The 72,089-nt window shown below is 44.6% G+C and overlaps 2 protein-coding genes and 2 pseudogenes across 3 annotated transcripts; 3 read left to right on the forward strand and 1 right to left on the reverse strand.

The window, feature by feature from the left end:
• Nucleotides 1-12,140: 12,140 nt before the first annotated feature.
• Nucleotides 12,141-13,440, reverse strand: LOC147961073 (F-box protein At5g07610-like). 2 transcript variants are annotated; one of them, XM_087536059.1, is made up of 2 exons: nt 13,360-13,440; nt 12,141-13,266 (listed from the first exon to the last, which is right to left on the reverse strand). In XM_087536059.1, the coding sequence occupies exons 1-2, from the start codon at nt 13,419-13,421 to the stop codon at nt 12,141-12,143; spliced, it is 1,188 nt and encodes a 395-aa protein (XP_087392185.1). In that variant the 5' UTR covers nt 13,422-13,440. The 2 variants fall into 2 exon arrangements, with proteins under 2 accessions (XP_087392185.1, XP_087392186.1); XM_087536060.1 differs by having other exon boundaries at nt 12,141-13,267; nt 13,373-13,421.
• Nucleotides 13,441-13,899: 459 nt separating this feature from the next.
• LOC125519249 (histone-lysine N-methyltransferase ASHH3-like) lies at nt 13,900-50,332 on the forward strand (annotated as a pseudogene).
• On the forward strand, nt 15,230-16,056 carry LOC147961074 (uncharacterized). The gene has a single exon (XM_087537160.1). It carries the CDS (start codon nt 15,316-15,318, stop codon nt 15,988-15,990), a length of 675 nt encoding a protein of 224 aa, XP_087393286.1. The 5' UTR covers nt 15,230-15,315; the 3' UTR covers nt 15,991-16,056.
• LOC147961075 (uncharacterized) lies at nt 16,430-20,459 on the forward strand (annotated as a pseudogene).
• Nucleotides 50,333-72,089: the final 21,757 nt, after the last annotated feature.

Consider the following 72,089-nt stretch of genomic DNA (forward strand, 5'->3'; position numbering starts at 1 on the left):
TTATTACCCAACCGCGTAAGGAACGCAAAATCCGGAAACATTACACCGATATGACGGAAACTAGGGCGGCAAGAGTGGAACAAAACACTAGGCAAAAAGGCCAAGCCTTCCACCATTTACCAAGTATATAGATGCATTAAGATAACAAGATAATATAATGATATCCCAACAAGATAATAATGTTCCAACAAGGAACGGTCTCCAATCTTCACCTGCAACTAGCAACGGTATAAGAGGGGCTGAGCTAAGCGGTAACATAGCCAATCAACGGTTTGCTAGGACATGGTAGGTTAGAGGTTTGACATGGAAATTTGGGAGGCATGATAAGCAAGTGGTAGGCATCGTAGCATAGGCATAGCAAAAGAGCGAGCATCTAGCAAAGCAAAGATAGAAGTGATTTCGAGGGTATGATCATCTTGCCTGCAAAGTTGTCAGAGTTGACTGGATCCTCGAAAGCAAACTCAACGGGCTCCTCGTTAGCGAACTCGTCTCCCAGCTCTACCCAAACAAGACAAACAAGCAAACGGAACACAATCAACCACGTGCAAAGCTCAAACAACATGATGCAAACATGGTATACTATGCGGGATGCGATATGTGATGCATATGCAAGATTTGACAAGGAATGAAAGAACCTGGCCTCAACTTGGAAATCCAAGAGTGCCACTGGAAATATGAGGTGATTTCGGTTGAAATAGATATAAAGAAAACCGGAATCGGATGCACGGTTTGGAAATGGCAAGCAATTCAAATATGGCACCGGTCTGCGATAAACAGCAAGTAGCCATTTAAATGCAACAAGTTATACATGCTACAACACTCAAACATGGCAACAAAATACATGGCAGGGATCCATTCATGATGCTTAACAAAAGATGAACACTGAGCTACGGCCAATTCATCCATTAACAGGTTCAAACGAGCATGGAAAAAGTGCAATTGGTAAACAGGTTTCAGACTTTGTGAAATTAACACTTGTCTGGAATTTCAGATCACGTAGCACACTTTGGAGCAAGAAAACTTTATGCTACAAGAACTTAACATGGCAAAGCAAGGCATGGCATGTAGCTACTCAAAGAGATTAACAAAAGTTCCTTAGTGAACTTGAGCCAAAAGGGATCATAAAATACAATTGCAAGCATGTGAACATGGCAAAAACAAATCAGATCACAGACTTAGTGAAAAACAGGAACATGCAAATCAAATATCAAGTAGGCATGTTTACGAGCTCGATGCACTCACTACAGAGCAAGGCATGACAAACTAAGCATACACCCATCCAGAATACACATTATACAAGCTAGACATGGCAAGAATAACAACATAGCATCAACGGATCAACTACAACATCCTCAGCAAAATCGCTAACAAGTAGACAATCTGCCCAGATTCACGAAATAGCAAAAGTAGAGCTCGATTGACTCAAGCTAGGGTGCTCCATAATTGCAAACAAGGACACGGATGGATAGAGTACTACAAGATTAACAAATCATCCTTACTGATCATCCTCAAAAGAGGCACGGATCACTAGGAAACAACATGAACATATGACATATTGATAGAAACAGTCCAAGGACTTAGTGGAATTGCTAAGTCCCTGAAATCAGCATTAACGAATGCACCACTTTGCAAGCTTGTGCTAGTCACCACACATATCAAAAAAATACATGGATGGCACCCCTGTAAAGATGGCAAAGCATATGACAAAACCCATGTAGAACTCAGGAGCATATGATGCACACAATAATCATGGCAAAAATGACAAAAAGCTAATTGGTGCAGCAGATCTGACAATTATCTCAAATAGCACTCTTCCAACAGCATTTCGGGCATCAAGATCAACTCAAATGAAAATGATGCAATGAGATGAAATGATGTGCTCTCTGAGACGAACATTTTGATATGCTACATGTCCAAAACGGATCTACGGATAAGGAGATATAGCATGATGAAATATGCAAAAAAGTACTGGAAACGGGGCAAAAGTCAACCCTAGGGTTTGGATCCGGATCTGGATCCGGGGCACGTCTCCCGAGGCGGCGGCGGATCTCGCCGGAGACTCGCCGGAATCCCTATAGACGACGGTGGCGGGCGAGGAAGGAGTGGCCGGAGCGGGGACTTCCACCGGCGACGAGGTGGACGGCGGAGGCGGGGTTCGGCCGCGGCGGAAGACGGCGATGTGGCGGCGGGCGGCGAGGTGCGCGGGGCGGGGCGGCACACCGGAGTAGAGGAACCGCGGCGGAGCGGCGAAGGACGCGGCGGCGTCGGGCGGCCGGCGCCGAAGGAGGCGGCGACGCTAGCGAGCGCGGGGCACGGCCCGGTTTGCGCGGGGAGATGGCCGGCTTCGGGCCGGCGGGCCTCGGCGGCGGCAGAGGCTGGAGCCGGCACGTGGCATGCCCTGATACGTCGCGGGCGGCAGCGGCGACTTGTCCGGCCGGCACGGACGTGTCCGGCGCGGCGCGGTAGATTTTTTTTAGGGTAGGAGACGAGGGGAATCCAGGATTTCGGAGGAGGGGCTATTTATAGGCATAGATGGGGCTAGGAGTGTCCAACTGAGGTGTGGTTTTTGGCCACGCGATCGTGATCGAACGTTCTAGATGATGGAGAGGGTTTTGGTGGGTTTTGGGCCAAATTGGAGGGGTGTTGGACTGCAACACACACGAGGCCTTCTTGGTCCCTCGGTTAACCGTTGGAGCATCAAACGAAGTCCAAATGGTACGAAACTTGACAGGCGGTCTACCGGTAGTAAACCAAGGCCGCTTGGCAAGTCTCGGTACAATCCGGAAATGTTTAACCCCCACACACGAAAGAAAGGTAGAAATGACCACCGGAGGAGAACGGAGCGCCGGAATGCAAAACGGACAACGGGGAAAATGCTCAGATGCATGAGACGAACACGTATGCAAATGCAATGCACATGATGACATGATATGAGATGCATGACAACGACAACAACACACGGAGACAAAAAACCCGAACCCGAGGAAATAAAATAACTTAACGCCGGAAACGGTAAGAGTTGGATTACATATTAGGTAAATCATATCCGGGGTGTTACACATGGCCACTAGGGGGTGGCACCTGCGGGGGCGATTGCGAGGGCTACATCACCGCCACCATCGCCAGCACCCGCTTTTCTGACTCGTCGGGGAGTGATCTTCTCCCCGGTCGTTCGAGCTGACCAGGAGTCGGCCATGGAGCAACTACGAGCGCTGTCATCTACTCCTCTGTCACCGAGGGGGGGCGTCAGCATCCGGACTCGAGGATGTTGAGGAGCAGCCCATACGATATTCTTCTTCATCGCCACAGCAGTCTACTCCGCCTATCGGGGTCGCCGGGATGTCTTCTTCATCGCCGCAGCAGACTACTCCGCCTCTCGGAGGCGCCGAGATGGGCTTGGTGGCCCATGTTTCTCCTTCTCCGCTGAGGCGCAGCGGGCGTCATTACGTCGGGACTGACGGTTCTGCAGCAACAGATGAGGACTCTATGGTGAAGGCCATGCGTAGGATGGCTATCCGCAACCTCGACTTCGAAGGTACCCCTTCTCGCAAATAGTTTATGTCTTTTGATAAATCCAAAGTTTCTTCAAATATCACTAGACTTGGAGTGTCACTAGGACATAATGAGAAAGAGGTAGATTTTTCGGTTAAGGCTCTTAAACAAGTGGAGTTCGACCGATTTACGGTTGCTCCTAAATTGTCGACTTTTGTTGACCCTCTCGTGTCAGATGAGGTGGATGAGGATGTTGATGCCAATCACGAAGGCAAGCTTCTCTCTCATTTATTTAAAGACACGACTGAAGTAGACCTTGACGATACTGTATGCGACACTACGCTTTGTGAGCTTGTCGCGTCAGTGCGCAAGAACAAGTATAACTCATCAAAGAAAAGAGGGCGCTCTTCTAAGAAGGCAAAGGTCTCTAAACAAAAAAAAATGGTTCAGCATGAGAGGCATGTTTTGGAATAGCAGAGGTCTTGGTGACTTGACTAAACACAAACACATTGCCGATTGTGTAAAGGATCATGCGTTGGACTCTGAAGCTACCACTGAGTCGGGCAAACGTGATTTTCCAACACGTACTCTCGACCACTTTTCAAGTGGTTTTGATTACGAATGGCACGTATTGCCGCCAACCGGGAGGTCCGGTGGAATATTGCTCTACTTACTTGCAACTATTGTCCACGTCAAAGGGGGATTATCATATCAAATTCGACATTCGAAACAAGTCCGACAACTTCCTTTGGAATTTGGTGGCTATATATGGCGCTGCTCAAGAGGAGGTTTAAGTCTGCATTTCTAAAAGAACTTGTTAATACCTATCGAGACAATCCCCACCCCATGTTAATTGGGGGGGATTTTAATATACATCGATATCAGCAGGAAAAAAACAATGACCGGTTAGATACTAGGTGACCTTTCCTCTTTAATGCTGTTATTGATAGCCTGGATCTGAGGGAGATCACGATGTCTTGTCGTCAGTATACCTGGGCCAATAACCGATCAGTGCCAACATTTGAAAAAAAATTGACCGAGTGCTAGTTACCACCGACTGGGAATATAAATATCCCCTAGCATCGGTTCGGGCTCTAGAACGTATTGAGGCCATATCGGATCACGCTCCTTTGCTAACCAATTTTGCACAACCAATCCCAAGTTCTAACCGTCACCAGTTTAAATTTGAACTGGGATGGCTCACTAGAGAGGGATTTCATGACCTTGTTAAGAAAGTGTGGGCACGTCAACCTTGTGGTAACACACCCATTCAACGATGGAACAATCGAATTAGCGCCTTGCACCGCCACGCCCGCCCCCGACCTCCGCGCGCTCGCTCCCGACCCTGGCGCGCTCGCCTCCGACCCTGCCGCCCCCGACCCCGCCGCGCCCAACCCCGGCGCGCTCGCCCCCGACCCCGCCGCCCCCGACCCAGGCGCGCTCGCCCCCGGCGCCGGCGCTCGCCCCCGACCCGTCGGCCCTCGCCTCCCTCCTCTGCTTCCTCCCCTCCCAACCTCGGCCGTCGTCGGGCCTGCCTCCTCGCCTTGCACCCTCTGTAAACCACCCCCTCTCTCTCTCTGCTAGCTAGGGTTAATTTACTTAGGTTTAGTTTATGTTAATTAGGTTATCTATTTAGTTATGAATTTAGATAGGTTTCAAAATTTGCTGAATTTATATGCAAATTTGAACTGGACATGTGATATGTGGATATGTCATGTTTTGGACATGTCATGTTTTGGTAAATGATCCGAGTTGCCTATGTTACGCCAGAATGTTGATTCATTTCCGTTCCAGTGAATTTCAGGCGCTCGATATGTCCATTTTTTTAGCAAAGGTCATGCCGAAATTGTCCTCGTGCCTTATCATCCAAAGTAAGTCAGTTTCGAACAACCCTTTCATACATTTCAATCATTCCTTCTCTCTCTATGGGGAATAATTTGAGGTGTCTTTTCCCCGCAGCAACGGGTGCGCCGTCCTTATCGTTCTTTATCCGCAAGTCTCCCACGCCGTGTATTTTGACCCTTCCAGAGACTACGAGAAAAAAGACTACACCCACATAATGAATATTCTAGATGATGCTCTCCAAGGCTTCAGCTTTAGAGGTGGCCACATGCAGATCAGGAAACAAAGGAACAAGAAGATGGGTTTCGCGCATAAAACTAACTTCTCCTGCATCCAAGTCCCAAAATCAAGCAAGAAGGATGGATTCTACATCCTCCATCTCATGATTCAGTTCAACACGGATCACCAAAAGCTTCGCATGAGAAGCAGAAATGATGATCATATCCACAAGTGGCTAGAATCTCATGGAGAAGCGGATTATAAACTTAGAGATGACTTCTTTTGCATCCAAAGCGACATTGCGACGATCATCATGAAAGAAGTCGTCGATGAGAAGGGGATGTTCCACCACGGCCCTATATCGCGAGCTGACGTCCGAACTCGCATAGGCATGCAACGTCTAGACCTCACGCCGTTCAAGAAGCTAGGGTCCATCCTCGATGATATGGAAGGATGGAACTTCTAGTGATTTATGATGCCGATGATGATGATATGTGTCGGTTGAAAATGTATACTATTTGTAGCGATGCAACTTTGTGATGTCCACGATCCCTAGTTTCATCTAGTTGCTAACCCTTTCTTTTTCGGTGTTCTCTAGTATATTTTGTTGCATATATATGATTGTACATCCTCTTCATGAACATGCATCTCTAACAGGTACCTAGTTTCTTGATGGCGAGATGGAACTGCTATGTCGTGTACAAAGGGAAGGTTCCGGGGGTGTACAACGAGTGGCATGAGTGTCAGGCGCAAGTGAATGGGTTCTCGGACGCCAGCCATAAAGGCTTCAAAAGCAGACAAGAAGGAGAAGCTAGTTACTTGAGGTTCACGCTAGCGCGAGAGAGGACTTGTGACCGCCATCTCATGTACTGCATAGTTCCGCTCTCACTCATAGTGATAGCTCTTCTCGCGTATACCTTTGTTTAGATGGATGACGTTGTAGTTGCAAGTATTCGAGACTTGCATGTATCGCTATTTTCAAGATGATACCACTTTGTGTTGGATGATGATTATGACGAGACTATTTGTATGTATATGCTATGATTACATTTGTGGTCTCGCAGGCATTTGGATGTGTATCATGATGACATTTGTATGTGCTAAAGATTCTTCTATAAAGCCTGTTCAAATACAAAACAAATATGCCGAAAAAACAAAAAAAATACTAAAATTAGCAGTAGCGAGTGGAGAAAAGTTAGCAGCAGCGCGGTTGTAGCAGTAGCGCGCGCAGGGGAAGCGCGCTATAGCTATTAGCAGCAGCGAGGTTCCTTTAAGCGCGCTGCTGCAACACTTGTGTAGTAGTAGCGCGGGTGGACCAGCGCTACTGCTATACGTTAGCTGTAGTGCCTTATTAGTAGTGCCGGCCCCCGCGCTACTAAAAGGCCGAAAACCTGCGCTGCTGCTAGGCTTTTCCCTAGTAGTGCTCCCTCGTCTGTTGAAGGCCTAGGCATGCCACAAGGACATCACAGAGGATTTGCCATGCCGCTACCGGGCATGATTGCATGTGTCGCCTTGCTGGTCTGCAATTTCCGGCAATGAAACCCTAGCAGAGCAATAAATTTCTCGAATATTGCACACGTGCCCGAAAAATGCGGGGGCATGGCACGTGTCATCCAGTTGCCCCCTTTTAGAGCATGAGAATATTCAAGGCCAACGGAGCAACAGGACCCGCACTTCCTGCACAAACTGGACACGTTCCCTCTCGATACCCAGAGACTAGTTCGGAGATGGTGCAGTTTACTCGGAGATGGTGAGGTTTACAAGCGGCCTCAAGGGAGACTTACTCGAAATGCGACCAAACTTTTACCACCCCCTACAGGGGCCATGTGATGACATCGTGCCAGATCCTGAGCAATCCTACCATCGTACGATTTTCCGAGGATTCCAACGGTTGCATCAGGAATGACACCGAGGTAATTTCGGTAACCCGATGGCAGGGCATGCCCATCCCTCATTTGTGCTAGGCCTAGACATGACACAAGGACATCTCAAAGGATTTCCTATGCCACTACCGGGCATGATTTTCTTGTGCCGCCTTGCTGATCCGCAATTTCCGGCGATGAAACACTAGCAGAGCAATAAAATTCTCCAATATTGCACGAGTGCCTGAAAAATGCAGGGGCGTGGCACGTGTCATGCAGTTGCCCCCTTTTAGAGCACGAGAAGTTTCGAGGCCAATGGAGCAATATGATCCACACTTCCTGCACAAACCAGACATGTTCCCTCTCGATACCCTGAGACTAGCTTGGAGACGGTGCGGTTTACAAGCGGCCTCAGAGGAAAATAATAGTTGAATTAACAAAAAACACCCGCATCCACCATTAAGAAGGTGACCTATCACTTTGAATCTTCTCTGCCCGAAATAGGTGAACATTCATAGTGATAGTTCATCTCCTTAATAAGAGTGTAATGAATACTGAAGCTTACTGCATCTGGACTATCCCACTATTTAAACATGTTATGTTGCTTGTCTCTAGGCGAGGTGGGACTAAACTTTGATGGTAGCCTTATCTTTACCGAGAGCTACTCTCAGCAATTGTTCCTTTCCCAGGAGGAGCTCTCGGTACAGGTACTGTTGGATCATAAAATTAATACATATTCATAATTGTATACCACCGAGGTACTTTCGCCTAATTAAATAGGTCATGTTGCTGCATCTGGATTATCCGACTATTTAAAGAGGTCATGTTGCTTGTCTTTACCGAGAGCTCCTCTCGCTAACTCTTACTCTGCCGAGAGCTGCTCTCGGTAAAGGTGTGGTTCAATCATAAATTTATAAAAAACACCAGCATCCATTCTTTAGAATACAAACTATCAATATGAATTTCCTCTGTCCGGAACATGAAGATTTATAGTGACAATACATATTCTTAATACTGAGGACCGAAGCTTAGTGCGATTGGACTATTGAACTATTTAAACAGATCTTTCTGCTTGTCGGTAGGCGAGGTGGGACTAAATCTTTGCCGAGAGCCACCCTCGGCAAAGAGTTGCAACCGTGAACGTGCCGTTATTTGCCGCCGTATGTGCCACGTGGCAGAACTTTGCCGCGTGGTGGCCACTTTGCCCTCGGCATTAACACGTGTTTGCCGAGATGCTCCCTTTGCCGAGAGTCACACTCGGCGTCTCTTACTTTGCCGAGTGTCCGTGGTTTGGCTCTCAGCGAAGACCATGACACCCGGCGTATACGAAATTTCCAGTAGTGCATGAACAATCCATTCCTATAATAGACCCACTTCTTATAAAGACAACAACAGTTTCATATTGAGATCATGTGTGCGGTGAAAAGTGATAAATCTGCATACAATGGCACATATGGGAGACGCGGCTGAAATATTAGCATACCAAGGCGCATACGGCAGACCACTTTGACTTGTCGATGATCCATACCATATCGTAGCACATTAATGTGGAAGGTGACCCCACAGTGAAGAAGATCAAGTTACATTCCGGATGAAATGCAATCCAACGGGAATCAACCGGATGGATAGCAATCTGATAGGAATCAGTAACATTTGTCCCTCCAAGTAAGTATGAAGTTTCAGCACGATGCTTCAATATCCATTGTTTGCTGTCATAGTCCTTGAGAACATAGACAACTAGTCGAACCACATCACAATGTTGGTCTTTCTCAAAATTGGCATAATGCAGGCGACCCTATGACTGCCGAATAAAACCATCATATAGATGACCAGGGATACCGATATTCACTCATGTTTCCTCCTCCGTGTCAAAACCCAGACGCACTATGCCCACCTTGCTAACATAGCTACGATCGGGCAACAAAATCCACTCCTTTGTGACAGGGTTGCACACGGTGTAACAGAACTCATCACCCAGAGCGGAGACATCACAACAGTGACATAGAAGGAGGTCATTGCAGCAGTCGAGTAGATCGATGCGCCCGTGGCTGGGAAGAAAGGTGAAAGAGGTGTCGATCGGAGGGCAGCTTTCCGCGAGACACTAGCGAAGCAAACTTCTATTTCTAGAGACAACTCCCCTTTGTCGCTCCTAGTGTAGAAGAAGCCAGCTAGACTTTTGAGGGCGCTTCCTGTGGTTATTGGGGTTGTCGATAAGGCTGAGCCAGTGCTTGGAGACGCACTTGAAGCGGTACACCGACCTCACAGGGACGCGTGAGAGTATCTCAACAAGCAGGTCGTCGGCGAGTCACTCTGCCGTCATGCCCCCATGGGGAGGAGAGGAAGATATGCACAAACAAAGAGGAGAGGTCAGGCCAAGGGATCAGTGAAGGAGTTGGCGATGGTTTATACTGCTGCTCTGCGTACTGGATACGACTTGAAACACGTGTTGGTTTTCACCCTCAGGAAAGATCACATCAAAGTAGCAGAACACACGCGCATGAAAAACTTTGCCAAAGGCACGTGGCGCGCCCTTCTTTTCATTTATTTCTTCTCAAATCCACGGGTTCTATACATAGAAAATTGCAGCACTTATGTACTTTATATATACACCTGGGAGCAGACCAAACGCCACTTGACAAAGGACTTCATCATCTACTCGGATGACATAACCTAGACGAGCTGATTAGTGATTACAACTTGTGCTACCAGGACAGGACACGGCTAATAGCTATACTACTCCTAATTCACTGCTGTAGCATACTAGTACGCGACTAGGTTTGGTTTATTTCCAACAGTGGACTTACTCCCGCGGGCGAGAGTGATCCGCCGGCATGGACATGGCGGCGGAAGATGGCGCCTGTGGTGCCGTCGAGCGAGGAGGAACGGGATTGAAGCCTACAACTATGGCGGGCTCGGGACTTTGGTTTTGTTGCTAGCAGGCCCTCAGTGGGTCGTCGAATGGGCTGAACAATGAAGCTCTCTCGACAATTCATCACTCTGGTCTGCATTAGCAGCTTGTTGCCTTACTTTTTCACACACAGACACACGCAAAAATGAGCTAACACAGGTAAAAAAAACCTTCTAAGTTCTCTTGATAATTCCAAGAAAAATTCTTGTTGTCAATCTCCCTTGTGGCCGCGGAATAAAAGTCCTGAACAAAAATGCATTATGCCATGAGATGAGCTATAGCAATGGGTTTATGATGAAACAAGAACAAATTTAATTTTCTTTTCCGTCTCGCAAGACGATTAGGGCAAAACCTTCTGTCCCTTGCCTCCGCCGACAAGCCTATGGCTACGTCTCCACTTTGGCTGCCACACTGGCGGTCGATGGCGAGGAGGGGAATCCTGGTGGCCTTGGCTCTGGCTAGTAGATAGGTTATGGTTTTAGTCCCCGGCGATGCTTAGACGAATGGTCGCGCTTTTTCTTCCGGTCAGTTTTCCGGGCTTCGGCATGTCTTACGTTCGTTTGCCGGGACGGATTGGCAGAGATCATTGTCCGGTGGCCTAGCCGAAGGCCAGCACCACGACCCAATACCTTGTGGCTGGATTGCATTCACACACGAGGCACAGTTTTTGAATAATTAGTCTCAGAGAAATCAGCGACAATACCCGTGGAATGGCCATTGTCCGGTGGCCTAGCCGAAGGCCAGCACCACAACCCAATACCTTGTGGCTGGATTGCATTCACACACGAGGCACAGATTTTGAATAACTAGTCTCAGGGAAATCAGCGACAATACCCCCGGAATGGCCATTTTCCGGTGGCCTAGCCGAAGGCCAGCACCACGACCCAATACCTTGTGGCTGGATTGCATTCACACACGAGGCACATATTTTGAATAATTAGTCTCAGGGAAATCAGCGACAGTCCCCGCGGAATGAACCACCATTGCTCCAAACTTAAAAGCATGAAGGCATCAGGGCACTCCAGTCAGAGAGAGGACGAGATTCATCATTCAAGCAGGCACACTCTACTAAGCTGCTAAATTTGCATAAGAACAGGTAAGATAGCAGCACCTAGTTTTCCAAAGGTTTTCCAGCTCAAGGCAATCAATTCCCATGATGACCTTCTCAGCACGAATGTCCTGGAAGATGAACATCATCCCGGTACGCAAATTCCACAGCAGTAAGTTGAATTACCTCTCTTATTTAACACATCAGAATTCTGGACTGGAGTTTATGTGGACCATTATAGTATGACTGACATGGGAAGTGCACTGTGGCGATATCGCTTACTTTAAACTCTTTAAACCTACCTACGTGAACAAAATCCACAAACACAAAGACCATGACTTCCTAGTTTTCTGGAGCAGTTTTATGTTAAAAGTTGTCTACCAAGAGGATGAATGTTATGATCCACAATATTTCCTATTTGATAAACAACAGCATTGTGCCTGTGATGTTATGCTAACAGCATAACCTATTTGAATCAGCCAAGTTAATAGCACCAAAAGAAGTGACAATGTAATCAGCCAAAGTGTATCATATCGTCTGGTGTCTAGAACCATTGGTATAACAAATAAGCACATACAATAGAAAGTACATTGAACATTTGAATAAGCCATCTGAGAGAAATCAGCCACAATGCGCCCAGAACGAATCACCATTGCTCCAAACTTACAAGCATATAAAACATCAGAACATTCAATCACAGACCAAACCAAATGCAAGCAGACGTACCAAACCCGATGCTCCATAGGCAATATAGCACGAATAATTGACATCACTTGTGTAACGATTGTAACTCTTCATACAGCGGCACATATGGCAGATATGGTGGATTGACATTTTCAAGATTGCATATCACTTTGAGTTGCCGACGATCCATATCATAGAACATGAACGTTCTATCCCAGCCCAACGTGAAGAAGATCAAGTTACATTCCGGATGAATTGCAATCCAACAAAAGTCCTCCTCAATGTCTACATCATGTCGCCCTCCAAATAGAAGTGAACTTTCAATGCTATGCTTCATTATCCATTCTTTACTATTATAGTCTTTGAGAATATAAACTAGCAGTCGAACAACCTGATCATCATTTTCATCTCTTTCAAAACCAGCATAATACAAGCAGCCCTGTGACTGCTGCATAAAACCATCATTCAGAGTAGGAACACGAGAGTATATCATTGTTCCCGCCTCCTTGTCGGCAGCTAGACACAGGGTAGAGTGATTGACATCGGCGAAAAAATGCAGACTACCATTAAGATATGCAGCTGAGTGAACACGAACGAGATCAATATCCCAGTACCATTTCTTCTCCTTATGAACCCACCTCCCGGTTTCTGATGAATAGACATATGAACAGACGTCCACTCCCGGGAGACCAAATCCATTTAGTTCGTCCGTCAACAAAAACACATGGAAGTGGGGGGACACGGCTGGATCAAAACCTAAGTGCACAATACCCACCCAGCCAGCATGGTCGCAATGCGGCAACTCAGTCCATTCCTCCGTGGCAGGATTGCACACGACGTAATGGCGCTTGCCACCATAGGCAGATACGCCGTAGAGAAGGAGGCCATTGCAGCAGTCCAAAAGAAAGGCGTTCCGGCCGTAGGGCAGGAAGGTGAGACTGGTGCGACCACGGCTCCCGGATAACTTAGTGAAATGAAGAGCTGGATGTACCAATTGCTCCTCCGTGGTGCCCCTGAAGAAGAAGCCGGTCAGGGTCCGGGGGAGCTTCCGGCGGTAGGTGCGGTCGTTGATGAGGCCGAGCCAGTGCTTGGAGACGCACTTGAAGCGGCAGAGCGACCTGGCGGGCACGCGCGAGAGTATCTCGACTAGGAGGTCGTCGGTGAGTCTCTCGGCCGCCGTCTCGCTGCCGCTGGGAGGAGAAGAGGATGACCTGCACACAGAGATGGAGAAGTGGTCTCAGGGGATCGTGTGAAGAAGGGAGAGGAAGGTCGCAACGATTCATGGCGATGTCTGTTCTGCGTACCTGATCCGAGTTGATTTGCGTCCGTCCTCCCACTGGCGAGCTCGATCCACCGGTGTGGACATGGCGGCGGCAGCACCGTCAAACGCGGAGCAGGGGTGATGAAACCTAGGGGGGCGGGGGAGGGGATTTAAACCTACAGGGACGGGGGAGGCTAATGGGCCGTCATTAGTATATTGGGCTAAACCGTACATGTCCCATTTCCACTAGACCCCTTTAAAAATCAACCCAAAAAGAACATAAAAGTAGGAATCTTTATTATATACACCCTCCGTCCTAAAATAAGTGACTCAACTTTGCACTAATTTTGTACTAAATCTTGTACAAAGTTGAGTCACTTATTTTGGGACGGAGAAAGTACTAGTAAAATGCCCGTGCGTTGCTATGGGTCTAGCACAGGTAAATAAATACGTTGTTAGCATGAAAAGGAAGCATAAGTAACATACAAGTTTTGTCAGGATCATCTGGGAAAATCCTCCCTGCTACAGCCATCATCGACGATGAAGCCCCTCTTGTCGACATTTCGTGGAGTTGGGCAATGGCATGGCGTGCAACGCCAGCGTCGAGGAAGCAGCTAAGCGGCATGGTCAACTAAAGCAGAGCTGCAGTACGAGTGACGTGGTCATGACTCATGAGCAGCTAGCCACCAAGTACAATCAATTGGTCGAGAGTCGAGACCGAAGCCGGATAAACCCAAACGGTGGTGGAAGTCTCCCATGGTGGGCCGGCTCACGACAGCATTGTGCTAACATCTCCCTGGGGGACAGCGCGCTCTCCTCTGTATGAATCTAGCGAAGGAGAGAAGGAATATACACAAAGAGATTTTTTTTTTCTTTTCTTGTGTATGCATGTGTTGTTTCATGTAGGAAGATTGTAGTTGTGCTGGCCTAATTAACTAGATCATCAGCGACCAGCGCCTTCCACAACATATGGCTAGTTCTTTTCAGATTCCTCGGCTGGTTCTAGGTCCGTATGCGACCTAATTTGTGTTTAGGAACACCTTAGCGGATACAAACAGAGGAAAATGTTCTTGACCTATCATATTTGGCTACATCCTATACATGCATGCCGAATCTGTCTGGAACTATATATAATTCAGAGATATCTTAGGAACACCATTACTTATCTCTGTACTTCATATTTGAGCTGGCCCTTAAATTAATCTGCATGTTAGCAAAATATCCAACCTATAGTCACGTTTTGTGCGCAATATCCTGTACCTTAAACCATCGCAAATCCTTTATCTTGTGAGCCAGTATCTTCATTCTTCATGCACAATACAAGCAATACTTCAACATTGAATACTTCACAATTGGAAAAAATAAATGCAAGGAGGAAAGTTTGCTTTTATGTGTTAATAAGTCCACATAGAATCTAAGCAAGTTGTTTCATGTTTGATGTTTTTTGTCGTATAGCCAAACATTATTATTTAATGACCGTTCTCTAGATTTCATGTGAAGTGGTGTATATATTTAATTGTTTAATAAAACCTTTTAATTGGAATGTATTTTTTCACTTGCCAACAATTCCCTAAAAGACTGTTATATTATTCTAGACAGTGAAATGTGGCTTTGGATTGATAGCCGAGGACGAAATAAAGAAAGGAGAATTTGTTATAGAATATGTAGGAGAAGGTATGGGTTTGTTGAAATCTATTTTGAGCAATTAAATGAAATGCAGACAAATGCAAGTATTATTATTTTTTACTCATATTGGGCGATCAAACTAATATCCATATATCCTGCATCAATATTGTAGTTATTGATGACATAACTTGTGAGGAAAGACTATGGAAAATGAAGAGACAACGTTACACTAACTTCTATCTTTGTGAGGTCAGCAGCAATATGGTCATTGATGCGACAAACAAGGGGAACAAGTCCAAGTTTATACAATCTTGGGCTCGGGTGTGCGCTGCTTTGTACAATCGAAAAAGGAGTGTGCTTTGTACACTGAGCCATGCAGCTCGCCTCTGGACGATGGCTCACGCTGGCGCCGTGCTGGTCGCCGACGCCGCCGGCGGATTCCGGATCTCGGTTCTCTTGCCTAGGTTCTACCGATGCGGAGGAGGTGGTGCATGCGGTTCAAGACTCCTCCATCGAAGCCTCTACTCTGCAGTCTTCGGTTGTTCGTCGGAGGAAGACGGACGAGGAACTAGTGGCTGAGTTCTGGGCGCACATTGGTTACCCTACACCGGCGTCTAGTTTGTGGGAGAGACCGTCGTCTCGACGGACAGGTGAGGTTTCTCGTGTTTGCAGGTCTGACAAGAACGGAGAACCGTTGCTGGACTCGACGGAGATCGCGGTGGCCTCTACGTCGGGTGCTATCGTGGATGTGCTAGGATCGAAGGTGTCACCGATGATACTTGCCGCGGCCGCCCGCGGCGTCTCCGGGGTGCCCATCCGGTCAAGACCGCTGATCAAGCCTTGGATCGGCCCGATCCCGCCTCCTCGGGCATCGCCGCCAAGAACTCTCAGCGATCTCTTGCCGCAGGTGTGTCTCGGAGATGGGGAGGCCTCACCGGAATTCTGTTCGTCGGTGCTTTCTTCGGGTCAGGCAGGGCGGGGTGCTAAAAGCGATAATAGTTCGAAATCTCAATCCGTCATCTGTGGCTGTTTCAGGTCTGACATGTGATCAGACGAATCCTGGACGTCGGCTCCAGATGGTCAATCTCATCCGTTGGCTTAGACACTTGTGGAACCGGGCAGAGCAGGAAGCCAACCCTAGGTTCAATCCTTCCTTCGTGGTTGTCGTCCGCTCCCCAGCAATGACGCGCGCCGACCCATCCGCGCCGCCGGGCACCTCCACCAGCCACCAGTCTAATCCATCTTCAAGCTCCTCTCAGCCAAATGCTTCACCGTCGGGAGGCGCTCTTGGCTTCACACCGGGGGTTTACCAGCCGGTGCAGGTCGCGCAACCCTATGCGCCGCCGGGAACTTTCGCGCCGGTGCAGCAGCCGCCGGAGCATCCGCAACCGGTGCAGCAGTCCACTGTGTATTAGGCGCTGTTCCAGCAGCAGTTTTTTGGGACCTTAGGTCAGCTCGTGCCGCAGCCGCTGTATCTTCTTCAACAAATGACTGGCTTCGCGCAGCAACATCAGCAGCCTGTAGCTTTTGAACCAGCGATGAATGCTTATGTGCAGCATCATGGTGCTCCCGCCAGGGTGCAGATGGCACCCAGCTTCAACGCCAGGCCGCCACACAACTCTGCTACCACCGAAGGCCCTACTGCTGCACGACCTCGCAAGCCGAAGGGAAGCAAGGGTGGTTGTCAGAAGACGCACTAGGGAGTAGCTCTGTCATCCACCATTCCCCCACCTGCGGACCCTATGATGCCATCACTAGTGCAGGTGCCTACCATGACCCCTTCGTCTATGATGGTTGCAGGTCACGGCCAGTACATGCATATGCAGCTGGGACCAATGCAACAGCAGCCTACACCTACGATTCAACCTTCAGGGGCATCCGAGGGTGCAGCAATTCCTAAGAAGGTGTGATGCTCTAAGTGCCAGTCTGCAGGGCACACAAATGATGACTGCGAGACACAACAGTTTTGTTTCTTTTGCAACAAGACTAATCACTCGATGACTTTGCGGCGCTGCCCTGCTTTCAAGATGCCGAAGCCGGTGGCGATGCTGTGTGGTTATGGAACTGAAAGTATGGCCTTTTTTCAGATGCCCGACAATGTCTGCAGGGAGGATCTTGCACCACAGGATTCACTGACGGCGTTGGTATCTATTTCTGGTGGCTCTATAACTCCCAGTATCGTGGAGGCAGAGGTTGATAAGATTGCTCTGTACCAACTGCAGTGGACGTGGGAGGCCATGTCGCACGGCCAGGACTCTTTTCGCATGTCCTTTCCGAGTGAGGAAGTTCTACACAGGGTCACTGGGTTTGTAGTTTTCATCAAGTCTCACAATGTCACTATCGAGTTTAAGCCTTGGAAGCCAGAGGAGATACCACACCGTTTCGAGCTGATACCTATTTGGGTCCATGTGCATGGGGTGCCTCATGCTCTCCAACACTTCTTGGGTGTGTGGGCGGTTGGCTCGGTGATTGGCGCTACTCTTGACGTCGATCTTCTCTGTTTACGTCGGAGAGGAATTGTTCGTATCCAGGTAGTGGTGCCGAACCTTGATGCTTTCGAAAGCAGCACAATTGACTCTCTCTCTACCGATGTGGTGGTTCAAAAAAAGTTTATGAGTTCTGTTACAGTCTGGAAAAATCAGACTTCCGGGTTGATAGTGACTTTGTGCCTCGAGTCTGGGAGCACGGCGATAATCCAGGGGGTGACAAGGGGCATGACAGGGAGGACACATTGAAGAGCAACAATCCAAGCAAGAGGTCCAAACCCACTCCATCTCCCAACAACCCTTTGGCCCTTCCTACCACGGGCGGAGTGGTGCCCATGCAGATGACCAATGCCGTCACACCACCGAACCCTCATCGAGGTCTTCCTCCCACGGCTGCTTCTTCGTCATTAAAGGGGTATTCTTTGACGGTGCCGGATACTTCGTCTAAGGCTGTCCCTCAGACGACGTCGGCTCCCCTGTCTTTGGCCCCGCCGACTCCGACTCACTAGTGGGCACCGCCTATCGATGAGGGGAGCCACACGTGGCCCATACCTGAGGGGGAGGCACCTGCGGGGGTAATTGCGAGCACTACATCCCCGCCAGCGTCGCCAGCACCTGCTTCTCCGACTCGTCGGGGAGTGATCTTCTCCCCGGCCGTCCGAGCTGGCCAGGAGTCGGCCATGGCACAACTACGAGCACTGTCATCTACTCCTCCGTCACCGAGGGGGGGCATCGGCATCCGGACTCGAGGATGTTGGGGAGCAGCCCATACGATCTTCTTCTTCATCGCCACAGCAGTCTACTCGGCCTCTCGGGGTCGCCGGGATGTCTTCTTCATTGCCGTAGCAGACTACTCCGCCTCTCGGAGGCGCCAGGATGGGCTCGGCGGCCGATGTTTCTCCTTCTCCGCTGTGGGGCAGCAGGCGTCATTATGTCGGGACTGTCGGTTCTGCAGCAACCGATGATGATTCTATGGTGAAGGCCATGCGTAGGACGGCTGTCCGCAACCTCGACTTCGGAGGTACCCCTTCTCGCAAATCGTTTATGTCTTTTGATAAATCCAAAGTTTCTTCAAATATCACTAGACTTGGAGTGTTACTGGGACGTAATGAGAAAGAGGTAGATTTTTCGGTTAAGGCTCTTAAACAAGTGGAGTTCGACCAGCTTACGGTTGCTCCTAAATTGTCGAGTTTTGTTGACCCTCTCGTGTCTGTTGAGCTGGATGAGGATGCTGATGCCAATCACGAAGGCAAGCTTCTCTCTCATTTAGTTAAAGACACGACTGAAGTAGACCTTGATGATACTGTACGCGACACTACGCTTTATGAGCTTGTCACGTCAGCGCAAGAACAAGTATAACTCAGCAAAGAAAAGAGGGCGCTCTTCTAAGAAGGCAAAGGTCTCTAAAAAAATTGGTTCAGCATGAGAGGCATGTTTTGGAATAGCGGAGGTATTGGTGACTTGGCTAAACACAAACACATTGACGATTGTGTAAAGGATCATGCATTGGACTTTGTAGCTATCACTGAGTCGGGCAAACGTGATTTTCCAACACGTACTCTCGACCACTTTTCAAGTGGTTTGGACTACGAATGGCACGTATTGCCGCCGACCGGCAGGTCCGGTGGAATATTTCTCTACTTACTTACTTGCAACTATTGTCCACGTCAAAGGGGGATTATCATATCAAATTCCACCTTCGAAACAAGTCCGACAACTTCCTTTGGAGTCTGGTGGCTGTATATGGCACCGCTAAAGAGGAGTTTAAGTCTGCATTTCTAAAAGAACTTGTTAATACCTGTCAAGACAATCCCCACCCCATGTTAATTGGGGGGAGGGGATTTTAATATCCTTCGATATCAGCAAGAAAAAAACAATGACCGGTTAGATACTAGGTGGCCTTTCTTCTTTAATGCTGTTATTGACAGCCTAGATCTGAGGGAGATCCCGATGTCTGGTCGTCGGTATACCTGGGCCAATAACCGATCAGTGCCAACATTTGAAAAACTTGACCGAGTGCTAGTTACCACTGACTGGGAATATAAATATCCCCTGGCATCGGTTCGGGCTCTAGAACGTATTGAGGCCTTATCGGATCATGCTCCTTTGCTAACCAATTTTGGACAACCAATCCCAAGTTCTAACCGTCACCAGTTTAAATTTGAACTGGGATGGCTCACTAGAGATTGATTTCATGACCTTGTTAAGAAAGTGTGGGCGCGTCAACCTCGTGGTAACACACCCATTCAACGATGGAACAACCGAATTAGCGCCTTGCGCCGATTCCTTCGTAGATGGGCCAAGCATACTGCTGGCATTTACAAAAAAGAAAAACTGCAACTATCTACCTTAATCGACTCCCTTGATAAAATAGCGGAGGTCAGGCCTCTGTCTGCTGTTGAGATTGAGCAAAAAAGCAATCTAAATGAGCAGATTGCCCGCCTATTACGCAAGGAAGAGATTAAATGGTACCAACGTTGCAAGGTGGATTCGCTTGTGCAAGGTGCTGATAATACGAAGTACTTTCAAATGCTTGCCAATGGTAGACATAGAAAGAAACGCATATTCTCCCTTGACCAGGAGGAAGGCCGAATTGAGGGGGACGCACCACTTAGAACTTTCATTACTAAGTATTACAAGGAGCTTTTTGGACCTTCAGCTGAGACAAATTTTTAGTTGGATGAATCTGTTACTCATGACATCCCTCAAGTTACGGAAGCGGAAAATGAATTCCTAACCTCCTCGTTCTCTGAGGAGGAAATTCAAATCGCGGTGTTTCAAATGGAACACAACAAAGCTCCGGGTCTAGATGGCTTTCCCGCAGAGTTCTATCAATGTTTTTGGGACGTGATTAAGGCAGACTTGGTTCCGTTGTTTAACCAACCGCATACTGAAGACCTTGATATTTCTCATTTAAACTTTAGGGAAATTATCCTATTGCCCAAGATTAAGGAGTCTAATCGTATTCAACAATATCGACCGATTTTCCTTCTGAATGTATGTTTTAAATCTTTATGCAGGTCACAACTAATCGGTTGAACGGGATGGCTGACCATGTCGTAAAGCCCACTCAAACATCATTTATGCAAGGCCGCAACATATTAGATGGAGTGGTCGTCCTGCATGAAACTGTACATGAGCTTCACTAGAAAAAGTTGAATGGTGTCATTCTTAAAATAGATTTTGAAAAAGCCTACGATAAAGTTAAGTGGCCCTTTCTTTTGCAAACTTTGCGCATGAAGGGGTTTTCACCAAAATGATGTCGTTGGGTAGAGAGCTTTGTTTCAGGAGGCAGTGTGGCCATAAAAGTTAATGGTGACGTTGGCAACTATTTTCAGACAAGGAAGGGGCTTCGCCAAGGGGACCCCGCCTCTCCTATTTTGTTTAACATTGTGGCTGACATGCTAGCTACCCTTGTTGAGCGGGCTAAGCTAGACGGCCAAATCAGTGGTGTCATTCCACACTTGGTAGAAGATGGTCTATCTATTCTACGATATGCGGATGACACTATCCTTTTCTTGGATCATGATCTAGACAAGGCAAGGAATCTCAAGTTTCTCTTATGTGCTTTTGAGGAACTTTATGGTCTCAAAATCAATTTTCATAAGAGTGAACTCTTTTGCTTTGGCGATGCTGCAGAATCAGCACCTCAGTATGCTGAGATTTTTGGATGTCAGCTCGGGCAGTTTCTGATTCGATATCTGGGTATTCCCATACACTATCGGCATTTAACAATCGCTAAGTGGAAGCATGTGGAAGAGAGACTTGAGAAACGTCTAGCCAATTGGAAGGCCAAACTCTTGTCTTACGGGGGACATTTGATCTTGATCAATTCTCTCCTAAGCAACACGGTTCTATATATGTTGTCATTCTTCCACCTACCGAAAGGGGTTCTCTAGCGACTAGACTACTTTAGATCCAGATTTTGTTGATAGTGCGATAATGAATCCAAGAAATATCGACTGGCTAGGTGGAGCGTATTATGCAGACCTAAAAGTCAAGGGGGCTGGGAATTCAAGACCTTGAGATAAAAAATATTGCTCTTCTCAGCAAGTGGGTTTACAAACTACTCTCTGAGAATGGGGTATGGCAGGAAATCATTCGCAACAAGTATGTGGGATCCAATGCCATTTCTCAAGTTCATTGGAAACCCGGGGATTTGCATTTTTGGAGTGGCGTCATGAAGGCCAAGGAATTCTATTTCCAATTTGGGACCTTCTCGGTCAGGGATGGTGCTCTGGTTCGATTCTGGGAAGACACCTGGCTAGGGAACAACCCACTAATAGTGCAATATCCGAGCTTGTACAGGATTGTCAGACATAAATTTGTCATGATCAAACAAGTTTTAGGACAACAAAACCCTGATATTTCTTTCCGTACGACCTTCTTGGCCCTCACCTAGCAGCATGGAATGAATTACTCACTCGTCTGGAGGACATTCAACTATCAGGTGAGCCGGATGTCATTCGATGGAACTTGCATCAGAATGGCAAATTTTCTGTCAAATCCATGTATGATGCAATGGTTCATTGTGATTCCAGTTGATAACAGGAAATTGTGGAAGCTCAAAATTCCTCTCAGAGTGAAGATTTTCCTCTGGTTTCTACATAGAGGAGTCATCCTAACTAGAGATAATCTGGCACCACGAAACTGGCATGGTTCTAAGACATGTGTCTTTTGCCATCAGGACGAGACTATTAGACACTTATTCTTTGAGTACAAATTCGCTTGGGCAGTTTGGGCGATAGTTCAAGTAGCTTCTAATTCATACCCACCACGTAGTGCACGGAATATGTTTGGCAACTGGTTGCGGGTATTGATAAACAATTTCCTGCACATATTCTCGTGGGAGCGGCGTGTTGGGGATCGTAGCAGAAATTTAAAATTTTCTACGCATCACCAAGATCAATCTATGGAGTAATCTAGCAACGAGGGGAAGGGAGTGCATCTACATACCCTTGTAGATCGCTAAGCGGAAGCGTTACTAGAACGCGGATGAGGTAGTCGTACTCGTAGCGATTCAAATCGTGGTCGATTCCGATCTAAGCACCGAACAATGGCGCCTCCGCGTTCAACACACGTGCAGCCCGGTGACGTCTCCCATGCCTTGATCCAGCAAGGAGAGAGGGAGAGGTTGGGGAAGACTCTGTCCAGCAGCAGCACGACGGCGTGGTGGTGGTGGAGAAGCGCGGTACTCCAGCAGGGCTTCACCAAGCACTACGAGAGACGAGGAGGGAGAGAGGTAAGGCTGCGCCTTGGGAGAGAGAGACTCGTGTGTTGTGCAGCCCCAAAACCTCCATAATATATAGGGGCAAGGGCAAGGGGAGGCGCCCTAGGGTTTCCCCTAGGGGGGGGGCGGCCAAGGCAGATGGGATCTCCCCCTTGGGTGACTTGGCCCCCAAGCCAGGAGGTGGGAACCCTAGATGGGGCGCCCCAAACCCCTGGTCACGTGGCAATAGGTGAGGGGGGCGCACAGCTCCTTAGTGGGCTGGTTTGCCCCCTTCCCTTGGCCCATGAAGCCCCCCAACACTTGCCGGGGCTCCCGAAACACCTTTCGGTCATGCTGGTCATCACCCGGTACCTCCGGAACACTTCCAGACTCCAAAACCCTTCGTCCAATATATCAATCTTCACCTCCGGACCATTCTGGAACTCCTCGTGACATCCGGGATCTCATCCGAGACTCCGAACAACATTCGGTAACCACGTACATACTTTCCCTATAACCCTAGCATCATCGAACCTTAAGTGTGTAGACCCTACAGGCTCGGGAATAATGCAGACATGACCGAGACATCTCTCTGGTCAATAACCAACAGCGGGATCTGGATACCCATGTTGGCTCCCACATGTTCCACGATGATCTCATTGGATGAACCACGATGTCAAGGATTCAGTCAATCCCGTATACAATTCCCTTTGTCTACCGGTATAGTACTTGCCCGAGATTCGATCGTCGGTATCCCGATACCTTGTTCAATCTCATTACCGGCAAGTCTCTTTACTCGTTCCATAACACATCATCCCGTGATCAATTCCTTGGTCACATTGTGCACATTATGATGATGTCCTACCAAGTGGGCCCAGAGATACCTCTCCGTTTACACGGAGTGACAAATCCCAGTCTCGATTCGTGCCAACCCAATAGACACTTTTGGAGATACCCATAGTGCACCTTTATAGCCACCCAGTTACGTTGTGGCGTTTGGTACACCCAAAGCATTCCTACGGTATCCGGGAGTTGCACAATCTCATGGTCTAAGTAAATGATACTTGACATTAGAAAAGCTTTAGCAGATGAACTATACGATCTTGTGCTAGGCTTAGGATTGGGTCTTGTCCATCACATCATTCTCCTAATGATGTGATCCCGTTATCAATGACATCCAATGTCCATGGTCAGGAAACCATGACCATCTATTGATCAACGAGCTAGTCAACTAGAGGCTTACTAGGGACATGTTGTGGTCTATGTATTCACACATGTATTATGGTTTCCGGTTAATACAATTATAGCATGAACAATATACAATTATCATGAACAAGGAAATACAATAATAACCATTTTATTATTGCCTCTAGGGCATATTTCCAACAGTCTCCCACTTGCACTACAGTCAATAATCTAGTTCACATCACTATGTGATTGCAATGAATCCAACACCCATGGGGTTTGTTCATATCTTGCTTGTGAGAGAGGTTTATTAGTCAATGAGTCTGAACCTTTCAGATCCATGTGTGCTTTACAAATCTCTATGTCATCTTGTAGATGCAGCTACCACGCGCTACTTGGAGCTATTCCAAATAACTGTTCTACTATACGAATCCGGTTTACTACTCAGAGTCATCCGGATTAGTGTCAAAGTTTGCATTGACGTAACCCTTTATGAAGAACTCTTTTACCACCTCTATAATCGAGAAAATTCCTTAGTCCACTAGTTACTAAGGATAAGTTTGACCGTTGTCGTGTGATCCATTCCTGGATCACTCTTGTACCCCTTGACTGACTCATGGCAAGGCACACTTCAGGTGTGGTACACCGCATAGCATACTCTAGAGCCTACGTCTAAAGCATAGGGGACGACCTTCGTCCTTTCCCTCTCTTATGCCGTGGTCAGGTCTTGAGTCTTACTCAATATTCACACCTTGTAACACAGCTAAGAACTCCTTCTTTTGTGACATATTTTGAACTCCTTCAAAATCTTCTCACAGTATGTATTCAGTCGAAAGTACTATTAAGCGTTTTTGATCTATCCTTATAGATCTTGATGCTCAATGTTCAAGTAGCTTAATCCAGATTTTCCATTGAAAAACACTTTTCAAATAACTCTGCATGCTTTCCGGAAATTCTACATCATTTCTGATCAACAATATGTTAACAACATATACTCATCAAAAATTCTATAGTGCTCCCACTCACTTCTTTGGAAATACAAGTTTCTCATAAACTTTGTATAAACCCAAAATCTTTGATCATCTCATCAAAGCGTACATTCCAACTCCGAGATGCTTACTCCAGTCCTTAGAAGGATTGCTGGAGCTTTGTATACTTGTCAGCATCTTCCAGGATTGACAAAACCTTCTGGTTGTATCACATACAACCTTTCCTCAAGAAAAATGTCGTGGAAACAATGTTTTTACATCCTATCTGCAAGATTTCATAAATAATGCAGTAACTGCTAACATAATTCCAACAGACTCTTAGCATCGCTACGAGTGAGAAAGTCTCATCGTAGTCAACTCCTTGAACTTGTCGGGAAACATCTTAACGACAAGTCGAGCTTTCTTAATGGTGACACTTACCATCATTGTCTGTCTTCCTTTTAAAATTCATCTGCACCCAACAGCCTTACGACCATCAAGTGGTTCTTTCAAAGTCTATGCTTTCTTTTATATATGGATCCTCTCTCGGATTTTATGGCCTCGAGCCATTCTTCGGAATCTGGGCCCACCATCACTTCTCCATAGCTCGTACGTTCATTGTTGTCTAGCAACATGACTTCCAAGACAGGATTACATACCACTCTGAAGTAGTATGCATCCTTGTCTACCAATGAGGTTTGGTAGTGACTTGATCCAAAGTTTCATGATCACTATCATAAGCTTCCACTTCAATGGGTGTAGGTGCCACAGGAACAACTTCTTGTGCCCTGCTACACACTAGTTGAAGTGACGGTTCAATAACCTCATCAAGTCTCCACCATCCTCCCACTCAATTCTTTCGAGAGAAACTTTTCCTCGAGAAAGGACCCGTTTCTAGAAACAATCACTTTTGCTTCCGGATCTGAAATAGGAGGTATACCCAACTATTTTTTGGTATTCTATGAATATGCATTTATCCGCTTTGGGTTCGAGCTTATCAGCTTGAAACTTTTTCGCATAAGCATCGCAGCCCCAAACTTTTAAGAAACGACAGCTTAGGTTTCTCTAAACCATAGTTCATACGGTGTCGTCTCAACGGAATTGTGTGGTGCCCTATTTAAAGTGAGTGCGGTTGTCTCTAATGCCTAACCCATAAACGATAGTGGTCATTCAATAAGAGACATCATGGTATGCACCATATCCAATAGGGTGCAGTTGTGATGTTCGGACACACCATCACACTATGGTGGTCCAGGCGGTATTAGTTGTGAAACAATTTCCACAATGTCTTAATTGTGTGCCAAACTCGTAACTCAGATATTCATCTCTGTGATCATATCATAGACATTTTATCATCTTGTCACGACGATCTTCAACTTCACTTTGAAATTACTTAAACCTTTCAATAATTCAGACTTGTGTTTCATCAAGTAAATATACTCAGCATCTACTCAAATCATCTGTGAAGTAAGAACATAACGATATCCACTGTGTGCCTCAGCACTCATTGGACTACACATCAAAATGTATTACTTCCAACAAGTTGCTTTCTTGTTCCATCTTACTGAAAACGAGCCCTTTCAGTCATCTTGCCCATGTGGTATGATTTGCATGTCTCAAGTGATTCCAAATCAAGTGAGCCCAAACGATCCATCTGCATGGAGTTTCTTCATGCATATCTACCAATAGACATGGTTCACATGTCTCAATCTTTTCAAAATGAGTGAGTCCAAAGATCCATCAACATGGAGCTTCTTCATGCATTTTATACCAACATGACTCAAATGGCAGTGCCACAAGTACGTGGTACTATCATTACTATCTTATATCTTTTGGCATGAACATGTGTATCACTACGATCGAGATTCAACAAACCATTCATTTCAGGTGCAAGACCATTGAAGGTATTATTCAAATACATAGAGTAACCATTATTCTCCTTAAATGAATAACCGTGTGGCGATAAACATAATCCAATCATGTCTATGCTCAACGCAAACACCAAATAATAATTATTTTGGTTTAACACCAATCCCGATGGTAGAGGGAGCGTGCGATGTTTGATCACATCAACCTTGGAAACACTTCCAACACATATCGTCATCTCACCTTTAGCTAGTCTCCGCAGCCTTTTATTTCGAGTTACTAACGCTTAGCAACCGAACCGGTATTTATTACCCTGGTGCTACTAGGAGTACTAGTAAAGTACACAATAATATGGCGTATATCCAAAATACTTCTGTCGACCTTGCCAGCCTTCTCATCTACCAAGTATATAGGGTAGTTCTGCTTCAGTGACCGTTCCCCTCATTATAGAAGCACTTAGTCTCGGGTTTGGTTCAACCTTGGGTTTCTTCACTAGAGCAGCAACTGATTTGCCGTCTCATGAAGTATCCCTTCTTTCCCTTGCCCTTCTTGAAACTAGTGGTTTAACCATCAACAATTGATGCTCCTACTTGATTTCTACTTTCGCGGTGTCAAACATCGCGAGTTGCTCAAGGATCATCATGTCTATCCCTGATATGTTATAGTTCATCACGAAGCTCCAATAGCTTGGTGGCAGTGACTATGGAGAACCATCACTATCTCATCTGGAAGATTAACTCCCACTCGATTCAAGCGATTGCAGTACTCAGACAATCTGAGCACATGCTCAATGTTTGAGTTTTTCTCCCTTAGTTTGCAGGCTTAAGAAACTTGTCAGAGGTCTCATACCTCTTGACGTGGGCACTAGTCTGAAATTCCAATTTCAGTCTTTGGAACATGTCATATGTTCTGCGACGTTTCAAAAACGTCTTTGGTGCCACAATTCTAAACTGTTAGTATTACGTACTAAACTATCACGTAGTCATCAAAACATGTATGTCAGATGTTTCCCAACATCTACAGACGATGCTCGAGGTTCAACACACTGAGCGGTGCATTAAGGACATAACCCTTCTGTGCAGCAACGAGGACAATCCTCAGTTCACGGACCCAGTCCGCATAATTGCTACTGTCAACTCTCAACTAAATTTTCTCTAGGAACATATGTAAAACAGTAGAACCAAAGCGTGAGCTACGACATAATTTGCAAAGACCTTTTTACTATGCTCATGATAATTAAGTTCATCTAATCAAATTATTCAGTGAACTCCCACTTAGATAGACATCCCTCTAGTCATCTAAGTGATACATGATCCGAGTCAACTAGGCCGTGTCCGATCATCATGTGAGATGGAATAGTCATCATCGGTGAACATCTTCATGTTGATCGTATCCACTATACAACTCATGTTCGACCTTTTGGTCTTCCGTGTTCCGAGGCCATGTCTGTACATGCTAGGCTCGTCAAGTTAACCTAAGTGTATTGCGTGTGTAAATCTGGCTTACACCCGTTGTATGCGAACGTTAGAACCTATCACACCCGATCATCACGTGGTGCTTCGGAACAACGGACCTTAGCAACGGTGCACAGTTAGGGGGAACACTTTCTTGAAATTATTGCGAGGGATCATCTTATTTATGCTACCGTCGTTCTAAGCAAATAAGATGTAAACATGACAAACATCACATGCAAATCATAAAGTGACATGATATGGCCAATATCATCCTGCGCCTTTGATCTCCATCTTCGAGGCGCGGCATGAACACCATCGTCACCGGCATGACACCATGATCTCCATCATCATGTCTTCATGAAGTTGCCTCGACAACTATTACTTCTACTACTATGGCTAACGGTTAGCAATAAAGTAATGTAATTACATGGTGTTTTCATTGACACGCGGGTCATAAATAAATTAAGAGAACTCCTATGGCTCCTGCCGGTTGTCATACTCATCGACATGCAAGTCGTGATTCCTATTACAAGAACCTGATCAATCTCATACATCACATATATCATTCATCGCATCCTTTTGGCCATATCACATCACATAGAATACCCTGCAAAAACAAGTTAGACGTCCTCTAATTGTTGTTGCATGTTTTACGTGGCTGCTATGGGTTTCTAGCAAGAACGTTTCTTACCTACGCAAAACCACAGCGGTGATATGCCAATTGCTATTTACCCTTCATAAGGACCCTTTTCATCGAATCCGATCCGACTAAAGTGGGAGAGACAGACACCCGCCAGCCACCTTATGCATCAAGTGCATGTCAGTCAGTGGAACCTGTCTCACGTAAGTGTACATGTAAGGTCGGTCCGGGCCGCTTCATCCCACAATGCCGCCGAATCATGATAAGACTAGTAACGGCAAGCAAATTGAACAAATCATCGCCCACAACTACTTTGTGTTCTACTCGTGCATAGAATCTATGCATAGACCTAGCTCATGATGCCACTGTTGGGGATCGTAGCAGAAATTTAAAATTTTCTATGCATCACCAAGATCAATCTATGGAGTAATCTAGCAACGAGGGGAAGTGGAGTGCATCTACATACCCTTGTAGATCACTAAGCGAAAGCGTTACTAGAACGCGGATGAGGTAGTCGTATTCGTAGCGATTCAAATCGCGGTCGATTCCAATCTAGGCGCCGAACAATGGCGCCTCCGCGTTCAACACGCGTGCAGCCCGGTGACGTCTCCCATGCCTTGATCCAGCAAGGAGAGAGGGAGAGGTTGGGGAAGACTCCGTTCAGCAGCAGCACAACGGCGTGGTGGTGGTGGAGAAGCGTGGTACTCCAGCAGGGCTTCGCCAAGCACTACAAGAGACGAGGAGGGAGAGAGGTAGGGCTGCGCATTGGGAGAGAGAGACTCGTGTGTTGTGCAGCCCCAAAACCTCCATTATATATAGGGGCAAGGGCAAGGGGAGGCGCCCTAGGGTTTCCCCTAGGGGGGGGGCGGCCAGGGCAGATGGGATCTCCCCCTTGGGTGACTTGGCCCCCAAGCCAGGAGCTGGGAACCCTAGATGGGGCGCCCCAAACCCCCTGGTCACGTGGGAATAGGTTAGGGGGGCGCACAGCCCCTTAGTCGGCTGGTTTGCCCCCTTCCCTTGGCCCATGAAGCCCCCCAACACTTGCCGGGGCTCCCGAAACACCTTTCGGTCATGCTGGTCATCACCCGGTACCTCCGGAACACTTCCGGACTCCAAAACCCTTCGTCCAATATATCAATCTTCACCTTCGGACCATTCCGGAACTCGTCGTGACATCCGGGATCTCATCCGGGACTCCGATCAACATTCGGTAACCGCGTACATACTTTCCCTATAACCCTAGCGTCATCGAACCTTAAGTGTGTAGACCCTACAGGCTCGGGAATAATGCAGACATGACCGAGACATCTCTCTGGTCAATAACCAACAGCGGGATCTGGGTACCCATGTTGGCTCCCACATGTTCCATGATGATCTCATCGGATGAATCATGATGTCAAGGATTCAGTCAATCCCGTATATAATTCCCTTTGTCTATCGGTATAGTACTAGCCCCAGATTCGATCGGTGGTATCCCGATACCTTGTTCAATCTCATTACCGGCAAGTCTCTTTACTCGTTCCGTAACACATCATCCCGTGATCAAATCCTTGGTCACATTGTGCACATTATGATGATGTCCTACCAAGTGGGCCCAGAGATACCTCTCCGTTTACACGGAGTGACAAATCCCAGTCTCGATTCGTGCCAACCCAACAGACACTTTTGTAGATACCTGTAGTGCACCTTTATAGCCACCCAGTTACGTTGTGGCGTTTGGTACACCCAAAGCATTCCTACAGTATCCCGGAGTTGCACAATCTCATGGTCTAAGTAAATGATACTTGACATTAGAAAAGCTTTAGCAGACGAACTATATGATCTTGTGCTAGGCTTAGGATTGGGTCTTGTCCATCACATCATTCTCCTAATGATGTGATCCCGTTATCAATGACATCCAATGTCCATGGTCAGGAAACCATGACCATCTATTGATCAACGAGCTAGTCAACTAGAGGCTTACTAGGGACATGTTGTGGTCTATGTATTCACACATGTATTATGGTTTCCGGTTAATACAATTATAGCATGAACAATAGACAATTATCACGAACAAGGAAATACAATAATAACCATTTTATTATTGCCTCTAGGGCATATTTCCAACACGGCAGCCTTATGATGGGCACTGTGGCTTACCAGGAATGATGTGATCTTTAATAACAAATGTGTCTCATCTCCTATGCAGGTTATTCATATTTGTACATGATGGCTCCGTACTTGGTCTATCCTGCAGAGGCCGGAGGACAGGGACCTTTTTATGATGGCATCTACACGGCTGAAGCGATCGGCCAGGGAGGTTTTCTACCCCCATGGATGGTGGTGTGATCTACGGATAGGATGTACCACACCTTAGCCTCAACATGATTTATTTGCTTCGCTTTGTACCGAACTATTTTTATTCTTTGGGCACTCTCGACTTTTTGGTTGTGTGCATCTAGCTATGCAGAGGTCGGGCTTTTTGCGATGCGATTGTATCACCTCAATATATCTATCCAATGAAATGTGTTGACACCCGATTTTGGCATGGTCGAGAACTTATTTCAGATAGCCTCAAATGGAGAAGTGATCTACATGAAGGAGTTCCGTATTGTTGATATGAACATCTTTGAAGTTTGGGCCATCGCCGTCCAATTTCATCTCAAAGGCCCAAACTATGCTCAAAGTACCAAGATCTTATATTCAGAGTACAATTTGGCCGATTAAGCCCCCAAGGCGACCTCATATAAAAAATGATCTACACGAATTGTCTTCGTCTCGTCGAACCGATTGATTTTGATATAAAAATTGTCTCAAACCGAGTTCATATGCAAAAGTTAGAGGCAACACTTCGCGAAACGGTCTTGAGTGAAAAAAGTGATGCGAGGGACTATACACCCACCTAGGTGGTGTCTGATGGGTCACGTGAGTTATTCGGCCTTTGCCGGCTGAATGAAGCTTGCCGGGCTAGAAACCTTGCTAGGGTGGAAACCTTGCCGGGGTGAAAGCTTGTCGGGGTAGAAACCTTGCCGAGGTGTAAACCTTGCCGGGGTGAAAGCTTGTCGGGTTAGAAACTTTGCTGGTGTGGAAAGGTTGCCGGGGTGGAAAGCTTGCCGGGGTGGAGACTGTCAAAGTCAATCCGACCAGAAGTTGGAGATCGGCTCGAAAAGTTATTCAGATGGCCTCGTATGGAAAAGTGTTCTACACAGAAGTTGTGTGTATCATCGAAACGGTCAACTTTGCTTTCGGAGTCAACATCATGGGAGATAGTATACGGCCTGCAGAATTGTTACAAGACTCGGACAATTCAGAAAACTGCATAATTGAATCCGACCCACATTTAAAGATAGGCCCTGAAATTCATAAAGATGGCCTCAAAAGCATAAGTGGCCCATGTTTTCTTATGTAGATCATCGAGGCGGACAAGTTTGATGTTGAACTCGACTCCATCCGAGTTAGTATGCGATTTTTATGGCCCGTGCAAGAAGCAGGAAAGAAGTATGGGACATATTCGGGCTAAATCGGAGTTGGACTAAAACTAGAACTGTAGGACGTGAATTTATGTAATTTTCTTGTAAGGAAAGCCTAGATAAATCCTTTTCTTGTACGGGAAGTCCAGCCGCCTCTTATATATAGTGGAGGTGACGACCGATTGAAACAACACCAATCAAATAAACACATCTACTACATTTTCGTTGTTCATCTACTTTTTATCTCTCCCTTGTATCTTTCTTCTCGTTCTTCGCTAGTTCTTCATGCCGGAGGGCTGCGGATCCATGAGGCTCTAGCGAATCGACCTGGAGCAGCCCATAGCCGCAGCGAGCCCTTACGGGGTCCCTCCCGGGTAAGCGGGGCTTTGGGTATACAAAAGCTCTGCCGGCTGTCCTGCGTATCGCGCTGCCGGTCAGATCTCCTTCGACGCGAGCTGCGGTGCATCACCCCCGGCATTGATGGTACACGGTGACGTGTTCGTGTGCGAACAGACTTTTTGGCAACTCCGTTGAGGACGAAGCTTTGAACGGTCTCCAGCCCATTCTTGCTACGAAGAGATCGTCATCAAGTTGCTGCAATCTACAAAGGTAATATGAATACCCAATTCTCCTTTGTAGATGCAAATAATCCATATGTTGTTGCTGGATCACCTAATGAGCATAATGTATCGGCTAGCCCTAGTTTTATCAATCATGCATCTAATTATGTTCAAGGGCCGATGCAAAACTATTATCATGCTTCAAATTCTTATGATTTTAGCAACGTACAACATATGTATCCAAACTCTCATGCATCGGCAACCCCACAAATCCATATGCCAATGAACAACATGATGGGTTTGGTTAATAAATTTGAAACACCTCATGTTAAAATTTCCAATGGCATACAAGAAAGTGTTTCACATTTTTATTCATCGGCAACTAATTTGCAATATGTGAATCCAACCTTGCTGATGGATGGGAGAATTGTCCATGCTACTACTAGCTATTTGGCCAGTTACTCTCAACCATTATATGCTACAATTCATGTTAGTAATTTCTCAGCACCGCATGCAATTGTAGATGTTCATAATTCGCCCCCACATCTTCATGGTCATAGCCGAATAAATGAAAATTTTACAGGAACACATGTACCATCATCAAATACTGTAGCATATAATGCATACTCTACACAATTCAAGAATTTCGGCAACACCCACGAATCATTGCCGAAAGAATCTGAAAGCATTGTGGAGCAATCCCTTCCAGAAGCGGCTGTGGCTGCATTAAAAAAGAGCTTGGCACAAAACAATAGGATTAGTGCTCTTTGCCTTGAACAATATGAAAAGGGGTTGTTTCCTGATTATGCTGCAATAAAGGCTAGAGTTTTGCAAGAAGATGAATCTTTGCCAATTGATAAAATTGGTGAGCAAAAATATGGTTCTACAACAATGCATGTGCCTTCACCTAGTACTACATCATATTATACACCCCCTACACAATTGCAAAGTTTCGGCAACACCTATGTGCCATTGCCGAAAGAATCTAAATGCATTGGGGGGCAATCGTATCCGGAGTGGGCTGAAATTGAGAAAAATATTAAAGCCAATTTTTGCCGCTCGGTGCCAAAAAACAAAAAGAAACATAATTGGCTCAAGTAAAAGAAGCATTACCAATTGGTAGAATCAATGTAAAGAAATATGATTCAGAACATGAAAACGCTTCCGTTGAAAAAGCCGAATCAAGAAGTATATATTCCGAATCCATCGAATGCAAAGAGGCAAGCATAGCAAAGCGTTAGTACTTGATTTTTCTGAAGTTAATGGAACCTACTTCCTGCCCTATGAGTTCCGTGCCGTAGAAATTGACAAGCCTCAAGGAAAAGAGCAAGTAGCGAAACAAAGTTCGGCTGACAAGGATCTTCAAAGTAATGAGGCACAGAATCAAGGAAAATATGATGATAAGGCATTGGGGAGCCATCCAAAGGCGGAGCAGGATATTGTTCAAGTCACACCATCATCATGTTGTCCCAACATATTTGAGGAGGTATGTCTAGCAAGTACTTTACCTATTTTCAGATTTGGTCACAACTTTATTGTTGATGCAACTATTATAAAAATCCTCATAAGTAATTTTGAAAGACCAATGAAGAACGGTAATTTACTTGTTAGCAAGAAAATTATAGAACATATTATTCAACCAATTGTGCCATTTATAAAGACCGATAATGACTTATTATTGCAGCCAAAGCTTTCCCTGTTGCTTTATTTAATGTTCGTATCTACATGGGTAGCTTTGCTTGTTTCATACTTGGCTTACTCTTGGTCCCAATTGAGGCATGCATGTTCTAACTATTTTTGTTTCAGAAACATAAAGCCAAGGTCAGATTCTTTTAGAAAAACGAATGCTAGTCACATATCTTATCCAATGACATTGGTAAAAGAATGCAAACTAAAAGGCATAGCCGAATGGGGTGATGCAAAACCTGAACCATTCGTTTTCTTAACTCCAAAGCCGTTCTCACAACAAGATCGGCTAGAGAATAAAAAGTCCACCTTCAATTCAAGCATGTGTGATAAAATATTTGATTTATTGTTGAGAAATAATTACATTAGAATTCTTGATCACCATGTTGAACCATCTGTCTAGGGACGAATGTATTGTAAGTTGCATGATTCGTCCAAGCATAATTTTGAGGATTGCAACATGTTTCGTCAAATAGTTGAATCGTCCATTGATAAAGGACGATTGAAATTTGTTGAGACACCAAGAGATGACCAGTCTATTCCGATTGGTCTCGATGGCAGAAAGTTTTTGCATCGGCCGCTTCAAGCCGATCCATTTGAAGAGAAGGTAAAAACTGCAGGTGATGGGATCAAGCTTTCAAGTAAAGAAGTTGTTGAAGAGCATAATGAACATAATCTTGAGGGCCAGAATTCCATCGAAGCTACAATGGAGACGCCAAGGACTGGGGGCAGCAAGCAAATTCAATGATCGATGAAAGCAAACCAAAAGAAAACAAAGGCCGAAATAAGAGCAAGTGTAAAAGATCAAAAATCACCTTCGCCGAACTATTGGAGAAATATCAAAATAAGAGTGAAGAGAAGAATGCTTATCGGCCCAATCATGCAAAGAAACCAAGATCACCCCCAAGGCGCAAATATGAGGATCGGTATTGGCAAAGTGAGAACTTCAATGCAACATATTCATATCCTTATTTTGGGCCGCCAATGCCAATGCCCTGGATGCCTCCCTATGCTCATGTAGATCCATATCCATCATGGGATAGGTATGGGCTGCCTCTTGATCACTTGCGTTGGTTTTCCCTTGAAGAGGAAAGGGTGATGCAGCAAAGTAGCGTAAGTATTTCCCTCAGTTTTTGAGAACCAAGGTATCAATCCAGTAGGAGGCCGCACACAAGTCCCTCACACCTACACAAACAAATAAATCCGCGCAACCAACGCGATAAGGGGTTTTCAATACCTACGCGGTCACTTACGAGAGTGAGGTCTGATAGATATGATAAGATAATATTTTAGGTATTTTTATGATAAAGAGAAATAAAAGATGCAAAGTAAAATAAATGGGAAAGGAAATAACTAAATGTTGGAAGATTAATATGATGGAAGATAGACCCGGGGGCCATATGTTTCACTAGTGGTTTCTCTCAAGAGCATAGGTATTTATGGTGGGTGAACAAATTACTGTTGAGAAATTGACAGAATTGAGCATAGTTATGAGAATATCTAGGTATGATCATGTATATAGGCATCATGTCCGAGACAAGTATACCGACTCCTACCTGCATCTACTACTATTACTCCACACATCGACCGCTATCCAGCATGCATCTAGAGTATTAAGTTCAAGAGAACAGAGTAACGCTTTAAGCAAGATGACATGATGTAGAGGGATAAACTCATGCAATATGATATAAACCCCTTCTTGTTATCCTCGATGGCAACAATGCAATACGAGCCTTACTGCCCCTACTGTCACTGGGAAAGGACACCGCAAGATTGAACCCAAAGCTAAGCACTTCTCCCATTGCAAGAAAGATCAATCTAGTAGGCCAAACCAAACTGATAATTCGAAGAGACTTGCAAAGATAACCAATCATACATAAAAGAATTCAGAGAAGATTCAAATATTGTTCATAGATAAACTTGATCATAAACCCACAATTCATCGGTCTCAACAAACACACCGCAAAAGAAGATTACATCGAATAGATCTCTACAAGAGAGGGGGGAACTTTGTATTGAGATCCAAAAAGAGAGAAGAAGCCATCTAGCTAATAACTATGGACCCGTAGGTCTGAAGTAAACTACTCACACTTCATCAGAAGGGCTATGGTGCTGATGTAGAAGCCCTCCATGATCGATGCCCCCTCCGACGGTGCTCCGGAACAGGCCCCAAGATGGGATCTCGTGGATACAGAAAGTTACAGCGGTGGAATTAGGGTTTTGACTCCGTATCTGGTAGTTTGGGGGCACGTAGGTATATATAGGAGGAAGGAGTACGTCGGTGGTGCAACAGGGGCCCCACGAGGGTGGAGAGCGCGCCTGGGGGGTAGGCGCGCCCCCGTACCTCGTGCCCTCCTCATTGATTGCTTGACGTAGGGTCCAAGTCCTCTGGATCATGTCCGTTCCGAAAATCACGTTCCCTAAGGTTTCATTCGGTTTGGACTCCGTTTGATATTCTTTTTCTGTGAAACTCTAAAATATGCAAAAAAAACAGCAATTCTGTGTTGGGCTTCCGGTTAATAGGTTAGTCCCAAAAATAATACAAAAGTGTATAATAAGGCCCAATAATGTCCAAAACAGAATATAATATAGCATGGAACAATCAAAAATTATAGATACGTTGGAGACGTATCAAGCATCCCCAAGCTTAATTCCTGCCTGTCGTCGAGTAGGTAAATGATAAAAACAGAATTTTTGATGTGGAATACTACTTGGCATAATTTAAATGTAATTCTTCTTAATTGTGGTATGAATATTCAGATCCGAAAGATTCAAGACAAAAGTTCAATATTGACATAGAAATAATAATACTTCAAGGCCAAAGAAAGTTATCCCTACAAAATCATATAGTCTGGCTATGCTCTATCTTCACCACACAAAGTATTTAAATCATGCACAACCCCAATGACAAGCTAAGGAATTGTTTCATACTTTTGGTGTTCTCAAACTTTTTCAATATTCACGCAATACATGAGCGTGAGCCATGGACATAGCACTTTAGGTGGAATAGAATGGTGGTTGTGGAGGAGACAAAAAAAGGGGAAGATAGTCTCACATCAACTAGGCGTATCAACGGGCTATGGAGATGCCCATCAATAGATATCAATGTGAGTGAGTAGGGATTGCCATGCAACGGATGCACTAGAGCTATAAGTATATGAAAGCTCAACAAAAGGAACTAAGTGTGTGTGCATCCAACTCGCTTGCTCACGAAGACCTAGGGCGTTTTGAGGAAGCCCATCATTGGAATATACAAGCCAAGTTCTATAATGAAAAATTCCCACTAGTATATGAAAGTGATAACATAGGAGACAATCTATTATGAAGATCATAGTGCTACTTTGGAGCACAAGTGTGGTAAAAGGATAGTAGCATTGTCCCTTCTCTCTTTTTCTCTCATCATTTTTTTGGCCTTTTCCTTTTTTATGGCCTCTTTTTTTCGTCCGGAGTCTCATCCCGACTTGTGGGGGAATCATAGTCTCCATCATCCTTTCCTCACTGGGACAATGCTCTAAAAATGATGATCATCACACTTTTATTGACTTACAACTCAACAATTACAACTCAATACTTAGAACAAAATATGACTATGTGAATGCCTCCGGCGGTGTACCGGGATATGCAATCAATCAAGAGTGACATGTATGAAAGAATTATGAACGGTGGCTTTGCCACAGATACAATGTCAACTACATGATCATGCAAAGCAATATGACAATGATGGAGCGTGTCATAGTAAACGGAACAGTGGAAAGTTGCATGGCAATATATCTCGGAATGGATATGGGAATGCCATGATAGGTAGGTATGGTGGCTGTTTTGAGGAAGGTATATGGTGGGTGTATGATACCGGCGAAAAGTGCGCGGTATTAGAGAGGCTAGCAATAGTGGAAGGAAGAAAAGTGCGTATGATCCATGGACTCAACCTTAGTCATAAAGAACTCGTATACTTATTGCAAATATCTACAAGTTATCAAAGCAAAGTATTACGCGCATGCTCCTAGGGAGATAGATTGGTAGGAAAAGACCATCGCTCGTCCCCGACCGCCACTCATAAGGAAGACAATAAATAAATAAATCATGCTCCGACTTCATCACATAACGGTTCACGATACGTGCATGCTACGGGAATCACAAACTTTTAACACAAGTATTTCTCAAATTCACAACTACTCAACTAGCATGACTCTAATATCACCATATCCATATCTCAAAATAATTATCAAGTATCAAACTTCTCATAGTATTCAACACACTCATAAGAATTTTTTTATTATTAATCTTGAATGCCTAACATAATTAAAGAAAATTACCATGCTGTTTTGTAGGACTCTCAACATAATCTAAGTGAAGCATGATAGAACAATAGTTTCTATAAAACAAATCCACCGACGTGCTCTAAAAGATATAAGTGAAGCAGTAGAGCAAAAACTATAAAACTCAAAAGATATAAGTGAAGCACATAGAGTATTCTAACAATTTCCGAATCATGTGTCTCTCTCAAAAGGTGTGTACAGCAAGGATCATTGTGGAAAACTAACAAATAAAGACTCAAATAATACAAGACACTCCAAGCAAAACACATATCATGTGGTAAATAAAAATATAGCTCCAAGTAAAGTTACTGATGGAAGTAGACGAAAGAGGGGATGCCTTCCAGGGCATCCCCAAGCTTTGGCTTTTAGGTGTCCTTAGATTATCTTGGGGGTGCCATGGGTATCCCCAAGCTTAGGCTATTTCCACTCCTTGTTCCATAATCCATCAAATCTTTTACCCAAAACTTGAAAACTTCACAACACAAAACTTAAAGTACAAAATCTCGTGAGCTCCGTTAGCGAAAGAAAACAAAACACAACTTCAAGGTACTGTAATGAACTAATTATTTATTTATATTGGTGTTAAACCTACTGTATTCCAACTTCTCTATGGTTTATAAACTATTTTACTAGCCATAGATTCATCAAAATAAGCAAACAACACACGAAAAACAGAATCTGTCAAAAACAGAAAAGTCTGTAGTAATCTGTAGCTAACGCAGGATCTGGAACCCCAAAAATTCTAAAATAAATTTCTGGACGTGAGTAATTTATCTATTAATCATCTGAAAAAATAATTAACTAAATATCACTTTCCAAATAAAAATGGCAGCAATTCTCGTGAGCGCTAAAGTTTTTGTCTTTTACAGCAAGATTAAAAAGACTTTCCCCAAGTCTTCCCAGCGGTTCTACTTGGCACAAACACTAATTAAACACAAAAACACAACCAAAAAATAGGCTAGATAAATTCTGTATTGAATATCATCAAGAAAAAATATTGGGTTGTCTCCCAACAAGCGCTTTTCTTTAAAGCCTTTTAGCTAGGCAATGATAATTTTAATGATACTCACATGAAAGACAAGAATTGAAGCACAAAGAGAGCATCATAAAACATGTGACAAACACATCTAAGTCTAACATACTTCCTATGCATAGGAATCTTATAGGCAAACAAATTATCAAGGGAAGCAAAAACTAGCATATGCAGGGAAGCGGAAAGAAACAATAGCAATCTCAACATAACGAGAGGTAATTTAGTAACATGAAAATTTCTACAACCATATTTTCCTCTCTCATAATAATTACATGTGGGATCATAAGCAAATTCATCAAAATAGCTATCACATAAAATATTTTCAACACGATCCACTTGCATGCAAAATTGACACTCTTCAAAATAGTGGGATTAACATTAACTAAAGTCATGACCTCTCCAAACCCAATGTTATGAGAAACTTCATAAGACTGAACATTCTCCAAATATGTGGGATCTAAAGTTGACACTTTTCCAAACCCACTTTCAATATTATTGCAAACATTATTATCAATCTCATATTCATCATGGGGCTTAAATAAATTTTCAAGATCAAAAGGAGAATCACCCCAATCATGATCATTACAGCAAGTAGTAGTCATAGCAAAACTAGCATCCCCAAGCTTAGGGTTTTGCATATTATTAGCACAATTGACATCAAGAGAATTTATAGTAAAATCATTGCAATCATGCTTTTTATTCAAAGATCTATCGTGAATCACTCCATAAAGTATTTCATCACAATTTTCAGATTCACGAATTTCAAGCAAAACTTCATAAAGATAATCTAGTGCACAAAACTCACTAGCAATTGGTTCATCATAATTGGATCTCTTAAAAATATTAGCAAGCGGATGAGGATCCATAGATCTTAGGTTCTCTATTTAGCAATAAATAAACAACTATTCCAACCAAACGAGCAAACGAGCCAAGTAGGACATAAAAGCAAATGAAAAGATGAACAGAAGAGGGGCAAATAAAATGGCAAGGGTGAAGTGGGGGAGAGGAAAACGAGAGGCAAATGGAAAATAATGTAATGCGAGAGATAAGGCTTTGTGATGGGTACTTGGTATGTCTTAACTTGCAACGGTGCCACAAGTGACTCGTTGTTGGGAGCCAAATCTTGACTTGTCTTGCGCGAACCTCCCCAGTAACAGCGCCAGAAATCCTTATTGCTACCTCTTGAGCACTTGCGTTGGTTTTCCCTTGAAGAGGAAAGGGTGATGCAGCAAAGTAGCGTAAGTATTTCCCTCAGTTTTTGAGAACCAAGGTATCAATACAGTAGGAGGCCGCACACAAATCCCTCGCACCTACACAAACAAATAAATCCTCGCAACCAACGCGATAAGGGGTTGCCAATCCCTACACGGTCACTTACGAGAGTGAGATCTGATAGATATGATAAGATAATATTTTTGGTATTTTTATGATAAAGAGAAATAAAAGATGCAAAGTAAAATAAATGGAAAAGGAAATAACTAAGTATTGGAAGATTAATATGATGGAAGATAGACCCGAGGGCCATAGGTTTCACTAGTGGCTTCACTCAAGAGCATAGGTATTTACGATGGGTGAACAAATTACTGTTGAGAAATTGACAGAATTGAGCATAGTTATGAGAATATCTAGGTATGATCATGTATATAGGCATCACTTCCGAGACAAGTAGACCGACTCCTGCCTGCATCTACTACTATTACTCCACACATCGACCGCTATCCAGCATGCATCTAGAGTATTAAGCTCAAGAGAATAGAGTAACGCTTTAAGCAAGATGACATGATGTAGAGGGATAAACTCATGCAATATGATATACACCCCATCTTGTTATCCTAGATGGCAACAATACAATACGTGCCTTGCTTCCCCTACTGTCACTGGGAAAGGACACCGCAAGATTGAACCCAAAGCAAAGCACTTCTCCCATTGCAAGAAAGATCAATCTAGTAGGCCAAACCAAACTGATAATTCGAAGAGACTTGCAAAGATAACCAATCATACATAAAAGAATTCAGAGAAGATTCAAATATTGTTCAGAAATAAACTTGATCATAAACCCACAATTCATCGGTCTCAACAAACACACCGCAAAAGAAGATTACATCGAATAGATCTCCACAAGACAGGGGGAGAACTTTGTATTGAGATCCAAAAAGAGAGAAGAAGCCATCTAGCTAATAACTATGGACCCGTAGGTCTGAAGTAAACTACTCACACTTCATCGGAAGGGCTATGGTGTTGATGTAGAAGCCCTCCGTGATCGATGCCCCCTCCGGCGGAGCTCCAGAACAGGCCCCAAGAAGGGATCTCATGGATACAGAAAGTTACGGCGGTGGAATTAGGGTTTTGGATCCTTATCTGGTAGTTTGGGGTACGTAGGTATATATAGGAGGAAGGAGTACGTCGGTGGAGCAACAGGGGTCCCATGAGGGTGGAGGGCACGCCTGGGGGGTAGGCGCGCCCCCCTACCTCATGACCTCCACGTTGATTGCTTGATGTAGGGTCCAAGTCCTCTGGATTGTTCGTTCAGAAAATTACGTTCCCGAAGGTTTCATTCCGTTTGGACTCCATTTGATATTCTTTTTATGCGAAACCCTAAAATACGCAAAAAAATAACAATTCTAGGCTGGGCCTCCGGTTAATAGGCTAGTCCCAAAAATAATATAGAAGTGTATAATAAAGCCCAATAATGTCCAAAACAGAATATAATATAGCATGGAACAATCAAAAATTAATGATACGCTGGAGACGTATCAGCATGATATAAGGGTACATTCTCCATCTTATTTTAGACCATCTCACCAATATTATGCAGCTCCGAGAAGATCAACATTCGGACAGTGACATGTTAAAGACCGTTTCAATTATAAGGAATCGGTCTGGACCCCATGGATGCAAAAAGAGGTGGTCAAGCAAGTCTACCACGTGAAAAGAGATGGTCATAAGTGTGCTACTTCAGATTTGATCTCAAATAATAAAGATCCAATCAAAGTGTTGACATTGGCTACAAAAGGTAAAGAAGTGAATAAATCAATTGATAAAGATCAGAGTGCCAAATCTGAAGAAAAGAAGTTGAGGGTGCACAAGGCCCAAAAAGAGTTGCCATTGGTTGAAACGAAATCACAGACGTGCTCACTCAGCTTACCATATTGGCAAAAGAAAGAGCTACAAAAGCTTAGTGCACAAGAGCTGAGAATCAAGAACATGGCATGGGTTCCCAAGAGGAACAATAAAAATAAAAATGATGCCGGTCCTTCTATTGCAGCAAGTGTTACAAAAGTTAAGAAAGGGAAGGATGGAAGCGGAAAACAATTAAGCCGAAGGTGTACATCATCCCATGAAAATCTTCGGTCAGCGCATCATACATATTCGTCAAACAAGCCATTGATGTCTTTGCCATGGAATTCATCCCAGGTATGTTTGGTTACCCTCCATGAGCTTATTTTGATCCATGGATGCAATATAATTTTTTATGTCATGAAAGGGTATTACCAAATCATTATACATATGATTAGCTACAAGTTTGTTGCTGATCCAGAGGGCCAAAATGCTTGATTTGTTATTTCACTTGTTTATTTTCGGCTATACGTGCTTTGGTGGATGAGGTTTACATGGACCTTATGTTAATGGCCGATACTTAACTATTGCCCTAAGAAATTATTTAATCATGGCCGGTGTGGAATTCTAACATCGTCCTTAGTTTGATTGAAGAGGGAGAGAACTACTATGGAGATTATGTTTTGATAGTTGAATTCATAACAATGGCCACGGTGTTGGTGTTATTTATATATCTCCATGTACTCTTGTTCTGTGAAGCCTCGTGTGCCTCTTAAAATATATATGCACAAATTATCAAAGCCGAATATGCATTTTTATTCGGATTGGATCTTTTACTTGCTACAGGTACGATACATATTGAGGCTTTCGGTGATTCGTTATGAGTAGTGCAACAAATATCCAAGGGTTATCAATGTTTTGACGAATCACTTCTAGTTTATCTTGGAGTATGTCTAGATGCAAAATTTACCTTGAGTTGCTTTAAAATTGTTCATATATCTAGACATGACAATTGGAGAGAGTTGGCATAGCAAGAATCCGGCTACCATGTCATGGTGCACATCTATCAATAGCCGATGCTTATTCTTGCCAACATAGGTAAGGCCGATTGGAGCTCACCACCTCGGCCACTAATGAAACTTTTATGCAGGCGAAGTAAGGATTGGAGGAAATTCATTCTTGATCATCTGCAAAATCCTAGCGAAGGAGTGGACAATATGGTTGATGGTTGGTTTTGTCACGCATATCTATGGAACTTTATAGCCGGATTAATGAAGTTGAGAAAGTTTCACCCAAGCTTGCATCAGAATATTCACGCAAGCAATGGCCGATATAAATTTATCATCCTGAGAACATGAAAATTAGCCGATGGAGTGTTGACATCGTCCTTAGCAAGTTATTTTTCGGCACACAAGCTTTGCCCAAAAACAGGGGGGCATGTGTTGACACCCGATTTTGGCATGGTCAATAACTTATTTAAGATGGCCTCAAATGGAGAAGCGATCTACATGAAGGAGTTTCGTATTGTTGATATGAACATCTTTGAAGTTTGGGCCATCACCGTCAGATTTCATCTCAAAGGCCGAAACTATGCTCAAAGTACCAAGATCTTATATTCAGAGTACAGTTTGGCCGATTAAGCCCCCAAGACGACCTCATATAAAAAATGATCTACACGATTTGTCTTCGTCTCGTCGAACCGATTAATTTTGATATAAAAATTGTCCCAATCCGAGTTCATATGAAAAAGTTAGAGGCAACACTTCGCGAACCGGTCTTGAGTGAAAAAAGTGACGCGAGGGACCAGACACCCACCTAGGTGGTGTCTGATGGGTCCCGTGAGTTATTCGGCCTTTGTCGGCTGAATGAAGCTTGCCGGGCTAGAAACCTTGCCAGGGTGGAAACCTTGCCGGGGTGAAAGCTTGCTGGGGTAGAAACCTTGCCGGGATGTAAACCTTGCCGGGGTGAAAGCTTGTCGGGGTAGAAACCTTGCCGATGTGGAAAGCTTGCCGGGGTGGAGACTGCCAAAGTCAATCCGACCAGAACTTGGAGATGGGATTGAAAAGTTATTCAGATGGCCTCATATGGAAAAGTGTTCTACACGGAAGTTGTGTGTATCATCGTAACGATCAACTTTTCTTTTGCAGTCATTATCATGGGAGATAGTATACGGCCTGCAGACTTGTTACAAGACTCGGACAGTTTAGAAAACTGCATAATTGAATCCGACCCACATTTAAAGATAGGCCCTGAAAGTCATAAAGATGGCCTTAAAAGGATAAGTGGCCCGCTTTGTCTTATGCAGATCATCGAGGAGGACAAGTTTCTTGTTGAACTCGACTCCATCCGTGTTAGTATGCGATTTCTATGGCCCGCGCAAGAAGCAGGACAGAAGTATGGGACTGATTCGGGCTGAATCCGAGTTGGACTGAAACTAGAACTGTAGGACGTGAATTGATGTAATTTTCTTGTAAGGAAAGCCTAGATGAATCCTTTGCTTGTATGGGAAGTCCAACCGCCTCTTATATATAGTGGAGGTGACGGCCGATTGAAACAACACCAATCGAATAAACACATCTACTACTTTTTCGTGTTCATCTACTTTTTATCTCTCCCTTGTATCTTTCTTCTTGTTCTTCCCTAGTTCTTCATGCCAGAGGGCTACGGATCCATGAGGCTCTAGGGGCGAGCGAATCGACCTGGAGCAGCCCATATCTGCCGCGAGCCCTGACGGGGTCCCTCCCATAGCCTCCGCGAGCCCCAACGTATCTATATTTTTTTATTGTTCCATGCTATTATATTATCAACCTTGGATGTTTTATATGCATTTATATGCTATTTTATATGATTTTTGGGACTAACCTATTAACCCAGAACCCAGTTCCAGTTTCTGTTTTTCCCTTGTTTCAGTGTTTCGCAGAAAAGGAATATCAAACGGAGTCCAAACGAAATGAAACCTTCGGAAAAGTTATTTTTGGAAAGAAAGCAATACAGGAGACTTGGAGTGCACGTCAGGGGATCAATGAGGAGAGCACGAGGCAGGGGGGCGCGCCCACCCCCCTGGGCGCGCCCTCCACCCTCGTGCGCCCCTCGTGGCTCCCCTGATGTATTTCTTCCGCCTATATATATCCATATACCCTAAAACTATCGAGGAGCACAATAGATCGGGAGTTCCGCTGCCAGAAGCCTCCGTAGCCACCGAAAACCAATCTAGACCTGTTCTGGCACCCTGCCGAAGGAGGGATCCTTCTCCGGTGTCCATCTTCATCATCCCGGCGCTCTCCATGACGAGGAGGGGGTAGTTCTCCCTCGGGGCTGAGGGCATGTACCAGTAGCTATGTGTTTGATCTCTCTCTCTCTCTCTCATGTTCTTGAGGAGCACGATCTTGATGTATCGCGAGCTTTGCTATTATAGTTGGATCTTATGATGTTTCTCCCCCTCTACTCTCTTGTAATGGATTGAGTTTTCCCTTTGAAGTTATCTTATCGGATTGAGTCTTTAAGGATTTGAGAACACTTGATGTATGTCTTGCGTGGGATACCTGTGGTGAGAATGGGGTATTCTATGATCCACTTGATGTATGTTTTGGTGATCAACTTGCGGGTTTCGTGACCTTGGTAATCTATGCATAGGGGTTGGCACACGTTTTCGTCTTGACTCTCCGATAGAAACTTTGGGGCACTCTTTGAGGTTCTATGTGTTGGTTGAATAGATGAATCTGAGATTGTGTGATGCATATCGTATAATCATACCCACAGATACTTGAGGTGACATTGGAGTATCTAGGTGACATTAGGGTTTTTGTTGATTTGTGTCTTAAGGTGTTATTCTAGTACGAACTCTAGGGCTGTTTGTGACACTTATAGGAATAGCCCAACGGATTGATTGGAAAGAATAACTTTGAGGTGGTTTTGTACCCTACCATAATCTCTTCGTTCGTTCTCCGCTATTAGTGACTTTGGAGTGACTCTTTGTTGCATGTTGAGGGATAGTTATGTGATCCAATTATGTTATTATTGTTGAGAGGAGTTGCACTAGTGAAAGTATGAACCCTAGGCCTTGTTTCAACACATTGCAATACCGTCTGTGCTCACTTTTATCATTACTTACCTTGCTGTTTTTATATTTTCAGATTACAAAAACCTTTATCTACCATCCATATACTACTTGTATCACCATCTCTTCGCCGAACTAGTGCACCTATACAATTTACCATTGTATTGGGTGTGTTGGGGACACAAGAGACTCTTTGTTATTTGGTTGCAGGGTTGCTTGAGAGAGACCATCTTCATCCTACGCCTCCTACCCATTGATAAACCTTAGGTCATCCACTTGAGGGAAATTTGCTACTGTCCTACAAACCTCTGCACTTGGAGGCCCAACAATGTCTACAAGAAGAAGGTTGTGTAGTAGACATCACGGGGCTTCGGGTCTACAAAAGCATCTGCCGCCTTTCCTGCGTATTGCGCTGCCGATCAGATCTCCTTCGACATGAGCTGCGGTGCATCACCCCGGCGTCGATGGTACACGGTGGCGTGTTCGTGTGCGAACAAAATGTCCTTTATCGAAAAAGGTCCAGGTTTATCAATCATAGTTGTGAACCAAACACAGATATGTAGAAATGGTTAGTTATATTGTACTGCTTATTATTCTATATCCATGCTGATGACCCTCATACTTGCTACTGGTATCATGTTATTTTCCAGGACTGTGGATGGAGAGACCAGAGTTGGAATTTTTGCTCTTCGTGACATACAGAGAGGGGAGGAGCTGACCTATGACGACTATAAGTATGGTCATTCAGTTTCATGGTTTTATAAATCTTTTTCCATTCTATTTTTTGTTTGTTTCGCCCACCTTGCTTTATTGCATGGTGTATATAAAATTGTTCCTATTTCTAATCTATGCCCTTATCTACAGATTTGTCCAGTTTGGAGCAGGTCAAGATTGTCATTGTGGGTCTTCAAACTACAGAAGAATGGTTGGCACGTCTAAGTCGTTCAACTCATTTGTTCTTCACAATGGCAACTCAGGAAGTTCGCAAGATCTGCATGACATAAAGAAAAGAAAGACAACCTCAGATAATTGTATTGGGGAGATCATCCATTTATGGGATCGTCGAGATAAAATGTAATGCCTTCACAATTTCAAATCTGGTTGATGACGTTAGATGTCCTTTTATCTTTTGTTTTCAATTGCCGGCCCGGTTTAACCCTTGTCTTTCAATATTATGCCTTTCAGGTATGTCCCAGCAGTTGTACATGACTATGATGAGTACACTGGAATGCATACTGAGAGTTTTTCAACAAATGATTTTTACATGATATCTAATTGCAATTTAAATATTATATTATTTGTTTTGGTTCAGTTACTTCTTGATGAAGAAACTACTGAAAAATTTGATATGAGAGAGGAAGATTGGGACTTCCTGCCGGTATGGCATTCTTAGTAACTGCACTGCTTTAATTCGTTTGTCTTTTGGAGCTTGTGGGTTATATCATACCTTGCTTTCTTGGACAACCCACATGTTTTGTAGCTAACTGTAGTCTAAAAAAGGTACTCCTACCTCCTTTCCGGTTTAGAGGGGCACATGGCTTATCTCAAAAATCAGAAATTTATAATTTGTAAGGCTCATGGTCTTGGAAACATGCGAATATAGCTATGTCCACATTAAATTCTATCAAATTCCCGTTCCCAGCGTAGAATAAACGAATGCATGAAGGAGTGACAGGGCCATGCATGTAGTATTAATATGGTTTTTAGCACTTAAGTAGGTCCTCCTCCGTTGATGTGATTTGCAAGATGAGCCCAATAAACCGGAAAGGTGGGAGCACTATGATAACTTACTTCCTAGCTTGTGCTTCGCATCTGCTACCAAATTCAGTAAAACATGGTTGACTTTTTTTCCTTGATGTTTAAATAGCCATTGGATTACTCATATTTACATAGACATAGCACCTTTCCATCCTAGAACCAATGTTCAGGATATCGGTAACAGGTACCATATTGGTCGGGTGTTGACTAGAGATTAATCGGTGAATCGACCATTTAACTGAATTTATCGCTAACCCATTTATCGAGAGATTAACTAGGGCCATATCTATATATCCTAGGCTATATAGCAGCATGCAATGTACTAAGTGTCTAAATATGCAATCCTAGGCTACATAGCAACAAGAAAAAGTGTTGCCTTGATGTTTTGGTGATGTTTCAGCCAATCTGGAAGGCCATAAACCTACAATTTGAAACGTGCGGAGGGAATGTGCCAGTTTTGGGCTAAAAAAGGCCTAGCAGTTAATTGGCCCAGCCTATAATTCGGACTCACAGCTGGTAAACTGGTTTATCAGACAAATTAACTGGACCTACCAGTTAATGGCTTGAATAGCATGTTCTCGTATCGGGAGGGGTCCGAATAGCAGTTAACTAACCATATCGGCAGTTAACTGACCATCAACACCAGCTGATCTGTTCCAACCAGTAATTGGTTGTTTTCTCAAAATGTTACTGACTATACAAACATCCCCCAACACCCCATCTGGATGTTGGAGTCGGGCTGAGGAATCGGAATTGTATCTTTGCGAATTCTGTTGTTTGGGTGGTGAGAGTATTGGATTTTGAAGTCTCGTACCAGGATATGTGCCATACGGGTCCTTCGAGATTGTTGGTATTGAGGGACCCCTGTATCCATCTTTTGAACTCTCTTGAGGAAGAAAGAAGTTGTCTGTCTATATTAGTAGAAGGTGAGGTAGCTGGAGACCCATCCAGGTCCTGCGAGGTTGCTAGAATTGCTGGACTCAATGATACAGTTATATGGCACCCATAGTCATGGATGGGAACCTGGCATTGGGAACTCCCGAAGAGAGTAACATGGAGTATGTAAGAAGAGGAAAGATGGCTCTATGAGGTTTCCAGGTAACATGGGTGCCAGCAACCAAACAGAAAATGGAATTGGGCCATTGTTTCATTTCTAACAATAATTTAGTAAGCAACCGAACACAAAATTTTGAATCATACATCATTTCCATTTCCACTTGAAATTTAATTGGGTCTCTAATTTTAATATACGAATTCAATTCGAACATCCACAGAGATCCTAAGGCTCTGGTTCTGTAAATAGCCTGTCTCTTTCTTTCTTTCTTTCTTTCTTTCTTTGTTAGTATGATTTTCTTTCGAATAGCCCCATGGACAAGGTTTTAAATTTTGACTTTTGCTCTTTAGTCTTAGTTTTTTACTATTAAATTTCGCTTTTCTACTATTCGATAGGTTGAACTAGACAATGTTTCAGAAGCACCAGAATTTTCGGGTTGAGTTGATACACAGATCCAATGGATGTTACATTGATGTCTACAACTTCTTGGTTGTAACTGTGATTGGAACAATGAGAACTATATACTCTTGTTTGTCATTTGCTCCAGAGAAGCCCCCCTGCTCATTTGATCTTATCTTTTTACACCGCCCAGAAGATCCAGAAGAAGACTGATTATTGATGGTTACAGTGATGACTAACTTCTTACAGTATAACATAGTGCTATTTTCATATTCAAACCCTTATTTTGTACAACTGGTTGTTGTTAAAATCACATTTTTTTTCTTGTTCATCCTGTTAATTTTCTTTTCTATTTCAGTTACTTTTGCATGTTGTATAAGTTTTTTTGGAAATGAAGGCATGCCTCGGCCTCTGCATCATGACGATGCATACAGCCCTCTTATTAAAAAGTCTCGAAGTAGCACAAAGTCTTAAAGTATTACAGCTCGCAAAAGGAGTGGAAAAATAAAAGTAAAATGCATGCTCAAGATCACAACCGGTATGGCAATGTATAGGACAAGCTCCCTAGACTCCTATCATGTTATGCGACCACCATCCAAACCGGTTGAATATAGCCCGTGCTACCATCTCCCACTGTTGCACCCATTAACCAAAGGCTCCCTGGAGTCCATAGGAGTGAGTAAGGACCACGCACAGATCCACGCGGTAGCTCTGGAGATAACCTGCAAGAAAGTTAAAGTATGTTGTCTGTTAAAAATCATATCGTTCCTGCAATTCCATATAGCCCACATGAGTGCACATATTCGAATCCGGATACGAGCCGTGGTGATAGTCTCAACCCCAGCTAACCACGTTCCAAACAACAATTCAATGTCAACTGGAGGAGTAATGTTAGAGGCTATATGAATCGTTCGCCAAAACAATTTGGCAAGTGGGCATTCTAATAATAAGTGTTGTATCATTTCATCATGATCACAAAAACAACAACGTGAACTACCTACCCACCGCCTCTTTATTAAGTTATCTTTAGTGAGGATCACTTGCTTGTGGACGAACCACATAAAGATTTTAATACACAAGGGAACCTTAACCTTCCAAATATGAAACGATCTCAAGATTGGGCCAGAACTAATCAGATACATGTAGAAAGATTTCACCATAAACACCCCGTTTTTGGATAACTTCCAGTGCAATGAATCAGGTAGGTCTAATAAATGAACTTCTATCAATCGTCGGACCATGTGCATCCATGCTGTCCATCGTTCACCAACTAACGCATGTCTGAACTGAATATTCAAGGGAGTCGTTTGAAAGATTGTCCCTACGTAGTCCTCCTTACGTTGCACAATGTCATATAGGGTGGGATATTGTATGGCTAGGGGTGTCTCTGCTAACCACATGTCTTCCCAAAATCTGGTTGACATCCCATTGCAAACCAAGAATTTGACCCTATGAAAGAAACATTCTTCCGTTCGCATGAGTCTCTTCCAAAATGGCGAATCAGTTGGTATCACAGTGACATGGGCAAGCGTTTTCGAACGTAAATACTTATTGCGTAGAATCTGAGCCCACATACCTTCCGGCTCAGTCTCTAACCAATAGAGCCATTTACTCATAAGGCATTTATTCTTGATTTCCAAGTTCTCAATACCGAGCCCCCTGGTCCTTGGTTCGGCAAAGGATATCCCAATGAGAGAGACGGTATTTCTTCTTGGCCTCATCTAACTTCCAGAAGAACCGAGATCTAAAGAAATCAAGTCTTTTCCGCACCCCTTTCGGTATCTCGAAGAAAGATAGCAGGAACATCGACATGCTAGTAAGTATTGAATTTTTCAATACTACCTGACCTCCATAAGACATTAGTTTGCTCTTCCAGCAACTAAGATTTTTTTCAATTCGATGTACTTCCATTCTTTATTACATAACTTACAGTGATGGATCGGTATGCCCAAAATAATTGAAAGGCAAAGAACCTAATTCACACCCAAACAATTGCATGTATGTGTCTTGCTCATCTTTGGCCTTACCAAAGCAGAACAACTCGCTCTTGTGAAAGTTTATTTTTAATCCAGACAATTGTTCGAAGAGACATAGTATGAGTTTCATATTTCGCGCTTTTGCAATGTCATGATCCATAAACAAGACAGTGTCGTTAGCATATTATAAAATGGAGACTCCCCCATCCACCAGATGAGGTACTAACCCGTCCTCTTGACCATTTTGCTTGGATCTGCATATCAGAATGGTCAACATATCGGCCACTATATTAAATAGGAGAGGAGACATTGAATCCCCTTGTCTCAATCCCCTGCGTGTCTGAAAGCAGTGACCGATATCATCGTTAACCTTAATGCCGACACTACCCTGCTGGACTTGAGAACTCACTTGTTTCCGCCAAGTCTCACTAAATCCTTTCATGCGCATTGCATGTTCAAGAAATGTCCATTTTACTTTATCATATGCCTTCTCAAAATCCACTTTGAATATAACCCCATCTAGCTTCTTCGAATGAATTTCATGCAACGTTTCATGCAGGACGACAACCCCTTCAAGAATGTGTCTCCCAAGCATGAAAGCTACATGGCTCGGTTGCACTACCGAGTGAGCAATCAGCTTACCGAGCCCCCTGGTCCTTGGGTCGGCAAAGGATATCCCAACGAGCGAGACGGTATTTCTTCTTGGCCTCATCTGACTGCCAGAAGAACCAAGATCTAAAGAAATCAAGTCTTTTCCGCACCCCTTTCGGTATCTCGAAGAAAGATAGCAGGAACATCGACATACTAGTAAGTATTGAATTTATCAATACTACCTGACCTCCATAAGACATTAGTTTTCTCTTGCAGCAACTAAGCTTTTTTCAATTCGATCTTCGATGCACTTCCATTCTTTATTAGATAACTTACGGTGATGGATCGGTATGCCCAAATAGTTGAAAGGCAAAGAACCTAATTCACACACAAACAATTGCATGTATGTGTCTTGCTCTTCTTTGGCCTTACCAAAGCAGAACAACTCGCTCTTGTGAAAGTTTATTTTTAATCCAGACAATTGTTCGAAGAGACATAGTAAGAGTTTCATATTTCGCGCTTTTGCAATGTCATGATCCATAAACAAGACAGTGTCGTCAGCATATTGTAAAATGGAGACTCCCCCGTCCACTAGATGAGGTACTAACCCCTCCACTTGACCATTTTGCTTGGCTCTGCCTATCAGAATGGTCAACATATCGGCCACTATATTAAATAGGAGAGGAGACATTGAATCCGTCCCCTTGTCTCAATCCCCTGCGTGTCTGAAAGTAGTGGCCGATATCATCGTTAACCTTAATGCCGACACTACCCTTCTGGACTTGAGAACTCACTTGTTTCCGCCAAGTCTCACTAAATCCTTTCATGCGCATTGCGTGTTCAAGAAATGTCCATTTTACTTTATCATATGCCTTCTCAAAATCCACTTTGAATATAACCCCATCTAGCTTCTGCAAAAGAATTTCATGCAACATTTCATGCAGGACAACAACCCCTTCAAGAATGTGTCTCCCAGGCATGAAAGCTGTCTGGCTCGGTTGCACTACCGAGTGAGCAATCAGCTTACCGAGCCCCCCTCGTCCTTGGGTCGGCAAAGGATATCCCAACGAGCGAGACGATATTTCTTCTTGGCCTCATCTGACTTCCAGAAGAACCAAGATCTAAAGAAATCAAGTCTTTTCCGCACCCCTTTCAGTATCTCGAAGAAATATAGCAGGAACATCGACATACTAGTAAGTATTGAATTTATCAATAGTACCTGACCTCCATAAGACATTAGTTTGCTCTTCCAGCAACTAAGCTTTTTTTCAATTCGATCTTCGATGCACTTCCATTCTTTATTAGATAACTTACGATGATGGATCGATATGTCCAAATAATTGAAAGGCAAAGAACCTAATTCACACCCAAACAATTGCATGTATGTATCTTGCTCATCTTTGGCCTTACCAAAGCAGAACAACTCGCTCTTGTGAAAGTTTATTTTAATCCAGACAATTGTTCGAAGAGACATAGTATGAGTTTCATATTTCGCGCTTTTGCAATGTCATGATCCATAAACAGGACAGTGTCGTCAGCATATTGTAAAATGGAGACTCCCCCGTCCACCAGATGAGGGACTAACCCCTCCACTTGACTTTATTTCTTGGCTCTGCCTATAAGAATGGTCCATATCGACCACAATATTAAATAGGAGAGGGGACATTGAATCCCCTTGTCTCAATCCCCTGCGTGTCTGAAAGTAGTGACCGATATCATCGTTAACCTTAATGCCGACACTACCCTTCTGGACTTGAGAACTCACTTGTTTCCGCCAAGTCTCACTAAATCCTTTCTTGCGCATTGCCTTTTGAAGAAATGGCCATTTTACTTTATCATATGCCTTCTCAAAATCCACTTTGAATATAACCCCATCTAGCTTCTTCGAATGAATTTCGACACTGGATCTTCCCCTAACAGGTTTTTGCCCATTCGCGTGTGATAATCCCCATAAAGTTTTATCTCTCGAACCAACCTAGTTCAAAAGAGAAAGCATTCTTGTTTGCAATATGTGTCGCAACTCCCAAGTCTACTAGTAATGGTGTGTTGGGGAACACAGTATTTCAAAAAAATTCCTACGATCATGCAAGATCTATTTAAGGGATGCATAGCAACGAGAGGGGAAGAGTATGTCTACGTACCCTCATAGACCGAAAGCAGAAGCGTTTAAATAACATGGTTGATGTACTCGAACGTCTTCGCGATCCAACTGGTCAAGTACCAAACGCATGGCACCTTCGCGATCTGCACACGTTCAGCTCGGTGACGTCCCTCGTACTCTTGATCTAGTTGAGGCCGAGAGAGAGTTTCGTTAGTACGACGGCGTGATGATGGTTATGATGAAGTTACCGACGCAGGGCTTTGCCTAAGCACTACAACGATATGACCGTGGTGGAATTCTGTGGAGGGGGCACCGCACACAGGTAAACAATCAACTTGTGTGTTCTAGGGTGCCCCCTGCCTCCGTATATAAAGGAGCAAGGGGGAGGTCAGCCGACCCTCATAGGCACGCCAAGGGGGAGGAATCCTCCTCCTAGTAGGAGTAGGACTCCCCCCTTTCCTAGTCCTACTAGGAGAAGAAGGAAGGAGGGGGCGCAACCCCTTGATACGTCTCCAACGTATATATAATTTTTGAGTGCTCCATGCTATATTATCAACTGTTTTGGACATTATTGGGCTTTATTATCCACTTTTATATTATTTTTGGGACTAACCTATTAACCGGAGGCCCATCCCAGAATTGTTGTTTTTTTTGCCTATTTTAGGGTTTCGAAGAAAAGGAATATCAAACGGAGTCCAAATGGAATGAAACCTTCGGGAACGTGATTTTCTCACCGAACATGATCCAGGAGACTTGGACCCTACGTCAAGAAACAAAGGAGGAAGCCACGAGGTAGGGGCGCGCCTACCCCCCCCCCCCTCTAGGCGCGCCCTCCAGACTCGTGGGGCCCCTGTTGCTCCACCAACGTACTCTTTCCTCCTATATATACCTACGTACCCCCAAACGATCAGATACGGAGCCAAAACCCTAATTCCACCGCCGTAACTTTCTGTATCCACGAGATCCCATCTTGGGGCCTGTTCCAGAGCTCTGCCGGAGGGGGCATCCATCACGGAGGGCTTCTACATCAACACCATAGTCCCTCCGATGAAATGTGAGTAGTTTACCTCAGACCTTCGGGTCCATAGTTATTAGCTAGATGGCTTCTTCTCTCTTTTTGGATCTCAATACAATGTTCTCCCCCTCTCTTGTGGAGATCTATTCAATGTAATCTTCTTTTTGCGGTGTGTTTGTTGAGACCGATGAATTGTGGGTTTATGATCAAGACTATCTATGAACAATATTTGAATCTTCTATGAATTCTTTTATGTATGATTGGTTATCTTTGCAAGTCTCTTCGAAATATTAGTTTTTTTTGGGCTACTAGATTGATCTTTCTTGCAATGGGAGAAGTGCTTAGCTTTGGGTTCAATCTTGCAGTGTCCTTTCCCAGTGACAGTAGGGGCAGCAAGGCACGTATTGTAGTGTTGCCATCGAGGATAACAAGATGGGGTTTTTATCATATTGCATGAATTTATCCCTCTACATCATGTCATCTTGCTTAAGGCGTTACTCTGTTTTCATGAACTTAATACTCTAGATGCATGCTGGATAGCGGTCGATGAGTGGAGTAATAGTAGTAGATGCAGGCAAGAGTCGGTCTACTTGTCTTGGACGTGATGCCTATATACATGATCATACCTAGATACTCTCATAACTATGCTCAATTCTGTCAATTGCTCAATAGTAATTCATTCACCCACCGTAAAATATTTATGCTCTTGAGAGAAGCCACTAGTGAAACCTATGGCCCCCGGGTCTATCTTCATCATATTGATCTTCCAGTACTTAGTTATTTCCTTTGCTTTTTACTTTGCTTTTATTTTACTTTGCATCTTTATCATAAAAATACCAAAAATATTATCTTATCATATCTATCAGATCTCACTCTCGTAAGTGACCGTGAAGGGATTGACAACCCCTTATCGTGTTGGTTGCGAGGAGTTATTTGCTTTGTGCAGGTACGAGGGACTCGCGCGTAGCCTCCTACTGGATTGATACCTTGGTTCTCAAAAACTGAGGGAAATACTTACGCTACTTTGCTCCATCATCCTTTCCTCTTCAAGGAAATCCAACACATTGCTCAAGAGGTAGCACGAAGATTTCTGGCGCCGTTGCCGGGGAGTCTACACAAAAGTCAACATACCAAGTACCCATCACAACCCTTATCTCCCGCATTACATTATTTGCCATTTGCCTCTCGTTTTCCTCTCCCCCACTTCACCCTTGCCATTTTATTCGCCCTCTCTCTCTATCCTCCCTTTCTTTCTCTATTTGCCTCTTTTTGGCCGCTTACTTTTTGTTTGCTTGTGTGTTGGATTGCTTGCTTGTCACGATGGCTCAAGATAACACTAAATTGTGTGACTTTACCAATACCAACAACAATGATTTTATTAGCACTCCGATTGCTCCTCTTACTGATGCTGAATCTTGTGAAATTAATGCCGCTTTGATGAATCTTGTCATGAAAAATCCGTTTTCCGGCCTTCCTAGTGAAGATGCTGCTACCCATCTAAATAGCTTCGTTGATTTGTGTGATATGCAAAATAAGAAAGATGTGGATAATGATATTGTTAAATTGAAGCTATTCCCTTTTTCGCTTAGAGATCGTGCTAAAGCTTGGTTTTCGTCTTTGCCTAAAAATAGTATTGATTCTTGGAACAAGTGCAAAGATGCTTTTATCTCTAAGTATTTTCCTCCCGCTAAGATCATTTCCCTTAGAAACGATATTATGAATTTTAAGCAACTTGATCATGAACATGTTGCACAATCTTGGGAGAGGATGAAATTAATGATACGTAATTGCCCTACTCATGGTTTGAATTTGTGGATGATTATACAAAAAATTTATGCCGGATTGAATTTTTCTTCTAGAAATCTTTTAGATTCGGCCGCGGGAGGCACTTTTATGGAAATCAATTTAGGAGAAGCCACTAAACTCCTAGATAATATTATGGTTAATTATTCTCAATGGCATACAAAAAGATCTACTAATAAAAAGGTGCATGCGATAGAAGAAATTAATGTTTTGAGTGGAAAGATGGATGAACTTATGAAATTATTTGCTAGTAAAAGTGTTTCTTCTGATCCTAACGATATGCCCTTGTCTACTTTGATTTACAATAATAATGAATCTATGGATGTGAATTTTGTTGGTCGGAACAATTTTGGTAACAATGCGTATAGAGGAAATTTTAATCCTAGGCCTTATCCTAGTAATCCCTCTAATAATTATGGTAATTCCTACAACAATTCTTATGTAAATTATAATAAGATGCCCTCTGATTTTGAATCTAATATTAAAGAATTTATTACTTCGCAAAAGAATTTCAATGCTTTGATTGAAGAAAAATTGCTTAAGATTGATGAGTTGGCTAGGAACGTTGATAGAATTTCTCTTGATGTTGATTCTTTGAAACTTAGATCTATTCCTCCTAAGCATGATATCAATGAGTCTCTCAAAGCCATGAGAATTTCCATTGATCAGTGCAAATAAAGAACCGCTAGGATGCGTGTTAAGAAAGATGCCTTTATAAGAGCGTGTTCTTCTAGTTCCTATGAAAATAAATATGAAGATCTAAAAGTTATTAATGTGTCCCCTATTAAATCTTTGTTTTGCAATATGAATCTTGATAATGATGGGACTGAATATGATCCACCTTTACCTAGAAGGCGTTCCAAAAATTCGGAGTTTTTAGATCTTGATGCTAAATTTAATGAAAGTGGGACTGAAGAAATTAAAACCCTAGATGTTGCTAAACCCACTATTTTGGATTTCAAGGAATTTAATTATGAAAAGTGATCTTTGATTTATTGTATTTCCTTGTTGCAATCCGTGCTAAATTCTCCTCATGCTTATAGTCAAAATAAAGCGTTTACTAAACATATCGTTGATGCCTTGATGCAATCTTATGAATAAAAACTTGAGTTGGAGGTTTCTATCCCTAGAAAACTTTATGATGAGTAGGAACCAACTATTAAAATTAAGATTAAAGATCATGAGTTCTATGCTTTATGTGATTTGGGTGCTAGTGTTTCCACGATTCCAAAAACTTTGTGTGATTTGTTAGGTTTCCGTGATTTTGATGATTGCTCTTTAAACTTGCACCTTGCGGATTCCACTATTAAGAAACCAATGGGAAGAATAAATGATGTTCTTATTGTCGGAAATAGGAATTATGTGTCCGTAGATTTTATTGTTCTTGACATAGATTGCAATCCTTCATGTCCTATTATCCTTGGTAGACCTTTCCTTAGAACGATTGGTGCAATTATTGATATGAAGGAAGGAAATATTAGATTCCAATTTCCATTAAGGAAAGGCACGGAACACTTTCCTAGAAATAAAATTAAATTACCTTATGAATCTATTATGAGAGTCACTTATGGATTGCCCACCAAAATGGCAATACCTAGATCTATCCTTGCTTTTTATGCCTAGCTAGGAGCGTTAAACGATAGCGCTTGTTGGGAGGCAACCCAATTTTATTTTTATTCCTTGCTTTTTGCTCCTGTTTAGTAATAAATAATTTACCTAGAATCTGTTTTGGTTGTGTTTTTTGTGTTTAATTAGTGTTTGTGCCAAGTAGAACTGTTGGGAAAACTTGGGGAAAGTCTTGGTATCTTGCTGTAAAAAAACAGAAACTTTAGCGCTCACGAGAACTGCTGCCATTTTTATTTGGAAAGTGCTCTTTAGTTAATTATTTTTGCAGATGATTAATAGATAAATTCCTCACGTCCAGAAATTTATTTTAGAATTTTTGGGGTTCCAGATCTTGCGCTAGCTACAGATTACTACAGACTGTTCTGTTTTTGACAGATTCTGTTTTTCATGTGTTGTTTGCTTATTTTGATGAATCTATGGCTAGTAAAATAGTTTATAAACCATAAAGAATTTGGAATACAGTAGGTTTAACACCAATATAAATAAATAATTAGTTCATTACAGTACCTTGAAGTGGTCTTTTGTTTTCTTTCACTAACGGAGCTCACGAGATTTTCTACTTTAAGTTTTGTGTCGTGAAGTTTTCAAGTTTTGGGTAAAGATTTGATGGATTATGGAACAAGGAGTGGCAAGAGCCTAATCTTGGGGATTCCCATGGCAACCCCAATATAACCTAAGGAAACCTAAAATCCAAAGCTTGGGGATGCCCTGGAAGGCATCCCCTCTTTCGTCTACTTCTATCGGTAACTTTACTTGGAGCTATATTTTTATTCACCACATGATATGTGTTTTGCTTGGAGCGTCTTGTATGATTTGAGTCTTTGATTTTTAGTTTACCACAATCATCCTTGCTGTACACACCTTTTAAGAGAGCCATACATGTTTTGGAATTTGTTGGAATACTCTATGTGCTTCACTTATATCTTTTGAGTTATATAGTCTTGCTCTAGTACTTCACTTATATCTTTTAGAGCACGGTGGTGGATTTGTTTTATAGAAACTATTGATCTCTCATGCTTCACGTAGATTATTTTGAGAGTCTTAAATAGCATGGTAATTTGCTTAAATAATCCTAATATTCTAGGTATTCAAGATTAGTAAAAAAATTCTTATGAGTGTTTTGAATACTAAGAGAAGTTTGATGCTTGATGATTGTTTTGAGATATGGAGGTAATAATATCAAAGTCATGCTAGTCGAGTAGTTGTGAATTTGAGAAATGCTTGTGTTGAAGTTTGCAAGTCCCGTAGCATGCATGTATGGTAAACGTCATGTAACAAATTTGAAACATGAGGTGTTCTTTGATTGTTCTCCTTATGAGTGGCGGTCGGGGACGAGCGATGGTCTTTTCTTACCAATCTATCCCCCTAGGAGCATGCGCGTAGTGCTTGGTTTTTGATGACTTGTAGATTTCTGTAATAAGCATGTGAGTTCTTTATGACTAATGTTGAGTCCATGGATTATACGCACTCTCACCCTTCCATCATTGCTAGCCTCTTCGGTACCGTGCATTGCCCTTTCTCACATTGAGAGTTGGTGCAAACTTCGCCGGTGCATCCAAACCCCGTGATATGATACGCTCTTTCACACATAAACCTCCTTATATCTTCCTCAAAACAGCCACCATACCTACCTATTATGGCATTTCCATAGCCATTCCGAGATATATTGCCATGCAACTTTCCACCATTCCGTTCATCATGACACATTCATCATTGTCATATTGCTTAGCATGATCATGTAGTTGACATAATATTTGTGGCAAAGCCACCGTTCATAATTCTTTCATACATGTCACTCTTGGTTCATTGCATATCCCGGTACACCGCCGGAGGCACTCATATAGAGTCATCTTTTGTTCTAGCATCGAGATGTAATCATTGAGTTGTAAATAAATAGAAGTGTGATGATCATCATTTTCTAGAGCATTGTCCCAAGTGAGGAATTAAATAAAAGAGAGAGAGAAAGGCCATAAAAGAGAAGGCCCAAAAAAATGAGAGAAAAAGAGAGAAGGGACAATGTTACTATCCTTTGCCACACTTTTGCTTCAAAGTAGCACCATAATCTTCATGATAGAGAGTCTTTTTATTTTGTAACTTTCATATACTAGTGGAATTTTTCATTATAGAACTTGGCTTGTATATTCCAACAATGGGCCTCCTCAAGTGCCCTAGGTCTTCATGAGGAAGCAAGTTGGATGCACACCCACTTAGTTTCTTTTGTTGAGCTTTCATACATTTATAGCTCTAGTGCATCTGTTGCATGGCAATCCCTACTCCTTGCATTAACATCAATCGATGGGCATCTCCATAGCCCATTGATTAACCTCGTTGATGTGATACTTTCTCCTTTTTTGTCTTCTCCACATAACCCCCATCATCATATTCTATTCCACCCATAGTGCTATGTCCATGGCTGGCGCTCATATATTGCGTGAAAGTTTATAGGTTTGAGATTACTAAAGTATGAAACAATTGCTTGGCTTGTCATCGGGGTTGTGAATGATGAGAGCATTCTTGTGTGACGAAAATGGAGCATGACTAAACTATATGATTTTGTAGGGATGAACTTTCTTTGGCCATGTTATTTTGAGAAGACATAATTGCTTAGTTAGTATGCTTGAAGTATTATTATTTTTATGTCAATATGAACTTTTATCTTGAATCTTTCGGATCTGAATATTCATACCAATATTATGAAGAATTACATTAAAATTATGCCAAGTAGCACTCCGCATCAAAAATTCTGTTTTTATCATTTACCTACTCGAGGACGAGCAGGAATTAAGCTTGGGGATGCTTGATACGTCTCCAACGTATCTATAATTTTTGATTGCTCCATGCTATATTATCTACTGTTTTGGACATTATTGGGCTTTATTATCCACTTTTATATTATTTTGTGGACTAACCTATTAACCGGAGGCCCAGCCCAGAATTGTTGTTTTTTGCCTATTTTAGGGTTTCGAAGAAAAGGAATATCAAACAGAGTCCAAACGGAAAGAAACCTTCGGCAACGTGATTTTCTCATCGAACATGATCCAGGAGACTTGGACCCTACATCAAGAAACAAAGGAGGAGGCCATGAGGTAGGGGGCGCGCCTACCCCCCCCCCCCAAGCATGCCCTCCACCCTCGTGGGCCCCCTGTTGCTCCACCGACGGAGTGGGCATCCATCACGGAGGTCTTCTACATCAACACCATAGCCCCTCCGATGAAGTGTGAGTAGTTTACCTCAGACCTTCGGGTCCATAGTTATTAGCTAGATGACTTCTTCTCTCTTTTTGGATCTCAATACAATGTTCTCCCCCTCTCTTGTGGAGATCTATTCGATGTAATCTTCTTTTTGCGGTGTGTTTGTTGAGACCGATGAATTGTGGGTTTATGATCAAGACTATCTATGAACAATATTTGAATCTTCTCTGAATTCTTTTATGTATGATTGGTTATCTTTGCAAGTCTCTTCGAATTAACAGTTTGGTTTGGCCTATTAGATTGATCTTTCTTGCAATGGGAGAAGTGCTTAGCTTTGGGTTGAATCTTGCGGTGTCCTTCCCTAGTGACAGTAGGGGCAGTAAGGCACGTATTGTATTTTTTCCATCGAGGATAACAAGATGGGGTTTTTATCATATTGCATGAATTTATCCCTCTACATCATGTCATCTTGCTTAAGGCGTTACTCTGTTTTCATGAACTTAATACTCTAGATGCATGCTGGATAGCGGTCGATGAGTGAGTAATAGTAGTAGATGCAGGCAGGAGTCGGTCTACTTGTCTTGGATGTGATGCCTATATACATGATCATACCTAGATACTCTCATAACTATGCTCAATTCTGTCAATTGCTCAACAGTAATTCGTTCACCCACCGTAAAATACTTATGCTCTTGAGAGAAGCCACTAGTGAAACCTATGGCCCCCGGGTCTATCTTCATCATATTAATCTTCCAATACTTAGTTATTTCCTTTGCTTTTTTACTTTGCTTTTATTTTACTTTGCATATTTATCATAAAAATACCAAAAAATATTATCTTATCATATCTATCAGATCTCACTCTCGTAAGTGACCGTGAAGGGATTGACAACCCCTTATCATGTTGGTTGCGAGGAGTTATTTGCTTTGTGCAGGTACGAGGGACTCGCGCGTAGCATCCTACTGGATTGATACCTTGGTTCTCAAAAACTGAGGGAAATACTTACGCTACTTTGTTGCATCATCCTTTCCTCTTCAAGGAAATCCAACGTAGTGCTCAAGAGGTAGCACCCCTCCCCCTAGTCCAATTCGGACTAGGCCCATGGGGGGTGCGCGACCAGCCCTTGGCAGCCCCTCTCTCTCTCCCCTAGGCCCATTAAGGCCCATTACTTCTCCGGTGGTTCTGATAACCGTTCCGGCACTCCCATATATATCCGTTGAGACCGAGAACTCATCCGGTGTCCGAATATAGTCATCCAATATATCAATCTTTATGCCTCGACCATTTCGAGACTCCTCATCATGTCCGTGATCACATCCGGGACTCCAAACAACCTTCGGTACATCAAAACACATAAACTCATAATACCAATCATCATCGAACGTTAAGCATGCGGACCCTGCGGGTTCGACAACTATGTAGACATGACCGAGACTTACTTCTGGTCAATAACCAATAGCGAAACCTGGATGCTCATATTGGTTCCTACATATTCTACAAAGATCTTTATCGGTCAAACCACACAACAACATACGTTATTCCCTTTGTCATCGGTATGTTACTTGCCCGCGATTTGATCGTCGGTATCTCAATACCTAGTTCAATCTCGTTACCGGCAAGTCTCCTTACTCGTTCCGTAATGCATCATCTTGTAACTAACTCATTAGTAACATCGCTAGCAAGGATTATAGTGATGTGCATTACAAAGAGGGCCCAGAGATACCTATCTGACAATTGGAGTGATAAATCCTAATCTCGATCTATGCCAACTCAACAAACACCATCGGAGACACCTGTAAAGCATCTTTATAATCACCCAGTTACGTTGTGACGTTTGATAGCACACTAATTGTTCCTCCGGTATTCGGGAGTTGCATAATCTCATAGTCATAGGAACATGTATAAGTTATGAAGAAAGCAATAGCAACAAACTAAACGATCATAGTGCTAAGCTAACGGATGGGTCAAGTCAATCACATCATTCTATAATGATGTGATCCCGTTCATCAAATGACAACTCTTGCCCATGGCTAGGAAACTTAACCATCTTTGATTAACGAGCTAGTCAAGTAGAGGCATACTAGTGACACTCTGTTTGTCTATGTATTCACACATGTACTAAGTTTTCGGTTAATACAATTCTATGATGAATAATAAACATTTATCATGATATAAGGAAATATAAATAACAAATTTATTATTGCCTCTAGGGAATTTTCCTTCATGGTGTGTGGTCAGAGATCGCCCTCTACATCGCAATGGGTATTTTTGTTCCAATTCCACACTAGCAAGCACCCTATCCAGCTTCTCATAAGTTGGATTGGGCAATGAATTGGCCCATGTATATTGTCTACCTGTGAGCTCTATTTCTCTCAAGCTAAGACTTTCAATAATCATGTTAAACATCATAGACCAAGGACCATCGAAGTTATCATTATTCTTTTCATCTCTCCTCTAAATTATGTTAAAATCCCCTCCGACTAGGATTGGAAGGGTCTCGTCCCGACAAATCCGTACCAAGTTTGCTAAAAAATCTGGTTTAAGTTCAGGTTGTGCTGCCACATAGACCGCTACGAGAGACCATCGGAAGCCATCCAATTTCGATATCACCCGAAACTTGACCACAAAGTCCCCCCCAAACCACATTAATTACCTCAAGCATTTCGCATCGAACCCCTAGCAAACTCCCACCGGATCTTTCCCTACGAGGTAAACAGTGCCAGTCAAAATCAATTCCTCTGGACAAAGTTCCAAGGAATTGTGAGGTGAAATTATCCCGTCCTGTTTCAAGTAGCGCAATGAAATCTAACTTTTGCTCTATCGTTGTCTCTGCCAAGCATCTTCCTTTAGCCAGGTCAGCTAGATCTCTGCTATTCCAAAAGATTCCTTTCATAGATCATCGTAAAAAAATTTCTTAAGATTAACGCTAGCACTCCTACGAACCGCCGAAGTCGGATATATTTTCCGTTTCCAGGGTCTCTTGGGATTCTCCCCGTCACCCTTTGGGAATGCATGATCGGCAAAACTCGAGACATTACCCTCCGTCATTAGAGGCTCTACAATGTCCGCATTCTCCGACCCATCCTCATCTTTGACCTTCGTACTAGGCAATAGATTATTACATATGTTTGCAAGAGCGGCCATTCCTAAAATTTTCATGTCATCATCATTCATAGGTCTGACTGATGCGAGGTTCCGAATTATTTCAGAAGCTCTCTCCGCTTCTAAATCTAAAAGACCATTTACCGAATTTGCACCTCCTTCTCATTCGAACCCAAGGAAATTCCTAACTCGTTTGCTTTATCGATAATTTCATGATCGGTAAAATGCAAAATTGAACAACTCTTATCGAAGGACATACCTGTAGTTGCCTCGACATCTCGAAGCTTGGCCGCCCTCATGGCGCGCCTTAACTGTAGATCGTCAGCATCTGGTTGACCCTGGATCCGGTCACTGACACGCCTGCCAGCCGTCACCGGATCCATGATCCCACCAAAAGCGATCAACTCCTCTGAAGTCCTCTCCCGAGGCGTCTGCGCCCCGTTCCCACGCCCATCCCTTGATGCCATTGAAGATGGGAAGGGCGTGGTTGAGTGGGAGCCGCCACCAGTAGTGACGGGAGAGCGAGGCCATGGAGCCACCTGCTCAACAGTCGCACTCCCCGCCAACCTGTCATCATGGCGTGGACTCGTCACCACCGTGGACGGGATGCGGGCCTCCTGCCCATGCTCCTGACTGTGCCTGCCGGTGCTGCTCTGCGGGGAGAGGGCGCCGTGAGCCTCCTGCTCGTGCCCCTCTCCAAGGTGTGTAGGGACCGCCACATGGGAGAAGATGGTCCGGGCCTCCTGCCCACTTCCCCTCCCACACGCGCGCGACAAAACGGTGGCCGCCGAAACAGCCGTCGGCGAGGTACTCGGAGCGCTCCTCCCTACACCGCCTGGGGTGGGTGAAGTAGGAGGAGAGCGGCAACGAACCTCCTCGTCGACCGTCCCTCCGATCTCCACCGTCTCATGTCTGGGTGAAACCGACACCCCAAAGTCTACCTGCTGAGATGAAGGTACCGACGGTGACACACAGTCAGGCACCGACGGTAGCTCATGTTCCGCCGGATCATCCGCCTCAACTCGGCTACTCCATAAGCGGCTAGGTGCAGACCACGCTCCAAAAGAACCAAACCGAAGCATGTTCATCGGAGTCGTGAAAGATGACGTCTCCTTGGCAGACTTATCCGCTTTATCCAACTTTGAATTCGGCCCTTTAGCTGGCTCACGTGCTATACTCTCAGGCCCCTTGTCCTAATTCCTAGGGGCTCCATCCCCCTCAGCTGTATCCATATCCTAATGCTCATCCCCCTCCTGAGGTATCGGGGTATCCTCAATCTCAATCTCTAGTACATACGTGACCCCGACATGGGTCCACTTAACTACATCTGGCACGAACTCAAGACTGACCACACTCACCAGTAACCTCGCTGCTCCTTGTGCGCGAGTGAAAGGCATGTCCACCTGTTCCGTCTTACAATGAGTGATCCCAAGCTCCAAGCTACCAAAAAGTGATTAATCGGTTTGCAAGGTGCACCATAGAACCGTACCCAGACCTTCTCTAAAGGTGTACCCTCGGGCTCCTTCTGCTTCCACTCGTCAAAAGCCATAATAACGTTAGTACTCGGTACCCTGCACATGCAAAATTTAAGAATATGCAACTGATCTTCCTTAGTGGGGAAATCAACCTTGTAAGTTTGGTTCTCCAGCTTATCAAGATGCCACTGATAGTTGCCTGGTACCAACTCTCTCAACTGTCTCACCATCCGAGTCTTTGTCATGGACCCATTGGTAACCTTAACCACTACTAGAAAAGAACTCTCCACCACATGAGTCATAGGTGACATCAAGTGACTCAAAGAACATCAATTCCTGACAGCAAACTCCATATATGTTAACCCATGGCTTAAGACCCAAAGAAGCGGGCATTCACCGGACACATGCTGCGATCTGAGGCAGTAATCACAAAGCTCATTAGTACACTCTGCAACAAAATGTCTGGCTCGTCACATCTATAGCAAGGCAGCTTCTTCTTCTTCATAGCCCACTTCGAAAGCTTTTCACCCTCAGTTTTGTCCGGACCCTTGTCGGCTCCAGAAGTGGGTACCGGGATGTTAACCGCTGCAAGAGCCCGGACCGTGTCCGCAGCCACCTCGTGTAAAGCTGGTGAAGCCGCTGCTGCTATGATATCCATCATCGCCACTTGGGGCGTCTGCACTACCTGGGCAGCCGGCGGTGCTGGAGGTGGGCGCGGTGGGGGCGGGCACTGCCGTCCCCCTCTCCCGCTGCGGAAACGATGCCCACCCAGAACTTGTCGTTGAGGCCAGCAACACCTTCCACAAAAATTCCTGGCGGTCCCTGGAAACCGCGTCCCGGTCCGCTGCCATTGTACCCATTGAAACCTCGGCCGCCACTAGAAGACGACCCTCGATGCTGACCTTCTACATAAACATCGTAACCATCATCACCCAATTGCCTTATCTCTGCCAGTGCCGCCGTGCGCAGCCCATCCTGGATAGGCGTCGCGGCCACATCCCACTGCCTGCGCCTTGGCTGCCGGCGGCGGAGCAGGCTCCTCCTGCTGTCGTACATTAGCTCGGCCAGTAGCCGTCTTTGCCGGAGGCCCCAAGGTGGGCGTCGCCGTAGCGGGCGGCGGCCCCTGCCTCGGTGGCGGACCCCACGCCCCGCCCCCGCGGCGGACGGCGGCCCGTGCCTAGCATGCGGCGGATGTTGGAACTTCGCCCACAGAATCGATCACATCAAATTACAATAAACACACGCGCACAAAAAATTGATAGCCAAGGGCTCGTATCGTGCCTTTTGTTTTCTTCTTTATTTCTTTTTCTTGTTTTTCTCTTCACGTTACAAATCTCATGAATTGGCTGTGTATATATATACACATACCAGACATAACATTGACCGACTCGAGACCTTACTCGTACCTGCTTTGGACTCCAGAAGCAACACGGACAAAACCCAACAAAGGCAAACTCCTAGCCTAATAGAAACACTACTACTAGGACACGCGAAGTCACTTTTCTAAACTAATCAACCGGCAACGCTGATCGCACTTCATACTAATCCGAATAGGACTCAAACATGACTATACGTACTGGTAATCTCAAACTTATCTAATTTATCTTAACTTATGTTTGGATTACCTAATGTTGAGTATATATGTGTTATGTGCATATTGTGTATTAGGCCCGCCTCCTAGTTCCTTGTATAGTTGAGGTATGTGGTCCATCTTTGTACATCATATATACGTATCTATGCACGAAAAGCAATACATCATGCAATTCACATATTACATGGTATCAGTTTTTAAGTTCTAAATCCTAGTTTTCCGCTGCTGCCGCTGCCGCGCACCTTCTCCGCGCCGCCGCCGCCTCCCATCCGCCGCCACCGCCCGCGCGTCAACCGTGCCGGCCGCCGCTACCCTTTCGCATGCGTGCTCCTCTAGCCGCCGCTAGCCTCGCGCGCTACTAGCACGTCCGCTGCCTGCTGCTAGCCACTTTCATACGTGGATTCATCATTCTCTTGATATATTCAAAAGTCAAAGGTATGCCAGCCATTATCTACAACATCAAGATCGGACGGTCTCCATTTAGTGGCTTGATATAGGAGCTGGCAGCCGCACGCCGCGTCGCCCGATCCATCGCGCCAGGCACCAAGTTGCTTCGCTGCCGCATCGCTCGATCTGCTGCGTGCCCGAGCTGCTGCTGCCGCCGCGCGATCCATCCAAGCCGCGCGTTCCCGAGTTGCTGCTGCCGCCGCGCGATCCATCCAGAGCCGCCACGCGAATCTCCGTCGTCGGACCAGCGATGGTGTCAACCGGCCCGTCCACCGCCGCCTCTGTCGTCCCGCTGCCGGCACCCTCTGGCGCGGCTCTGCCACCGGCGCCCTACGGCGCAGCCCCGTCGCCGTATGGGGCGGCCGCCACCTACGGCGCGTCCGTCGTCACCCCGCCGCCGGTGCCCTTCGGCGCGGCCCCCCACGCGCTTGTTCCCTGTACGGGGCTCCGCCCACGTACGAGTCTCCCGGATACTGGTGGGGGTCGTCAGCGGTACCGCGGTTGCAGCTAGGGCGGCCGAGGCTGTATGGAGCGTACCCACCGCCGCAGTTGAGCGGCGGCTACGGCTTTCCCATGGCATCTTCGTCTCCCTCGCTGCCGTCGGTGCCCTGGGACCCGGTGCTCCTCACCGGGCTGCATGCCGCTCATACGCCGACGAACTACACTGGAGGTGGTGATTGGTACATGGACACCAGTGCAACGGCTCACATGTTTGCTCATCCTGGTAACCTTGCCTCCTTCACTCCTGTCTCTACCGACCGCCGCATCATTGTCGGCGACGGTTCCACACTTCCTATCACACATGTTGGGCACACTTCTTTTCCTTCTACTTCTACTTCATTATCTTTGTCTAACATACTTGTGTCACCTCATCTTATTAAGAATCTCATTTTCGTTCGTTGTTTCACTCGTGAAAATCCTGTTACCGTTGAATTTGACGAGCTTGGTTTTTGTGTCAAAAACGCTCGCACCAGGATGGTACTTCGCCGATGTGACGGCCCCGACAAGCTCTATCTGGTGCACTCGCCTTCATCCACCACCATCGCACCGGTTGCTCTCTCCACTGGCGTCGATCTCTGGAACGCTCGCTTGGGTCATCCCAACCCCGTCACACTTCGTCATATTTTTAGGAGTTTCAGTTTCAGTTGCAATAAAATCAAGAATCACACTTGTCATGCATGTCGAGTCGGCAAACATGTTCGTCTGCCGTTTACTAATTCCACCACCATTGCTTTTTTTCCTTTTCAGTTGATTCATAGCGATGTGTGGACTTCTCCGGTTCCCAGTAACTCGGGTTATTTATATTATCTGGTCATTCTTGATGATTATTCTCATTATGTGTGGACTTTTCCTTTGCGTAGAAAGTCGGATGCACTCTCTACCTTGGCATCCTTTTTCTCCTATGTCCGCACGCAGTTTGGGCGTCCCATCATTGTGCTTCAGACGGACAATGGAAAAGAGTTCGACAACCTTGCTTTCCGCACCTTTTTGTCGCATCACGGCACAGTTTTCCGCCTCACATACCCGTACACTTCACAGCAGAACGGTCGAGCCGAACGCGTCCTTCGCACTCTGAATGACTGCGTTCGCACGCTCCTGTTTCATGCCAACATGTCGCCTCATTTCTGGCCGAACGCACTCGCCACTACATCAGTTCTTCATAACATTAGACCCTGCCGCCCACGGTGTAACTACGCACCTCACCATCTTCTTTTTGGTATGCCCCCGTCTTATGACGACTTGCGTATTTTTGGGTGCCTTTGCTATCCCAGCACTGCCGACACTGCTTCTCACAAGCTTGCACATCGATAAGCTCTTGCATCTTCATCGGCTATCCCTCCAACTCCAAGGGATATCGGTGCAACGACCCCGTCTCCCACCGTGTGTTCACTTCCCGGCACGTTTACTTTGATGAGCATGTGTTTCCGTTTCACCAGGTACCCCCGGCTGTTCCTCCCGTCACTGGTAACGCGGGCTCCTCGATGCCTCTTCCAGGGCGCTCGCGCGCCTCTCTTGGCCCGCCCCCTGGCTTTGAGCCCCCCCCCCCCCCCCCCGCATGAGGCGCCTCCTACAGCCGCGGCACTGGCGCCCCCGACATTGGCGCCCGCGGCCCCCGCGGCTCCTCTGGCGCGCGCGGCTCCCGCGGCGTCCCCGGTGCCCGCGGCCCCCCCCCCCCCCCGACGCCCCTGATGTTGGCCCCATCGGCGCCCACAGCCCCCCAGGCGCCCCCGGTGCCCACTCGGCGCCTCCGGCGCCCCTGGCCCCCCCGGTGCCTGTGGTCGGTCCGGTCACCCGCGCCCGTACGGGCATTTTTCGTCCGAGCTCGCGCTACGCCTCAGATGACTACGTCCATGCGGCGTCCACCACTGAGTTTTCACCGTTGCTGTCCTCCGTTCAAGCCGCTCTTCGTGACCCGCTCTGGATGGCTGCAATGCAAGAGGAGTTTGACGCCCTGTTGCGCCACCGGACGTGGCAGCTTGTTCCCCGTCCCCGGCACGCCAACGTGATTACTGGGAAATGGGTGTTTAAACACAAGCTCCGTCCTGATGGTACCCTTGATCGCTACAAAGCACGATGGGTCGTTCGTGGCTTCCGACAGCGTGCTGGCATCGACTTCACCGACACCTTCGCTCCGGTCGTCAAGCCCGGCACGATACACACGGTTCTCCACCTTGCGGCCTCCCGTTCTTGGCCGGTGCACCAGATGGACGTCTCCAACGCCTTCCTCCATGGCCACCTTGAGGAGCATGTCTTCTGCCAGCAGCCCACCGGGTTTGTTGACCCGGCGCTTCCCGACCACGTGTGCATGCTTTCGCGGTCCTTGTATGAACTCAAGCAGGCTCCGCGCGCTTGGTACCAGCTCATCGTGGCGTTTCTCCACCAGTTTGGGTTTCGCTCTACCCGCTCGGACGCCTCACTCTTCGCCTATCATCAGGGCTCTGACACGGCCTACTTGTTGCTCTATGTCAACGACATCATCCTGACGGCATGTACGGCTGATCTCCTCAGTCAGCTCACGGCTCGTCTTCGCGCTGAGTTCGCCATCAAGGAC

This window comes from Triticum urartu, chromosome 7A (genome assembly GCF_056163025.1).
Source record: "Triticum urartu cultivar PI428250 chromosome 7A, HENAU_Tu73, whole genome shotgun sequence".
Lineage (NCBI taxonomy): Eukaryota > Viridiplantae > Streptophyta > Magnoliopsida > Poales > Poaceae > Triticum > Triticum urartu.

Coding starts and splice junctions, on each gene's coding strand:
- LOC147961074 (XM_087537160.1), top strand. CDS start 15,316: ATGCAGCTCGCCTCTGGACGATGGCTCACGCTGGCGCCGTGCTGGTCG.
- LOC147961073 (XM_087536059.1), bottom strand. CDS start 13,421: ATGTCCACACCGGTGGATCGAGCTCGCCAGTGGGAGGACGGACGCAAA. Junction 13,267..13,359: donor CGCAAATCAACTCGGATCAG/GTACGCAGAACA, acceptor CTCTGTGTGCAG/GTCATCCTCTTCTCCTCCCA.